Raw genomic sequence first — 70,766 nt, 5'->3', positions numbered from 1 at the left:
CCGCACACTCTCCACGCCAAATTCACATTTTGACCGTTTGCAAAATAACTGGTTGTCCCGGAGCACGCTCAATACCGACCGGACATGCTGCATATGCTCCGACCACGTTTTGCTGAAGATGAGTATGTCATCTAGGAACACGACTACGAACTCCCTCAGATATGGTTGAAGAATCGTATTCATCATGGATTGAAATGTTGCCGGTGCATTGGTGAGACCAAATCCCATGACCCTAAATTGGTAATGCCCAAAGGGAGTGTTAATCGCGGTTTTGGGCACGTCCTCAGCTTGAATGCGAATCTGATTATACCCTGATCGGAGGTCTAGTTTCGTGAAGTACCTAGCGCCCTGTACGGTATCGAATAAATCATCCACATTGGGCAAGCACGCCTTGTTCTTAACAGTTATCTTGTTTAGCTCCCTCCAATCGCAGACCATGCGTAACGAACCATCAGCTTTCTTGACAAAAAACACCGGTGCACCAAAGGGGGACTTACTTGGTTCTACGAAACCCTTTTTCAAGAGTTCTGTGAGCTGTTTCTTCAATTCCTCCATTTCTGGCCTGGGCAGGCGATAGGCAGGTCGCGATGGGGGTGATGAGCCTTCCTCCAGGCGGATTTCGTGGTCTACAGACCTCTCTGGTGGGAGTCTAGCTGGCAGATCATCCGGGAAAAGATCGTCATAGTCACGGAACATGGCCTTGAGATCTGGGTGCTCGTTCTGAGTGGATTTGTCGGGAGGTTCCTTGCCAATGCCGTCTTCTACGCTGACCCACGCCAGAACACCTTCGTCCCCACTCCTAAGGGCATGCCTAGCCTGACGACCAGATATGAACATCGCCTCCACAGGAGCGGTCGGTTCGCTTTGACTGGGCGACGCACAAGGCAAACCATTCGAGTTCAACCTGACTTCATTCGTCCGGAAGTTTATGTCTGGATTGTTACGCGTTAACCAAGGTTTCCCCAATATAGCGTCATAGCGATGAAGGGGGAACACCGTGAAGGTTTGGTTATCGCTGAAGTCGCCTACGATAACCTTCAATTCATGGGTCGTCTCCATGGGAAACGAGCTTGATGCTCCATCAGCCAGCGTGACATTCAGGTTTTCCGAGCCAATTTCGGTTGGCAGGTTAACTCTCCTGGCAAACTGTTCGGCAATGAAATCATGGGTCGAGCCCGAATCTATTAACATAAGCGCGCGACGACCGTTGATTTTGCCTTCTACACGCAGGAGCTCATGTTCCGTTTCCACATTGACGCTGGTAACCTGGGCCTCAATAGTTGGTGTAACATCTCGCTTGAAATTGGCTTCGGAGCATTCAGCATCATCGTCAACATCCTCCACAGCGAGGCTACTGAATCGGTTACGGGTAGAGACGGAGCACACACTACACGCAGGTGATGCCTTTTCTTGCTGCGTCAGTAATCGCATCGGCCTTACTGACGTCCACCGTTTGGGTGATCTCGATGCTGCGGGCAATTCTGGGCCATATGGCCTGGTCGACGACATGCGAAGCAGCCCCCCTGGGCTCGTAATGTCTCACGTTCCTCGGGGCTTAGTTTTGTTAGCTTTTTGCTACCTGATGGTGGTGCGAATCCCGGCGCGGTCGCCAGTGGTGGTCTGCGCTGAAATCGGCTGTCTGAGGCGACTGCTAGCGCTGACTGAACGGCGGCTGACAGTGTAGTGGGGTGTTCCTTCACTACCAAGGTCCGCATGTTACCGTGCAGGCCGTTGACAAATAGCAAGGCTCTGGAGAGTTCGTCAAGTTCCGGCACCTGTAAACTTAGCCGAGAAAACTCCGTTACGTACGATTCAATTGACCCACGCTGTTGGATAGAGAACATATCCAACCGCACTCTTTCCCCATCATAGTGCGGGCCATACACTCGCGCTAGGGCGCTTTTCAAAGAATGCCAATCCGAAAATTGCTCACCTGCTTCCAGGGAAGAAATTAGCCAAAGACGCGCATTCCCAGCGAGGTAGCTAGCCGCAAAGTTAACTTGGCTCTCCGGGTCACCTTGAGGTGAGCACTTCAAGGCTAACTCGACCGTAAATACCCATTCTTTGAACTCGGAAGGGTTGCCATGGAAAACATTCGGTTCTCTGGTAACGCGTTTGACGCTCGAGCTTGTCTGGGAGAGAGAACGCGATCGACACGGGGCTAGATCCGGAGGACTTGAGCTTGATGTAGCAGGTAATTGATGTCGTCCAACTGTAGCAGCCACGTTGTCCCGAGCGCGGCGGATCTCACGGAAAGCAAAGTATCAGCAAGTACAGTCATGTAGTACAATTTGTTCCCAAAATAACTTCGGGACAGTCTGTTCATGGTTTTCATTTGTATTGGACTCGTTCTCTACACTTGCGATAATTTAGCGGCAATTCTAACGTTGTAGCGTTGTTCTCTTGTAATTTAGTGGAACCTGTATTGAGTAACTGAGTTTTATGTTTCGTTACATTGTCGTCAGATCTCCTGTGTACCGGTTTTGTGGCACAATGATTATAGCCATTATATTTGGTCGTCTCCATTCTTGTGCAATCATGCGTACATGTATGTAGGTTGGTTCTCTTCATGTTATTGTGACCAATTTCATAGATGTTGGTTGCCTTGTTGCTTTCTCTCCCCTCTCCTCTCACCCAAGCCATTCTGCATAAGCGAAGCTGTGGACGCAGCATACTGCTGCTACACTTCAACGCGGGAATGCGTATAATAATAATAATAATGTATATGTGTGTTATATATGTGTATGTATATGTGTATGTATATGTGTATGTATATGTGTGTATGTATATGTGTGTTCTCGTTTGTTTGCTTTTCTCTAGATCCTTTCCGACAAACCTTCAACCTGGGCGTGTTTGTCAATGACAAGATCTATGATCTCATCTTACGTGTGTTCAGAGGTGCACACCATCACTTGTCAGTCCCCACCAGTGCTAACTTTCAGGACATTCGGGTATGCCGCCACTAGCTGCTGATATGAACGTGCACACACACACACACACACACACACACACACACACACACACACACACACACACACACACACACACACACACACACACACCGTTGGAAAGCCCACAAAGGGCCACATCACCTTTGATCGTGATAGCATATAATGTAGGTGGGACACTGGCTCCAGTACCAAGATAAGTCATTTTGCAAAGTGAAATTATGACCACGGGTTCAGACGACAACTCTCAGCGTGGCTTGGCTTGGTTTTTTTGTGATGGCCGTGATTGTGGCAGTTCTTCCCGTACTGGGCAGGCGTATGCCACTGTAATGGAGATGATGTCCTGTTGTGGACATGGAAATCTGGTCTGAGGTCAAGCGCCCCAGGATGCTGGCCATGTAGCTGTGAGTACACATACGATCAACGCGTGCACTGCATGCAATGTTCTGTACGCACTGAGGGCGTTGGCCCCGCGTCTTTCGACAGCATTTCCATGTCGACGACGGTAGTTATGCTAATCTACACACATGCACAGGCTTCCATTAGCCTTTTATCAAGTCATATGGTATGATCATGTTTTAGCTGTTGCCTCCGCTCAGAGATGTTGTGCTTGTCTTTTTTCTTTGCCGCCGCTGCTGCTGCTGCTGCTGTATCTAGACGCACGTATTCTCTCCCTATCATCTGATGGGTCGTGGCCAGGTGCAAGTACCACCCAAGACATGCACACACTGCGCTGTCCAGGGGCAGCACTTCTCCTGGGAATGTGACAAGAAGACTATGGTGAGCATCGTGTTGTTAAAATCATTTAAAATCATTACAGTGCAAATATCACTTATCCTGCGGCAAGTTTGCACCATCACAAGTCACAGCAGACCTCGAATTTGTCCCGTACATCCAAACAAGTCTAATGTCTGCAGCTAAAATACTTTTAAAAATAGAATTTAAAAAGCACATGAATAATTATCAAGAAAAACGACCAAAGGTTGAATTGTTATCCATAGTTGTCCAACACTGACAATTATAAGCAAGCTCCTGGTGAGTCACAACGTGCAGCAGTCATTAGAGAGGTTCTGCGAAACGAAAATGCGTACAAACTTTCGCTCTACATCATGAAGTGAGAAACTTTGCACGATCTTTCGCAACTTTTTTGGACGCGAAACTTGCATGAAACACAAAATGACTTTTCACGAGAAGTTTCGTTGGATCATAGCTAGCTCCTCCGTTGAGGCAGTTTCTGGATTGCACTCCATGCTGTTTCCTCTCAAATAGTCTTGGAACAGTCAATTTTTACCTAGAATAAAACGCACCGAAAATTTCGGTACTACAAGTACAGTACTAGTTCGCTTACCTGGAAAACGGGTTTACCGAAAATTTCCCTCCGCCGAACCGCCGATTTTGGAGTATACCGATAATATTACACCACCGAACATTTCTGCTTGTACAGTGAATAGTGTTATGTGCCCCGCCTGGTGCACTACAGTCTCTTTTGCACAATCAAACGATGGTTTTAAATTCTGCAAGTTCTACTTTTGCCCCGGCAAACTTTGCAACAATGTTGCGAAGACTTTGCCGGAATCCGCGGAAAAGGTGGACGTTTTCCGAATCTGTCGTGGCCACGAGGTCATGAAGTTCTGTGGGGACAGGTGAGGTGTGTGCAGTGGCAGCAAGCTGTGCGAGTTCTCATTGTCATGCAGATGAATGAAGCTACATGTGGTCGAACTAGTCTGGCTTGTTGCTCGTTTCATCGGTGCTTCTACAACTACTAGCCACCTAAGGGGTCGTCACAAGGGTTTTTGATCGTCGCTGAAGCGAATTATTGTTAATTTGAGGGGGGGGGGGGTTGTGAGCCGAAATTGCATGTCAACCGACACTGTGTTGATATCCGTCGTCCAGCATAGCAAGCTGCGTTCATTTTACAGTGGTGAGGGGGTCTGAGTACGATATGAACAATGTGTGTTTCAGGGACGACAAACAACTTTCGTGACGACACCTAACCTGCCTTGTATGCACGTGCACACACGTATACGTGCATACAGGTGTGGTGCCTTGACTGTGGATGAGCTCTGCTAGTGTCACATGTTTGCCTTGCTCTGACTTGCTCGGGATCATTCAAAAACCTGGCTCTTGATCAATAATTATAAGTTCTATCGCACCCAGAAATCCTTGGAAATTGAGGCGTTTTTGGTTTTTTGTCTCTTCCATCTCCTTCCCGTCGACTGATTGGGTGTGTTTCTCTTGTCACAGGAGTCCTCAAATTCAGCCGCTGGAGATCAAGGATGAGCCCAGTGGCGGCAAGAGGCATGAATGAGCCAGTACCAGTACATGTGCGCCGTGGGCCCTTACGCACGCGCTGGGACAATAGGCACGGGGAAACCCAATGTGGCCGTGCGGCCCGGCACATACACACACCTCCTGACATTGACAGTGTGATGATGGTGATGGTGGCGATGGTGAGCACGGGGAATGCGGTCTGGAGCAGCCAGACACCGACCGCCAAGGGCCAAGTACCAGTACCGTGTGTCACGCTGCACCTGCTGCAAATGCAGTACACACTCTGCAGTACACACTCTGCTGTACACACTGTGCTGTACATGCTGTGCAGTACACAGTGGTGGACCCATGCAGCGGCCGCACCTGCTGGTGCCAGTGTCTGCTGCCATGGTTACCCAGCCAGCACAACCACCTTCGGCACCTGGTCAGCAATGTAGCCGCCGCAGCCTCCGCTGCTGCAGTAGAGTGGCTACAGCTAGCCTGGTGATCAACTTTGCAACTTTCTACGTCTGGTCCGCAGACAACAGACAAACTGAGATTCGTGATCATTCTCCTTCTCCTCCCTTTCCATAGAACGTTTTACATATTATTTTCCAAGGCGTGCGTGCTTGCTCGCCTGTGTGTGTGTGTGTGTGTGTGTGTGTGTGTGTGTGTGTGTGTGTGTGTGTGTGTGTGTGTGTGTGTGTGTGTGTGTGTGTGTGTGTGTGTGTGTGTGTGTGTTGATTGATTCTCACGTCTTCTTGCACATCTGCTCTCCAACCATGGCTTCTGAGATGTATGTACTAGTCCTTGTGTAGGAATGAGCTGAGCTTGCCAAGTGGGTAGGTTCCGTGTGTTCACCAACAACAGCGGCACATGTGCTATGGATACGAAATATCTCAGAGCGCCTGTTTTGAGTGCTATGGCAACACTGCTGCTTGCTAGTTTACAATGGTGACTGTGAGCAATGCTGTCGTGGTCGAGTCTACATGGTCTACGTGAGTAAGTGTATGTGTGTGTGTGTGTGTGTGTGTGTGTGTGTGTGTGTGGTGTGTGTGTGTGTGTGTGTGTACGTGCGTGTGTGTGTGTGCGTGTGTGCATGTGTGTGTGTGTGTGTGTGTGTGTGTGTGTGTGTGTGTGTGTGTGTGTGCCAGCTAGTTCGGTTGGTAGGTACACGTATGCCTGATTGTGTTGGGTCTGTTGCCAACAGGCTCGGCTGCTTGAAGGTGTAATGTTGTACCTGCCACCTTTGTTGGTTCCAGGGTTCATATACTTTCTATTTGAAGTATACATACCTGTTAACCATGGACTGCTTCTGGCTAGATTAACTCTTGTGTAATCAATGGTGCTAGTGAAGCTTTTATCAGATCCACTCTGATTTAGCCACTCACACTAGTAGCAAATATTACCTTCACTGGGGGCCGGGGTAACTGCAGTTGGATCCCAGGACGGATACCCTGATGCCGTCAATCCTTTTTCTGCACCTTGTCCTCACCCACTTACTGAGGTGTGGTGAGCCCATAAGTGGGATCATTTTCAAGTCCACCCAGAGTTTTGGGGATTTCAGGGGGTGTCGGCCGTTGGGCGGTTCAATAACCAGTTGAGTCATCTTTCCAAGATTCCTTTTGAGTCACTCTCCCCTCTCCCCGGGGGACTCACATGACCAGTTTTGGCAGTGAGCAACAAGTAAGTAAGTAAGTAAGTAAGTGTGTGTGTGTGTGTGTTGTGTGTGTGTGTGCATGTGTGTGTGTGGTGTGTGTGTGTGTGTGTGTGTGTGTATGTGTGTGATTGTGCGAGTGTGGGTGTGGGTATGATTGTGTGAGTGTATGGGTGTGGGTGTAGTTGCTATGTCTAACATAGCTGTTCGCTATCATCGCTCCCGCGATGGGCATGTCTGAGGGTGTACGTGTGAGTGCTGGCTGCCTACCACTTGTGACTGTGTGGGGATGCAGTGTGGGGATGCAACATCCCCTCAGCGGAAGGGAGCAAAGACTGTGAGGCCTTTTGGAGACACACTTTGCCTTCCTGGATGTAATGCCTGTGTCCATGGTGTCCAGCTGTAGGAACTTGACTAACAAACTAACTGTGAGCCCTACAACAGTACAAGGCTACATTCTACAGCAGGTAGTGGTACAGACTTTGTACCACTACTAATATACTTTCAGCATGGCATGTCTCTGTAAGCCTACATTATAATCGTCGAGACGACAAGAGTTATTAGTACACAAAGTCACAATGTCATGTAATAGTACTAATACTCTTGCTTTCAGGTACAGTGGCAAGTAACAAGTTAGTGAGGTGTACTGTACAATGACTATTATGTACATGTACGTGTAGATCTACGTCTTGATCTTTGTTACCCAGCATGCCATGGTTACGGCTAGTATGAAATCTTTGCAACGCACTATTGACCTGTATTGTTTCGTTGACACTGTCACAATAGTAAAAATAGTTCGTGGTTCACGAATTTGTTTGGACGATATCGTAGACCTGCTAAGTACTAGTCGAGAAGAAAAGCTTGCTTGCCGCCAGCCGTGTGGATGAGTCGACAAGGATACGACCAGAAGTGCTTAGTGGGAAGAATCTGCCGAGGTCAGCTACAGCTAGGACACCACGCATGAGCCATGATCTATTCTTGGTGATAACCATGATAACACGGTTAGCGGACCGAGTGGGTGGCTGCAAGCTGCTTCTCGGTCACGGACGTGTCCGTACGATCCGTAGCTTCCTCAGGTTCGACTACAACAGACAGTCAACTATTACTTACTAGCTATTACCAGATTACTTACTGCCACTGGTACCATGGCATGGGCATGGTCGTCGCAGTCACGAAGTGATAGTTTCTGATAGCGCATGGCCCGCCAGAAGATACGTGTACCTCGCTACTGTAGAACTACGCAGCAGTTGCTGTCACAAGTCTAGTACAGACTGTCAGTGTAACTGTTAGCTCCATCACTGCATCAGGAAGTAGTAAAATTACCTCCATGCTGCGTGGTAGCGCGATGGAGGGTTGTGAGCATTTGCAGTTACTAGTATTACTATCCGTGCTCCTAGCGGCGGCTGCTGGGAGCTTCTTGTCGCGGTACTGGGCTCCTTGCATCGCGCCAAACCGGACACGCTCTTGACAGGCTGGACTGCAGTGATTTCAGCCAAGGCGAGCAGTTCGGTAAGAAGCTAATCTACATGCATGACTTTGTACACATGACCCCAACTTGGGGCCAAGGAACTCGCTAGGCAAATATGAACGTCGTCTCGCCAGTACAGCAGGGTGCAGTACTGATACTGGTGCAGCTAGTATAGACGGGAATTGGAAATCCGATACCGCCTGCTCTACCCTTTGGCCTTTAGGCATGATCACTCCCAGCAGCTACAGATCCAGTGTAGATGATAGCAAGGCAAGTGTCACTGCATTATCACAGTCTGGATCAGGTTTCAAAGGAGTGTGTTGATTCAGTTTCCCAAGACAACAACTAAGGACAGCTAGATTGCGTCAAATTACTGATGCACGCAGGGGCGCATACGGTTTTGTGAATTGTACCGAGGCATAAGCAGCTTGCCCTTAGAGTGGTCACTAGCTTAGTGGCTAACACATTGGTCTTCGTGGCCACTGGTCTAATTGACACAGAGCCAACAACCGGTCCGGACCCACTGGCCACCGACCGCCACGTTGGCAAACCTCCCGTCCCGTGGCAGGAAAAGCTTAGGAAGTGATGTGGTCTCGGAAGGGTGGCGTCAGCTTTGTCACGCTGATGATACTCGTTGTGAATGCAATTGGAATGAGCCGTTGCCAATCTTGCAGTCCTTCTGCTTTCCCAGACACAAGTAATGTGAGGACATTCCTTGATGGAACAGCCAGTGGTAGCAAAGATCACCTCCGCTATGTGGCAAGCCTCTTCCAGCAGATGAGTAGTGCACAAGCAAACTGCTCGGCCGATGCCAGCAGGACACGATCTACCTTCACCACCATTCCTAACCGTGTGTTTGCTGATGGTTTTCAAAGCAGAGTTTTTGAACAGCAGGAAGTGTTCTCCGTCAGCAACGCACAGCTCCTCAACAATTTACTTTTGTCTGCTCCGCCAACTGCCAACAATGCTAGCTCAGCTAAGCAATCTTACTGCTTTGCTGAAAGTGGTGACCAATGTACTGATTGCAACATCTGGCAAAATGACCTGTACTTCAATTCTCATCTGAGAGCTACACTGGAAGCCAGGCCTGATGCAACTGCAGTTGGTACCTGCTTCAAAACAGGGCCAACTACCATGGACTGCCGAGAGGCAACAGCTGTTGCGTCCAAGAACATATCTATCAGCCGCCAGTCAAGTGTGAACACTGGTTCATGCAGTGAATCATGGAAGTGGCAAAAGCCATTGGACATCTTCAATGCTCAACAAGCAAACGGTAGCTTTAGCAAGTCAAGCATGACAAATATAGTCAGTGATGTTTATCAACGTAATCAAACCGTGTATTATGTGACCCGAAACACCTCTGCGTGGAGCGATGTTATCTCTCAGTGCTATGAGGACGGTAGGACTGAATGGGTCCATATCCACACCGTTCCTGTCATAGTGAATTGCACAACACGTCTTGCATCTGCTAAGCTTTGCACCACAGCTGAGGTGGGCAAGCTTGTGATAGTGGGGTCCTCTTGGACAGCCTTCTCTCTACGCACAGCATACAACTTGACACAGTGTCCAGCTAGCAGCAGTGGGCCTCAAAATGATGTGTTCGTTGGATCAGCGGCATGCGGCCAGGCTAACGTTGCTGGTGATTTGACTGAGTTGTTGCAGTGTGTGAACCGTCCCAGTGGATTCCAGCCAAACAGTTATGCCTGTAGCTGTCCGGGTGCCATGCATCTGGTTGATTCGCAAGAGTCGAATACGGTTGTTTTGTCTGGACAACGGGTCTCCTACCTTGGCAGTTACATAGCGTCGCGCGTCGGATCTGGTGTGAAGCAGATCAGTGTCAGCACATGCCAGGCTTGTCAGCCCGGCTGCCGTAGCTGTATTGATGCACAAGTGTGTCTACGCAGCGATGATCCAGCGCTCCGTATTCCTATCGTCAGCGTCAGTGCCGTGTTCCTGGCTGCTGTTGTTGTCCTTGCGCTGTACATCTACAAAGTCCGTCTAACAAACGTCATCCAATCCGCATTGCCGCCGTACCTATTTGGCATTCTGGTCGGCGGTGTCTTTACCAACCTTGAAGCATTCATTACATTCCACCCGCCCCATGATGTACTCTGCGCGCTGCAGCCCTGGCTTCGGCATGTTGCGTTTGTCCTCACGTTTGGCTTTCTGTTCGGCAAGATCTGGCGCGTTCACGTCTTGGCCAGGATAGCGCCAGGCCGCATCCGAGTTGGTGCTCTTGATGCCAGCATCCAGCGGTTTGTTCTGGCCATTCTTGGGCTGACGGTGCTGTACCTGACTATCTGGACAGCCACTGGACGGGCCACTGTGGAGATCATGTACGATGGTCAAGATAGGAGCTACGCCAGGTGCAGTGTGGACTACTGGCGCTACATCATTCACGGAGGTGAGTTCAAACACCGCTAGCCTGGCCAGCCAAACTGTTCTATTTGCCAACTTTTCAGTGGAACTCAGGTACTGTTCGCAAGCCCAGCACTGAACTACTGTGTGTGTAGCTGTAGTAGGAGTCTGATGATGACCCCAGGCCGAAGGTTCGATTAAGATTTGTCTTCTTATTGTAGCATAGAGACGAACTACTACTGTTATCTAAATAGTGATGATCGAGAGCTTGATTGACTGCATGCATATGCAGTAGAGAATACTAGAGAATAGTAGAGATGCTTAATGGAAGCCAAACAATTTGCAAGTAGATCTACAGGATGCTTGTTTGTGCAGCAACCTGTAACCTATCGCAGACTTTACCTTAGATTTTGTTCGGTAGTTTATGCTACGCTTGGTGTATGGTTAGGGTTAGGCTAGGTCAGGATGTGGTTAAGATCAGGATCAGGGTTTGGGTTTGGGGCAAGCCGACTGCTATAATTACAAAGCTGTAGTTGAAGCATGTGCTGACTCTGCTCTCCCTCAATTCTTGCAGCGGAGTTCCTATTCTTGCTGATGGGTTGCGTCGTCGCTCACCTTACCCGCCGGCTCGTCTTGGATTGGAGCGAGTTCAAGTTTCTTCTTGCCGCCTTTGCCAACGCCGCCGTCGCCAAGGGCCTGATCGGTGTGTTCTACTTCACCCTGCTGCCGAACAAGTACGCCGACTATCTGTACCTGCTGCAGTTCTTTGACAACCTGCTCACCGTCGACGCTCTGCTGATCATTGTGTTTGCTCCGAAGGTTAGCTGTTGATTACCGCTGTTGGTTAGTTTTGGTAAACACTAATAGCTAAATATATACAGTCATGTGTATGCAAGTACCATAAAGTCCGCTGCAGACGCCCACCCCGTTTTTGCAAGATCTGTTGGCCTCTACGCACTGTCAGACCCCATGCACTGTCACCGCTATCGTACGAAAGTGCATCTCACACCGTAGCGCGAAGAGCGCTTTGCTACGGTAAACTATGTCCGCTTTCCTGGTTTCAAAATGTCTTTGGGCACTAGCTCGTAGAATCACCGTTGAGTTCATCGTGGCACTGCAGATCTTTCATGATTTGAAAACCAGATAGATTCTACGGCGTCACCACAGATGGACGTTGTGATACCCTCCACACTTGGCCATGCAGTTATGGTTCCATAGGCGAAAACGCCATTCATCGTACATGACTCATGAGTATGATAATGGCTTCACTATACAGCCACGGTATGTCTGAATGCTGGTGATGGCAGAGTTAGTAGTCACTATACAGTATGTATGAATGCTGGTGAGGGCAGAGTTAGTTCTTTTTACTGCTTTATACAGTATGTGTGTACGGTTTTAGGGGGGGGGGGCTCAGAAAGACTGTATTGTACGGTTCCGATAAATGGCGACAAGTATCATCGGGTCGGCCCCTTAGTCAACTCGTTCGTTTTCCCAACTGCTGCTTTCCAGGTCTACATGATTCAACGGCAGAAAGGTGATCGTGAGATTGGGCCGACCATTTCCATGAAGCTCCCTCCAAAAGAATCCAAGCCCGATGCGGGTGAGAGTGAGCAGGTCCACACCGAAGTAGCACTACACGAGCACGTCGATGTAAGGCCAGAAGCTGGAGCTGGAGCTGTGGAACGAAATGAGTCTTCCCCGGGCAGAGGAGCGGGATCGCCAGTGCCCGTAGCTGATATTGGAATCCTGGATGTCATGTGTGGCTGTTTCTGCGGCGTGCTGAAAGCGGTAAGGTGACCGACTGCATGTGCCGGTAGACAGTGCGACGGTGTCTGACAGGTCACTGCACTTACTACTACCTTGGGAACTCTGAGACGTTTTGGCCACTTTTTTTCACACAGGGTGGAATTGCATGTTTCTGTTCCGGACACTGAAGACTTTTGTGCGTTCTTTTTTTTGTTTTGTTTAAATGTACACGTGTATGTTTTAGCACATTGTTACGCATATACGATACTGTGTTACCCGCGGGGTTTCATTCACTTACAGGAATGGTCTGTGGACGATGGCGCGACTGCGGGGACCGAGACCGGGAGACCGTTAGACGTCCTGGCGACCCAGTTCACCGTTGCCAATGCAAGTCCAGCGACAACCGAGGGAAATACCACCTCAGCGGCCAGTGCCAGCCCCGCCATGACAGACCAGCACGATGGAGGAAAGAAGACTGGCGAGGACGAGGAGAAACAAAGCGGCGCCACCGCCACTTAAGACCTGCCATACATGGTGAACTACATGGATAACGTGGAGCTAGGCACCACCTAATCACGATTACCCGGAACGCAACTGGCTGTCACAAACCCAGGCACGCAGTGATCATCGGTCAGGGTAGCAATGGGGTATGCACACCGCGATTGATTTGTCGAATCACTGCTCAACCGCATTGCCGGAGCACCGGCAGCAGTGGACAGCAGTTGAAACTTGTCTGAGGCCCCAAGGAATGGAAGGCTGTGCCAGTGATGAAACTGAGACTGAAATACATAAGTTACGTTGCAATCCTTACAATTATATGTACATGTACATTGTGTATGGGCCTTGGTCACTCGGTGAATATATTCACCTCCGGAAAATCCGTACTTTTCTAGTATCTGTGTAAATTGGCGCAGCGTTTCCATTTCCATTATTGCTGTTGAAGCCGCTGACCATCTGCTGACCACCTGCTCGCAATTTGCCTCCGGATACTTATTATTATTATTGTTTCCGAAATAATCTGTTGCATGAGCATGCAGTACATGTACAGCAGAGAGTGCATTGACAAACTTTGGAGGTCTACACGAATAGTGCTCATGTGATCTTGTCACAGGTTTTCAAATACGCTGCCAATCAGCGTTGCCCGTGCGCACGCATTTCTTCGGTTTAAAAAAATATATAAATAAGGCCATGGTAAAAAATATCTTTGATTCTCAAGTACGCGCGCATCGATTTTTGGTGGCGCACCGACGATTTTTTTTATTTCTATGCATGCATATGCGTGCATGAAAACGGTCAATGCGAAAGGCATGAATCCGGGAGTAGTAGTAAAATACCGGTATTTTTCTACTCCCTGGCCTGAATAATAAAATAATTATAAATTAATTATGAACCTGTGACGTACACATGTGTGACCCTATCTTTGGAAATAAAAAAATTGTGGGAATTAAAATAAAAAATCGCTCGCTCGCACCGATTTCCACAGGCTCATGACCTGAGAATCAACTTTATTTTTTACCATGGCCTAACTTATAATGATGTTTGGCTTGGCACTGGCGACTAAACTGGATCATGTGACCGAACAGCAATGTGCCTACTAGTACCTCACTCAATACTGCTCAAGTGACAATGCAATGCTGGGTTTGGTACGCTTGCATGATTCGCTGCTTCTGTTTCCACTTGTAACGTTATGTAGTGCTACTATAACTATACAGTGTAGTTCCAGCCGATCATATCAGGTACTCATACCCGGTACTGGCAGTGCAGGGTAGCAGTACTGTTTGCTGCTAGGAGGGTCACTAGGGAATTGCTGTCTCCTAGCATGAAAACAAGAGAGGCAATGAGCTGCTTATCAGAACTTGGTAAGGTTTCAACCTTCCCTTGCTTTTCGGCGTGCATTTCCCTTCAACATCAGAATTGCCAGAAGGCCTCCACAGCATGTGAAGGAGGCCGGTCTTATATATTTCCACTCGCAACTGGAGCAAACGGCATAGATTTTCGGCATGCATGTATGTGTATGTGTGTGGGAGGGGTACAATGTGCACGCTCTGCATTCCTACCATCCGTTCGCCATGTTCTGTCGGATGATGTGGTTATACTTGTAATATTACATGTACCATACTTTCGAGATGGCCGACAACCACAAGCTTATTGGTTCCATGGAGAAGACGAGGCTGCATGATCAGTTTGTGGCGCGGGGAAGTGCATGGTAGCAGGATGCTGCTACTGCTGCTTACGCCGCCGGACATTCTTTTTCTCAGGCTCCGCACCTCTTGCGGCCTTCCATGGTACGTTGAAAGCTGCCGGGCATTTCAGTCAAGTATGAGCGGTGGGATACCTACTTTACCGCTGGGGATGGCCTATCACCTCCTGGGCCACCTCCGCTTATTCATTATTTTGTGGGAACTTGCGGCACATTTTCCGGACAAAAGATCAAACCAGATCAGATGTAGGTGTACTGGGCTACTACTGGCAAGTGTCAACTGGCTGTTCCGCACCAGAGAGCCCGTACACTGTTCGATGGTCCAAAAGTCAAGGTAGTTGTTTAAACTACCTTGGCAAAAGTGTCCTCCATTGGACCATGGTCCACTTCATGTGTTTTCCTCTCCCAGCCACCCGATGCATTAGCAGTTACACATGTCTGTTGTTCTACCCGCTGCTGTGCTATGAGTTGGCTGCTTTCGATCTGCTGCCTCACTTTGGGACCATCTCTTCAGCCTAGCCCTGGCATAACATTATGTCCAACTTGTGACGTTGACCCAGATGTTTGCGGCCGCAGGAAGACTCAGATGTCAGCCGTAGGACTTGGCGTGGCATCACTGTGACGCTATTCTCTCTGCAGGATCGGCTGCCTCTTCAGAGGCACCACCTCATTTCTTTTTCTTTTTTCAATCTCCTCCTAGTCTGGTCACAAGATATCAGTTGTCTGGAACAAGCTCCCTGAGAAGCTATGCGGTGATCGATTGTTGTCATGTATTCTGTTTCTTCCCGGTGGGTTTTGCCTGTAGTTTTTCTTGAGCAGTGTTTCAGCAAATTCTTTTCCCTTGACCCCTTTTTCACTTCCCTTCTACCCCATCCTTTTGGAGAATCCATCAAATAAAGTCTGAAGAATCAGGGAGTCGTAAAATACGGTATTTTACGACTCCCTGGTCTGAATGAATGAAAACCATGTTGCATGCCTAGCGACTGTGCGAGTGTCACGGCCTGTGTGCCTACGTGATCGTGAGTACAGTCAAACCTCGCTTATCCGGTCCTCTTTTATCCGGATCCCTCGCCATCCGGAAGAAAATCGTTGGTTACCGATTTACAGCATACAATGTATGTCATGCACTGAAGCCAGCGACACTAATGATGCACTTTACTTACAATAGTAGCAAAGTATGCTTCACAACACATCGTGTGGCGTCAAAGAAGAAAATTAATGATCATTTTAGTGGATGGCTAATTCTCATTGAATTCAATTTGTATTCAACACGTTCTACCAAGAATACATGTACTCTTGGTACTACTTGTAGTGCATGTACCAGCACGGGTGTTTTGAGATTCGGAACCGTGCCGTGTACAATAACGAGTACATGTACAGGGGGGGGGGGGGGGGGGTACATGTCAAGAATCACGGTCAAGGTCCCTTGTGGTGTGCCCCGTGGGCAGCAGGGACTGCAAAGACTATTACCAAGAGACTCTATATCTTAGTGTTTCGTGTCCTGAATCAGTTAACTACTACTCTCCTTACTGCTGCTGGGAGCGAGTGCAGGAATTGGTACGAGTAGAAGTAGAACGAAGGCAAAAGCAATCAGTAAGGAGAGTAGTAGTTAACTGATTCAGGACACGAAACACTAAGATAATAGAGTTTGAACTGATAGCGCACAGACAAAGGGAGAATGTGATGGCGTGCATTAATAAGGGATACGTCAGAAAAACGAGGCATACTGAACACAATGCGTAGAGCTCTATTACTAAGACGGACTAGACGGTCGTGCAGAGTTACTGACAAGCAGTGAGCAAATGAGTTGCTCCCATACTCGAGTACTGTCTGAATGGAACAAATGTAAAATGCACGCTTTGCAGTTACCGTCATGTGATCTCGGACCTTTCTGAACATGGCTAACTAACTTACTTCCAACTTTCCGCTCTAGTTGCCTAACGTGCTCTCCGAAGGAGAGATGTTCGTCGCCAAGGTATCGAATGTGTGCACTACAATTGTAGGGTTGATTGTGACCTCACACCCAGCTGTAGAGCGACGCTAGCGCGCTAGGGTCAAGGGGCTTGCACTTTGACCTGAACACGACAAGCTGCGTCTTGGAAGGATTCAGCAGTAAGCCTCTGGCCGCCAAGAACTCTTTCACTTTCACAATGTCTTCTGTCAACTCCTTGCACAATTGTTTGACGTTCTTGCCAGCTTTGTACAGGGAGACGTCGTCCGCGTACTGTCGAGCCTTGCAGTGCTGGGGTACAGATGGGAGCTTTCTGACTGACAGATTGAAGAGAGAGGGCCCCAAGACGGAGCCTTGCGGAACCCCCCTGTTGCTGCTATATGTCAGGCCTTGCTGTGTCTTGGTGACCACACGAGGGCCCCAAGACGGAGCCTTGCGGAACCCCCCCCCCTGTTGCTGCTATAATTATGTCAGGCCTTGCTGTGTCTTGGTGACCACACGTTGCTTCCTGTGGGTAAGGTAGCTACAGAACCACTGCAAGGCAGTACCACCGACACCGATCTCCAGAAGTTCACTCAGTATCGGAACTTCATGACTAACTATGTCGAATGCCTTAGACATGTCTAGAAAGGCAGCTACGACATAATCACCATTGTCCAAGGAGAGCATCCAGTCGTTGATCACGGGAGTGAGCAAGTCCTCGCAGGAGTGGCCTCTGCGGTAGGCAAATTGCTCAGCAGGTAGGGGTAACAGTGGTGGTGGTGCATTATAGATATAGTACATTAGTTGGTCGTGTACAATATGTTCCAGTAGCTTAGACATGTGGGACAGGAGTGATATTGGTCTATAGTTTGATGGGATTAAAAAATATCGATCCCTTGCATAAACATGTGTATGTTCGTTTTGAGGGGGGAGGGAGGGGGTCTAGGGAGAAATGAACAAATATCGTCTTGAAAAAAACATCGATATTTACGGACGTCCCGGGGTTACCGATAGTTTTTGCAAAACGAAAAGTATTAGTATTTTTCAGCACCCATCCACCCACCTACCTTTTCTGCAGGTAAAACGAATTCCAATAAAATATTGATGTCAATTTTCGACACCCAGAAGTAACTGGGCATTCTCCATCTGCATTCAATAATTATTTTCAAAACGAAACTCCTTCAAACCCACCCACCCCCAAACGAAAACTTTTCGTTTTGAAAATACTATTGGTAACCTTCGACGGCCCCTAACTCAAGGCTGTAGCCTTGACTTTTTTTTCTATGCCTCTTGAAGAGTCTTGTACGGGCAAAACTTAAAGACAATCAATTATTATTATTATTACACAAGAGAGAGTTTGGAAGCTTTGTCACAACTCCGAGTTTCACGTATCTCTACGATCATCAGGCAACTGATGGATCCAAAACGGGCAGCCAGAACATAAGGGGGAGCAAGGTGGGAAATTCCGAGGGGTGTCATAGGCGACGCGTATCATAGCGCAAGAGTCAGGTGCAGGCGTGAAGTTGCCAAGTCTTCAGACTTGGGGCTATGCAGCAGTAGTTCCGGCATGAATGATATAGAATAGAGCTGGGGACAAATGCCAAATCCACACATGCCCACACCACTACAAAAACATACACCCACACTCTCTCCCTTTTCTCACATACACATACACTCACACGCGCGTCCGCACACATTCTCTAAATCTCTCTCTCTCTCTCTCACACACACACACACATTCATTCTCTATATCTCACACATGCACAGGCACACACACACATTCATTCTCTATATCTCACACACACACACGCATTCTCCAAATCTCACACACACATTCTCTAAATCTTACATACACACACACACATTCTCCAAATCTCACACAAACATTCTGTCTCTCTCTCTCTCTCCCTCTCTCTCTCACACACACACACACACACACGGCCACAATGCTCATCCTTTCATTCACACACCTACCGCACACATACTTGCACCCGCACTTATCCAATCACCCACACGCACTCTCTTTCTCACGAATGCCCACAAACACACACACACACACACACATGCGCGCTCACACTCACACACACACACACACACACACACACACACACACACACACACACACACACACACTTGGCAGCGGGACTACCAGCTAGATTCACTTGACCTTGCGCGCAAAGTTACAGAGGTAGAACTTGTTTTCATGACGACACTTGGACACAAGCTCTGACCTCTTGTTGAGGGAGCGGGTCTTGTCGGCCCAGGCAATCTCCAGCTTCTCGGCCAGACACAGGTTGCAGCGCTTCGAGATGTTAGAGTATGGTGCGGCTCTCCTCACTATTATTATTATTATTAATTCAACATCTCCTGGGGGGGGGGGGGGGGGGGGGGGAGTCCTGGCTCGTCAGAAGACTGCCAATATATATGAGAAGTCGGGTGATAGCCAACCACGGCGAACTGAATAATAAGGAGAGAAACAAAGAGAGTACTGCAAGGGGAGGCATGACGAAAATGGTGAGATTATTTAGGACGAAGAAGCTGAAGCTTGAACTCCTTAACCTCTAAAAATTACACATAACGTGAGATTTGCACCGCGTTTTGAAAAAGGGCAAAAAACGTGTAACTTAATCTCTCTAAGGGGTCGTCCGTATTTTTCGAAAAATTAAAAAATCCGTCCTCAGGCAAAAAGGGGGTGCACCGGTGGGTGGTCAAGAGTGCTGGCGGAATTTAATTTTTTGATTTTTCGTACTTTTTTTTTTTTTTTTTTTTTTTTTTTTCGCCAGTGACTTTCATACACTTGTTGCACTGATACAAGTATATAGCTGACTGTGTATACTGTACTGTAGACGTACAATTTTTTTGTAGTGTAGGATCGATTGTCGCAAACACCAGTATCTACTATGATACATGACTTTTCATGTAGTTGTAGGACGGTGCATGCATGGCCGTGACGTCGGTAGACCTACTACTCACTGTACTTAGCTATGCTGTAGTACTAACACAGGTGCAGTCAGAAAACGTGGGGTCAGGAGTTCTTATTTTCGAGCTGGGCATCGGTAAAAATCAAAAAATTAATGGGAAAAATTGGGGGGTGGATGGGTGGGTCAGAGACAATTTTGCACGAGGACGGATTTTTTAATTTTTCGAAAATTACGGACGACCCCTAATGAGTTCAATTTCCTCATGAAACGTGACCAGTTGCCACTTTAATTTCACCATACACCCTCTAGCCCTCTCGCTTAGGATGAGCTTTCTTTTTTATGGCAGCTTAAGCGAAGGCTATATACCTGCTTTATGCAGGTTGATGTCAACGCGAACAAGCAAAATAATAAATAATAATAATAATACACCTAGGTTTATGTTGCCACGGTCGCACAGCCTTGCCATGGCTATGCTCACGAGGTTGACTTTCACTTTGTGTAGGTCATAAACTACATGTTCGAACAGCGCCCGTCCTTGGATAGAGTCGATATCTTTTTCTGCAAAGACGAGACGAACAGGGCCCAAACCCCCTCCCCCCCCCCCCAAACGAACGAATATCTTCTCTAAAAAAACATCGATATTTGTGGACGACCCCTTAGGCCTTTAGGAGCGGTTCAGGGTATAGTTTCCAGAAATCGCAAAGAACCCAAATTTACCTCGGATGACAAGCTGCGCATGACGTAATGTAGGAATTTCGCCGAGCGCTGGGTCCGGGTCTATGCCCGTTGCACACTCTTCGGGGTTATGAACTCTTGGTCATATGTGGCACACAGTTTGACCTTTGACCCCACACTGTTTGCGTTGTTTTGTGCCACATATGAGTGCATAATTATGTACACGTAGATCTACGTGGTTGCCATGAACGTTCATACCGGTACCGCTGTACCGGTACGGTAATCATCATTTGGGCACCGCGAGATATGCGCTAGTGTGAGAGTTCTGCGGTCCGGAGTCGCTAGTCGTACGGATTATTACCATACATATGCAGCGAGTTCATCCAAAAAGAGAAGTTTTTGGGCAATACAACCACTGCCAATCAGTACCAGCAAGAGTCCATAACCCATGGACTCTTGGTACCAGGGCTAGGAAGTCGTAAAAAAGTATTTTACGACTAAAAAAGTATAATTATTACGACTCCCTGATCAGCACAATCAGTTGGTTTCGTACGGTTGTACAGTGCAGGGTGTACTACACTCGCACAGCGCACTGCACTGCACGTAGATCTACTGGCGACGTGGCGAGTCGAGTTGGGGTACCCCCGGGTGTACGGTATACCATTGTATACGGTTAGCTTCGCGGGAAGTACACGAATTGCCAAACGGAATGGATTTCAGGCAGAACCGCCACAGATCGTTTTTTCCAGCCAGCGCAGTCTTGGCCGGGTACGCAGGTAGGATCACACTTCACTGCATGACTGGTGTGTTTTCTAACTGCCGCCCTGCTTCTTGTGTAGTTGTGCTCGAAATCCCTTCGTCTCACTTTATGAGGCAAGGGAACTCACCTTTCCATCTCCTAAGACACGGCCTTTCCACCAACGAGCCAGTCTTGAACGGAAAGCCGGAGAACCATGGCGTGGTTTCACTTGACTTTCATCAGCTTCCTATGTGTTGTAAGCTTGGTCAGATGTCAGTCTCAATCCTGCACTCGCCCCGCTTTTCCGGATACAAGTAATGTGAGGACATTCCTTGATGGAACAGCCAGTGGTAGCAAAGATCACCTCCGCTATGTGGCAAGTCTCTTCCAGCAGATGAGTAGTGCACAAGCAAACTGCTCGGCCGATGCCAGCAGGACACGATCTACCTTCACCACCATTCCTAACCGTGTGTTTGCTGATGGTCTTCAAAGCAGAGTTTTTGAACAGCAGGAAGTGTTCTCCGTCAGTAACGCACAGCTCCTCAACAATTTACTTTTGTCTGCTCCGCCAACTGTCAACACTGCTAGGTCAGCTAAACAATCTTACTGCTTTGCTGAGAGTAGTGGCCAATGTACTGATTGCAACATCTGGCAAAACGACTTGTACTTCAATTCTCATCTGAGAGTTACGCTGGAATCTAGACCTGATGCAACTGCAGTTGGTACCTGCTTCAAAACAGGGCCAACTACCATGGACTGCCGAGAGGCAACAGCTGTTGCGTCCAAGAACATATCTATCAGCCGCCAGTCAAGTGTGAACACTGGTTCATGCAGTGAATCATGGAAGTGGCAAAAGCCATTGGACATCTTCAATGCTCAACAAGCAAACGGTAGCTTTAGCAAGTCAAGCATGACAAATATAGTCAGTGATGTTTATCAACGTAATCAAACCGTGTATTATGTGACCCGAAACACCTCTGCGTGGAGCAATGTTATCTCTCAGTGTTATGAGGACGGTAGGACTGAATGGGTCCATATCCACACTGTTCCTGTTATAGCGAATTGCACAAAACGTCTTGCATCTGCTCAGCTTTGCACCACAGCTGAGGTGGGCAAACTTGTGATGGTGGGCTCCTCTTGGACAGCCTTTTCTCTACGCACAGCATACAACTTGACACAGTGTCCAGCTAGCAGCAGTGGGCCTCAAAATGATGTGTTCATTGGATCAGCGGCATGCGGCCAGGCTAATGTTGCTGGTAATGTGACCGAGTTGTTGCAGTGTGTGAACCGTCCCAGTGGATTCCAGCCAAACAGTTATGCCTGTAGTTGTCCTGGTGCCAGGCATCTGGTTGATTCGCAAGAGTCGAATACGGTTGTTTTGTCTGGACAACGAGTCTCCTACCTTGGCAGTCACATAGCGTCGCGCGTCGGATCTGATGTGAAGCAGATCAGTGTCAGCACATGCCGGGCATGTCAGCCCGGCTGCCGTAGCTGTAGCGATGACTCCGCATGCCTGCGCCATGAGGATCAGGGACTGCGTGTCCCCATTCTCATCATCAACGTGATTGCGTTGGTTGTCATCCTGGTCTTGGCCGTCTCCATTCACGGCTCTCTGCAATCCTCTATCATCCAATCGGCTGCACCATCTTACCTGATGACTATTCTGGCCGGCGGCATATTCGCTAGCCTTGAATCGTTTGTCCTGTTTCCTCGTCTCAATAGCGCCGTCTGCGCAATCCAGCCCTGGCCCCGTCACCTTGCTTTCATCGTCATGTTTGGCTTCCTGTTCGGCAAGGTCTGGCGCGTGCAGATCCTGGCCAGGTTGCCCCCGGGTCGAATCCAAATCACTGCTCTCGATGCCAGCATTCATCGCTTTGTGGCATTCCTGATCGGCGTGGTGTGTCTGTATCTGACCCTCTGGTCTGCCATTGCACAGTCTACTATTGAGATTGTGTACGATGATCTGGACAAGAGTTACACGAGGTGCTCGGTGGACTACTGGCGCTACATCATTCATGGAGGTGAGTTTGAACGCGGGCATTGTTTTCTCCGCTTGTCAAACTATTGAAGAACCATATTTTCCTGAGTGTGAGGCGTACTTTAAACACCAGTCACGGCAGTAATCACTCTAAAATATTCAGTGCAGGTTATACTATGACAGTAAAATTAATGGTGATGAACAGGGTAGATGCCTGTATTTCGTGGCAAAAAAATATCCGGGTGCAGCTTCTAATCCAGTGCAGCGTATCTCTGGAAATTACGGTAGGCTGCGCCGCCAGAGGTCCCATCTCCCGGGAATGCATTGACGCGAGTGTCCTGTAGATAACGCCATGCAGTGGGCTTGAGAATATCAAGAGTACATAACACCCAAGAGTGTGCAACTCCGCTATAAGGCCACACGTTTTTATTTCTATGTTTCTCGTCACCCGCGCGCATACGATTCAGGAGTCTGGAAGAAAAAAAGAGAGAAAAAAACTGTGCTGCGCTGACTGTGCATGTGGCCGTGGGGACCAGCACACTCATGCACATGTACATAATGTGGCCTGGCCTGCGCAACACATGATGCGAGGTCACCATTTTTTTTGTGCGCAATCTAGCTGCACGGGCGCGTGCGCAGGGGGGGGGTCCCGTTGCCCGGAAACCCCCCAAATGTTCCAAACGAGCAACGTTTTTGGGCATTTTTGGTAGGGCGCATGATCGATCTGGCAAGAATGCAAAACTTCAAAAGATCGTAACTCAGTCACATCTCGCTCAAATCCAACGATCCAAATATCCAAGTCGAATAGAAAATTCTCAGCTGTCGGTTTAAATAATTTGCGAAGCACTGCGAGCAATGTATCGTGAGATAAATCATTCGTAAGTTGAGCCGCGATCTCGGCAATTTCAAAAGCGCGCAGTGCGACTGTGAGATTTTCTCCTCGCTGATTTGCTCAAATTTGCAGGGGCTTCACTTGTGAGATTTTCAAGAGTACACAGCAAAAAATCGAAACTCTGCGATCAAGAAAAACGAAATCGCTGGAGCAGGATGCGTTTGAGCCTGTTTGGGGCATTTTTCGCACCGTCGCTGCACTCTACCGAGTATAGCGCTGGATATGTACATGACTGTACTGCGTCCTATCATGGTCGGCCTCATTCTCTCCCTGGTACCTTTCCACTTCCAGGAAGCCCAAGATAATGAAGATTGAGTGAGTAGAACTGAAGTTATGATCCAAACAACACGAAAAATGCATAATTTTGAAAAAATCCTAGGGCTCTTTAGAAAGGGTTAAAACTTAAAACTCATTATTTGGGATTCGGTTGGAACCCCCCCTAGAGGTGACACTGCGTACGTGCCTGCTGCACATGCACAGATTGTGACAGAAGCTCCTACCACATACTACAGTCCATTTCAAAACTATAGACTTGTACCTAGGCAAAAACTGTTATGCCAGCATCTATACCACATAAAATCTGTGATCACTTTGTGCATAAATTTTTCCAAATTGGGCGTCTGTTATCCAATCCTTTAGAAACTATATGAGAGTAATTGTGGAGCGATCCTGAGCAATATTCCGAAAACTATTCTCAAAAAGTTCCAGCCAAATTTGAAATATTTCAAAAACCCTACGCGTCTATAGTTTTGAAATGCACTGTAGTTGCTAACTATGGATGCTATTTTGCATGGTGTATTGGTGGATTTTAGTGTGAACAAAGGTCTAATAAACTTTATTTTTATTTTTCGGTCATTTTTATTTTTTCCACCTCTCGCATACGTTTTTAGATTTTCAGGTGACGAGAAACATAGAAATAAAACGTGTGGCCTAAGTACTGTCCTGACAGCGTTTCAAGTTTACGTCATTTTTATGATGCAATCGCCGATATGAAACTTATTATCAGACATGTCCAGGACCAGAGGAGGACAAATCCTCATTTGATCGCGTGCAAGCATCCTAAATCACTGTACAAAGTAGAAGTGCAAGACAGTGTTGCCAACTGCCAGTGTTTGTCTGTATTTTACAAGGATTTGAATTACTGTCCGCAGCTCGGAATTGGCAAACATTTCCCCAGAATGGAAACTTATTCTATACTGCGGAATTTGAGAAATTAGTGGTCGAATCATGTCCAAAACACTGTAAGCTGCAAAGCAACTAAGCCTACTGTAAAAGCCATTATTCTAACGAGGCGCATATAATAATAACGATTTCCCAAAATTGACTAGTTTACGTGTACCAAAGGTAGCCAGGTAACGATTTTCACTCATTCTCAACGCTCAATAGGACAGTATATGTGTCGATTTCTGTATAACGATTTCTATTTTAACGACAGATTTCTCCTAGTTAATTCATTAGAGTTAGCACTTCGTTATATATATATATATATATATACTCAATCTATATATATATATATACTCAATCTGCGGACAGAACTGTTTCGTCCTTTGTGGACTCATCAGCGCAGCACAGAGGAAATGAGGCCGAACCTGATAGCAATGGAAATAAAAATTTCCAATCAGGCCCGAACGTACCTTGCCAGAGTGCTCAAACTGACAAGTCAGTGAGCTCTGCATAACGCAAACAGCAAAGGCACTACCCCACGCAAGAGTGCTCAACTGCTACAAGAGCAGGAGCAAAATACTCAATCTGCGGACAGAACTGTTTCGTCCTTTGTGGACTCGTCAGCGCAGCACAGAGGAAATGAGCCCGAACCTGATAGCAATGGAAATAAAAATTTCCAATCAGGCCCGAACGTACCTTGCCAGAGTGCTCAAACTGACAAGTCAGTGAGCTCTGCATAACGCAAACAGCAAAGGCACTACCCCACGCAAGAGTGCTCAACTGCTACAAGAGCAGGAGCGAAATACTCAATCTGCGGACAGAACTGTTTCGTCCTTTGTGGACTCGTCAGCGCAGCACAGAGGAAATGAGGCCGAACCTGATAGCAATGGAAACGAGAGAGCTTGGAAGCTCAGGGCCCTACGCTATGCTTTCTTGCCTTGATGACCTAGACAAAAAGCATAGGGATGTTATAAATTCTTTAAAAAATTCCTTTTTTTTTTAGACATAACCTGGGATTCGAACCCGCACTATCGCGCGCCCTGCATTCATCCCCCGATGCACTTCGCATACATACTAATTCTTCCAAGTTGTTTCACATTGTGATCTTGCATTTGAAAGCCCTATTTGAGTTATATGCATTGTGGCCAGCAGTCTTTGATGGCACGGTACGGTAGGGGATAGGGACGGGACAGGAACGATCGAGGGTAATACGACACCGTCTCCCGTACCGTACCGTACCATCAAACACAGCTGGCCACATACAGCTTCCCGCAATATTCAAATAGGGCTTTCAAACGCAAGATAATAACGTAACGCAACTTGGAAGAATGGGTATGAATGCGAAGTGTATGGGGGAATGCATGTAGGGCGATAGTGCGGGTTCGAATCCCAGGATATGCCTGAAAAAAAGGAGAATTGAAAAATTTATAACATCCTATGCTTTTTTGCCGTCAGATACGGATAGCGCCAGGCGTGACACAAACAAACACACAAACAAACACCAAATTAAAGCTGTGTGGACCCTGGCTAGCGCCAGACGTTACTGAAGTAACGTCTTCTGCATAGCTACGGGAATAAAAATTTCCAATCAGGCCCGAACGTACCTTGCCAGAGTGCTCAAACTGACAAGTCAGTGAGCTCTGCATAACGCAAACAGCAAAGGCACTACCCCACGCAAGAGTGCTCAACTGCTACAAGAGCAGGAGCGAAATACTCAATCTGCGGACAGAACTGTTTCGTCCTTTGTGGACTCGTCAGCGCAGCACAGAGGAAATGAGGCCGAACCTGATAGCAATGGAAATAAAAATTTCCAATCAGGCCCGAACGTACCTTGCCAGAGTGCTCAAACTGACAAGTCAGTGAGCTCTGCATAACGCAAACAGCAAAGGCACTACCCCACGCAAGAGTGCTCAACTGCTACAAGAGCAGGAGCGAAATACTCAATCTGCGGACAGAACTGTTTCGTCCTTTGTGGACTCGTCAGCGCAGCACAGAGGAAATGAGGCCGAACCTGATAGCAATGGAAATAAAAATTTCCAATCAGGCCCGAACGTACCTTGCCAGAGTGCTCAAACTGACAAGTCAGTGAGTTCTGCATAACGCAACACAGCAAAGGCACTACCCCACGCAAGAGTGCTCAACTGCTACAAGAGCAGGAGCGAAATATATGGCTTTTACAGTATATCAATCTTTGCCAGCTGTACACAAGTGCAGAATGTTTTTTCTTGGAGACTGTACCAGGACAAACTACTAGAAATTACAAGTAGTAGAATAGCTCAGTTGTTTTGGAAATATAATTTCAGTTACAGCTGTATGCCTGAATGTTTAGACCGCTCAAGTAAATGCGCGGATCCACGAAAATTTCTGCAAATGACATTGGTCAGAGCCCAAAGAACCAGGGAGTGCTGGGTAACCATGGTAACGCTGGCCAAGAAACACATGTGCTGCATGGACACCCAGTGCAAGCGTCGTAGATTGCTCATGCGCGGAGCAATGCATCATGAAAAAAATGACTTCCAACTTTAAAAAAATCTGTCGGGATAGCATCGCATGCGGGAGTTGCACACTATTGGGGGCTGTGTACGCTTGATAAGATCAAGACCATGTTGCCTTCGCTTGATACACCGGCACCTCTGTCACATTCTGGCAAACGAAATCCTACATTCGTCATTGGGCCAGCGCCCCCAGTGCACTTCAAAATGTAAATACGGTGTACAGAACGTAAACTACAAAGCGATCAAGGGCATCATCATAAGCAGGTCCATGGTCACAGTCATGTCATGGGTGGATGAGCGCTGGTACACACAGAAAGTATTCGGATCCGGCACCCAACTCCGCTGTGTTGTTGTGGTTGTGCTTTTATTTATAGTCATTCCACCTAGCAGGCAAAGGTGCTCTCTCACAGGAAGACGAGAGAAGACAAAAATGACTGGAGGGGGGGGGGAGAGAAAAGGAAAAAGGAGAAAGAACAGGCACAGAAGCTTGAGGAGAGATGCCTGGGGTGCTATCTTGTAGAAACTATGGACCAAGGCTTTGCATATTTCATGTGAATACTTTCAATACAGTGATGCCAAGCACATTCATGTTCATTGCGCACTAACCATTGCTGTTTGGGGGATTTTTGCATGGATTTGCGTATTCGATTTTGGTGGTCCAAATATCAAGGAATACTGTGACAACTGAACTGTATTTCCAAATCAACTACATGTACCAGTAAACAATAGTAGTGCAATACTTTGGAACTACATGTACTGTATATCACCTTATTTTCGGTGTTGTAAAATTTCGGTAAAAGCCAACCCCTGACCTTTCGGTGTAAGGATAAATCTCCGCGCCGGCGCCGCCAGGGCCAAAATGCTCCACATAATATCAAGAGTACATAACCCCCCAGAGTGTGCAACGCCTGATCCAGCTGTGCATAGGGTCTTGGTCGAGCGGAATCGGATCTTTGCGTCATAATACCGTACAAATCTGAGGGGAACCCGGGGAGCCGCGGGTACTCTTGGATCAAAAACAATGGTGCCCTGCCTCGAGACCGGCCTTGCACTGGTGTGGAGTGTACGCATGACATCAGAAGATCCGATTCCGCTCGACCAAGACCCTATGCAGAGCTGGATCGGGGTTGCACACTCTGGGGGGTTATGTACTCTTGATAATATGTATACCGGTACATGTTATGTATGTACAATGTACTACCGGTATACCAGTATACAAGTATTAGTTGATTTTTTAATTTGACAGTGATTTTCATGATTTTTACATATTTTGGTATTTCGGAAAATTTAGGTGTAATGTTAAATTAGGTGTTATACAGTATGTTTGCCCTCTGTATAACAACTGACAAACAATGGCATGGGCATAGCTGCATTGTAGTTCACAGTGTATTGGACACGATTCAACCATCAATTCCCCAAATTTCATCTTACCGCATACATTTCCATTCTGCGAGATATAGCGTACCAGGCTCCTACTGCGTACAGAGCTTGACGTTTTTCGTTAAAGAAATACAGACGTGTATGATAACTAGGGTGTGTCACCTGTGCATTGGCATAATCTTGTGAGACTGGTCTTTGTTTGCTGCAGCGGAGTTCCTCTTTCTGCTGGCGGGCTGCATTGTCACGCAGCTAACCCGGCGCCTTGTCCTGGAGTGGACTGAGTTCAAGTTCCTGCTGGGCGCCTTTGCCAATGCGGCCGTCATCAAAGGTCTGATCGCCGTCTTCTACTTCACCCTGATGCCCAACAAGTACTCTGACTACCTCTACCTGCTGCAGTTCTTTGACAACTTCTTCACCGTCAACCTGTCGCTCATCATCTTGTTTGGCCACAAGGTTAGCTGGCGTGTTAGGAGGAGAATTTGTGTTGTTTTCCTGCTGCTGTGGCGTGCTCTCAACCGAGCTGTTCATACCCTGCAATGCTGCCATATCACCGGGCATGTAGTCGTGATGGCGGTGTGACACTTTTGTTCCTCCCCTCTCCTTTCCGGCTTGTGACAGTCCACCTGCGTGTTTCGTAATTAGGAACTGTCCACCATTATCTGCCCAATTTGGCAATGACAGCTATGTCTAAGGCCACACGTTTTTTATATCTATGTTTCTCGTCACCCGCGCGCATACGATTCAGGAGTCTGGAGGAAAAAAAGGAAAAAAATGTGCTGCACTGACTGTGCATGTGGGGACCAGCACACTCATGCACATGTACATAATGTGGCCTGGCCTGCGCGACACATGATGCGAGGTCACCATTTTATTGTGCGCAATCTAGCTGCACATGCACAGATTGTGACAGAAGCTCCTACCACATACTACCGTTAAAGTCTGTAAATAAGTACCTCCCCGAAAGAAATACCCCCTTCATTCTTTTGGCTCTGTCTGTTGAAGTCAAGTCAAGCCCGATAAACATACTGCCCGAAATAAGTACCGGTACGATGCGCCCATGCAGCACGTAGCATGTACATCTACATGAAAACGATAGTTGCTAACTATGGATGCTATTTTGCATGGTGTATTGGTGGATTTTAGTGTGAACAAAGGTCTAATAAACTTTTTTTTTGGTCATTTTTTCCACCTCTCGCGTACGTTTTTAGATTTTCAGGTGACGAGAAACATAGAAATAAAAACGTGTGGCCTAATGTGTTGAGCGCATCCTGGCGATTTGAAGTATATGAAGTATATCTATTCTTACTGTAATATTTTAGCGCTACTTACACCACAACCATGTCGAATGTTAGGCTGTTCACTGGTTTGGACGGCCACTGCGCACAGGAACACTAGTGAATAGCATTGTGCTGATGATCTCCTCTGCTCATGTTTAGGTGTACATGATTCTGCGTCACAAGGATGATCGTGCAATCGGCCCGACGGTTCCCACCAAATTATCGCGCAAGGAGTCAAGCCAAGACATGACCTCCATGCAGGAGGTGGCACTCCAGCAGATTGCTGAATCTGACCCCAACAATAAGCGTCCAGCCCTCAGCTTTGGCGTGCTTGACATCATGTGCGGCTGTTTCTACGGCTCGCTGAATTCCGTAAGTCATCCCCTTGTTTATAATTGTTTTTATTTTCAATTCAGGGCGGATGGCACTACAACTTCACCGTTATACTCAGTTTGCCATGGTGGCATTGTTATTGTTTCTTCACATTACTTCCCGACTGTATGTCGTGTGTATGTGTGTTGTGCTGAGATACACAACACCTAGTCTTACAGTGGAGATCTACAGTCGTGCACAGGTGGTGGTGCACATACGGGTACTTGGACCGTCCTGAAACATCATATTTACATTATAGCGGAGTGGGTTGTTCTGAATTAATAGGGGGACGGTTTCGGGATACGGTAATGCCCCAATCCCAGTGTGGACGGATGAGAGACGTTCTCACGTGTGTGTACACTCTGAGTTATAGTAGTGTGCTGTATTCAACCGTAGTGTTCGCCGCCCCCGGGGTTGGAAAGTGCTCTGACCATGTGAGCGTGTGTACGTGTACAACTTGGCGCGAGCTGCGACTTCAGTTCCTAGCTGTATGCTGGGTGTATGCCGGGTGCCGTCTCGAAAGTGGAGTACACTGTACTAGTGTCGCAGTACATGTAACTGGGTTACTGGTGTGTGATCAAGGCTGATTCCCCATGTAACTAGGTTAGTAGTGTGTGATCAAGGCTGATTCCCCATGTAACTGGGTTAGTAGTGTGTGATCAAGGCTGATTCCCCATCATATTGGCTACTGTCCTGTGTAAGAAGTTGATGTGCTCTTCATCCACCCTGCAGGAATGGACAAACGACTACTATGGTGCCAAAGAGAAAAGGAAGGGCGCTGGCAGCCAAATGGTTTCCCAGGGCGAAGAGACAATCAGCACACCTGATACAAGTGCAACAACTAATAAAGACAACAACAACAACAGTAGTAAGGAAGGCTCTGATGACAATGGCCTGCCTTATATGGGTGACCCCAACTGAGTTTGGCATAGTGTTTGCCTCGCTTTCAAATTAGACTTCTTATCTTAAAATGTTCTCTTCTTGAGAATTTCCCGCTTGTTGGTCGTTTGCGCTAAGAGTGTGCTTACGGCCATCTTGCCAGCATAGGCATAATGATGGTTTTAATTTATTTTCTCTACTGTGGGATTCTCTCTCTATCTTTCTCTCTCCTCTCCCACATGCTTATTTAGCAATGCTGTCACCCATGCATGTGTACATAGAGTGTCCTTATTTTTTTTCCTAATTGGCCATTTCCCTGGACTTGTGAATCGACAACATAATGTGTTACTGTCCCTGTCCGTGCCCGAGTCTTTCTCATCCCTGTTCCTACTAGTAGGGCAAAGTGTTTGTACATACCGGTAGAGGCTATCATCATGTGCTCTTCACGTCAGGTGTTCTTTTCTTTTTAATTCACACGCAGTCTAGTCTCCCCTAGTTATACTGTGATCGATATTGTACCGGTGCTCACATTTTCTCCTTTTCTGTTGTCTTTCTCGGCATTGTGTTGCGGAGCTTCCTGTGGTCATTCCCTCAGTTCTTCTTTCTCTGTCAATGATTGGAATGGTGCCATGTTTGTTTGTCCTTCTCAAGTACTATGCTTGCATCGTTGAGCTAGAGCTGCACAATGTAGTTTTGTCGTAATCATTATGCAGCTCCAACTGTTTGTGCTTGCGCATACGAGCATGATGATTGTGTTGTTTGTGCGATGGTCTTCGCTCTGGTTGTACAAATAGTTATTTTGCTTCGGCTGTGCTTATGATCACATTATTAATCTTTTTTATTCTTATTTTGTTTTGGTCTCGAACGGCCTGTTTCATGGGCAAAATAGACTCAACCGATGTGAAAAATAAAGGTCCACCCTTCGTCGACAGGCCAATCAGCTGCAGAATACATGCACTAACACTGGTTGTGAAAGCAGCGCATGTACTCGTGTGCACCTATCTACCCTTGTGCTCAGTGAAATCCCATCCAGCGTGTCTATTTGGCTGTCCCCCATGAATTCCGCGGATTGCAGAATCCAGTGGTGTCCGCAGAATTCAGAAAATCCCGCGGAATATTGCAGAAAAGAGAGAAAAACTGCTTTTTCTGGAGACTTTTGATGTATTCACAGCCAAACCAACCCGCTTGTGACTTTCAAAATCAACTCGCAGGGTACATTTTGGAGCTTTCAATTTTTTAGACCAGGATTTCGCATAATTTCGGTTCACAATTTGTAGGGACAACAAACTTCGGTGGTGTTGCGGAAATTCAATCTGTTTTTACGCTCATTTCCCTTGCAGAATTTGGAAGGATTTGCAGAATTTACTGTTTTCAGCCGCAGAATTCTGCACGGAATTTCTGATATTCTGCCGCGGAATTCACGGGGGACAGATTTGGCGCCCTCAACTAGAAGTGGCACAAAATCCATCTCAAATGCGGCTGAATGTACACATGTACGAATATAATGATGTAATCGGAACTTAAGGGTGAAACAACTGAGTCGATAGAAGGAAAACCCTTATCAACTCGCATTATGTTTAAAAATTACATGTATAAAAGCCGAGAAGTGCATTTAGGTCTTGCATAAGGAAGGTGCGAAACACATTTAGCATGGGTCTGTTTGAATGTTGAAACCTACAATGTGCTCATAGTGTGCTTCTGTTTGCTTTAATATGCATGGATGTGTGACCATGCATGTGCATGTACGTGTGCGTAAACGTGCTGTGCTTGTGTTCATGTGCGAGGGCAATGTCAGTCGATAACGAGACGATAGGATTGGATCTAGTCGATAAGGAATTTGGGTCAGTCGTTTCACCCCTACTTAAAATAGTCCAGGGCGCCAGCTTTGCACTTCGGGTCGATTTCACCGAGCCACTTTTCTTTTTAACACAATGCCAAAAGTGCCCAGAATGCAGGATTTTGCACCCTAATTTCAAAATGTTCACCCCTCCGGGCGGACCACCTCCAACGGCGGTGTTACACGCCTGTAGAAGCCTGTCTCATAGAGTCATATAGAAGCCTGCAAAATTTCCCCAAAAAGTCATAATTAGAAGCCGCGGCCTTTATAGTTTATACATGACTTTACGGTAGGCACGGTCAAATCCACATTTTGTCAGATGCCCGCAGGAGGTGAAATGTGACCGTTAAGTGAGTCCTCAGTTAACTGGTACCGGGTGGCGGCCGGCCAGAGTCCCCCCCCCCCCCCGTGAGTATACAGTGTTACCATGGTGATACCGTAGTGACATGGAAATGAGCAGCTTTCGCATCAAACCCGTACCCAAAAGCCGCAAAGGCAAAGGGCCGAACAAACAGGGTTCAAGATTACCGTACTCTCATACGACAATACTATCGTATGACCTCTTTGGCTCATAACTGTGAAGGTCGGTAACTTCGGTGCTGACAATTTGTACCTAAAATAAAACGCAACCGAAAATTTCGGTACTAGACCGGTACTAGCGAGAATATAATCCCCCACAAGTGCGCAACTCCTGATACCCTTTCTATGGAGTACGCCGATGGCGAAAACATCACGTGGTGTAGTGTGGCAGTTGTACATTTCCAGCCAGTTATTAGCGACCAGCGGAGTAATAAAAAAGCACTCTCTGACAGAAACTCACTGCGTGTATGAAATCCCCCCGCATAATCATGGCAGATATTCGGATTGCGCGCATGCTATCCTTCGTTTGTACGTAGTACGTAACGTACCTGAGACACATGATATGAGTTTTCGCCGTCGGAGACCCCATATGCAGAGTTGCACACTCTTGCCTAGTCTTGGGGGGTTATAATACTCTTGGTAGTAGTAAACTTCTTGGAAAATGGGCCTACCGAAAATTTCCCTCCACCGAACCGCCGATTTTGGAGGATACCGAAAAAATTACACCACCGAATATTTCTGCGTTTACAGTACATGTACTATGGTTTCCTTTTCCATTTTCCATGCTTTTGCGTATTTGAGAGGATTGACACACCGACCCAATGTAGATTGCGATCTGTTCCTGGGGAAAGCCGCGGAAGAAGAGAAAAACTCTAATTTCGCGGTACAATTTGCGGAAATCGTGGATTCACAAGAAATTGTGAAAATCGTGGAAAATTTGCATCCGTGGAATCGCGATTTCCCCGTGGGACAGTTTAGTAGATCACTCAGCCAGTGCTGTGGTATTCCTTGTGCCTTGTCAACCCCCCCCCCCCCCCTCCCCTCTTTGTTCTGGTCCTATTCCATTCCTGCTGGCCCCTCTCTCCTACGTCTGTATCCAGCAAGTGCAAACATCATGTGGATTGCCGGGTACACATGCACACGAGCCCAGTGTACAAGTGCCACAGAAGTGCTTATACAAAGTCACTGTTACGACAACGTAATGGAATAATAGCAAGCAGATAGAGATAGAGAGGAAGAAGGAAAGAGAGATAGAGAGAGAATAGCCATTATAACGTTACTCAACTGAGATGAAAATAAGATCCATCCGTTTCTACTTGGGAAAGCCATTGAGAAATGAAATTATTCGAAGCTTTGTGAAATTGTTGGACCAACGCAGTACCAGTGCGCCTACAGTTCGATGGAAGAGAGTTCACAACAGGAGCAGGCAAACACTGGAGTACTGACAGTCTGATCATGGTCTGCCTCGTCACCCAGCACACTGCCAGCCAATTGCAGATTGACACACACTCACTGCATGGCAACAGTGGTAAGTATGTTCCCGCAGGGATGCCATAGCATCCGCGCGTGTGTGTGCGTGTGTGTGTGTGTGTGTGTGTGTGTGTGTGTGTGTGTGTGTGTATGTGAATTTGTGTATGTGCCGACGACCGCTCTACTGCACCTTCTTGGCGGCGGCGGCCTTCTCCCAGTAATTGGCACCACCGCTGGCTCGATGGGCCATAAGAGCCAGCGACAGCAGCATGGAAGCACCCACTGCAGCCATTCCTGCCATCTTGAGTGGTGCAGGGAAGAAAACTGCATGACAGCACCAAGAAAAAAGAAGAAGTGAACAGCCAAAGCCTGCACTACGGCTTCATGTGTTTCAATCAGTACTCGCATAAGCGAAAACAGGCTGGGTTTTTTTCTCCAGAAATCAATTCATTTCCAAAAGGTGGTGAATTCACCTTACCTCTGAAAGGGGTCATCCAGCATCATCGATAATTTTCACGGAACGAAAAAGTTTAGTTATGACCCCCCCCCCCCCCCTGCTCCGAACCAAAAATATTGTAATTTGACAGCTAACTTAGAATGGATTGATGTTTCTGCTATCAATATAATGAAATATTATTTCAAAACGAAACTCTCCTCTGACCACCCACATATAAACAAAATGTATCCGTTTCGAGTAAAAGATCGATAACTATAGGTGATTCCTTTAAGAAAAAAGAACAGCCAATGGGTACGTGCGTGTGTGTGTGTCGGTGTGTGAATACTGACAGACTGCTGTACGAGTGCACTGGATGTTCACCACCAGCCTATTCTACCCAGGTAGGGTCGACCATGCTTCCTGTGACAAGTGATCACGACCGACAGCATGCACACCTAGTACGGCACTGCGCGGTACCCGGGTACGGTCCCCCCCCCCCCCCCCAGTCTGAATGGACGGTGGTGATGGATCAGGGAGTCGTAAAATACCGGTATTTTACGACTCCCTGGCCAGAATGGACGGTGATGGTCACCCAGTATCTGTACCTATTGCTACCTAACATTCCTTCCTAGCCGACGGCAAGAGTACATGACCCCAAAGAGTGTGCAACAGCCAGCCTGCCCAATCTCTATGCAGTTCTGCGATAGCAGAACTTCACATCACATGACATGGTTCAAAAGGTTATGCTGGCAAACAGTGCAAAGTGACCACAAGAGAGTTGTACCCAAAGCTGCGTACAACCCTGTATCTATCATGCACAGAGTGCAAATGATGTGTACGGGTTCATCATGCGATGTGAAGTTCTGCCGTCGCAGACCCCATAGCTGGAGTTGCACACTCTTGGGGGTTATGTACTCTTGCCGACGGTATCGGTATGAGACCGGCACGGTAAAGAGTGAGTAGCCAGCTACTTACAGGTGGACACCATGCCTATCGCAGTGGGATGTGTGTTGAGCAGTAGCACCACCGCACAGCGAAGCACCTCAATGCCAAGCGCGTACGACCTGCAGGACACAGTTAGACATGCATGCACACAATACATCCATCACTCTGAGCATGCGTCATGCATGCACACAATACATCCATCACTCTGAGCATGCGTCATGCATGCACACGATACATCCATCACTCTGAGCATGCGTCATGCATGCACACAATACATCCATCACTCTGAGCATGCTTCATGCATGCACACACGATACATCCATCACTCTGAGCATGCGTCATGCATGCACACAATACATCCATCACTCTGAGCATGCGTCATGCATGCACACGATACATCCATCACTCTGAGCATGCGTCATGCATGCACACAATACATCCATCACTCTGAGCATGCGTCATGCATGCACACAATACATCCATCACTCTGAGCATGCGTCATGCATGCACACAATACATCCATCACTCTGAGCATGCGTCATGCATGCATGCACACAATACATCCATCACTCTGAGCATGCGTCGCCATGCATGTGCATACTACACCAGTGAGGACGAGTCCACAGACACATTCCTATGGGTGAATGCTAAATTGCTAATACAGCACAGGCATTGCAATCCTGCACTACAGTCCTGTCGGACGTCGAAGAACGGAGCGCCCAAGAGAACGAACCGGCTAGGATTTCACCCAGCACAGCCCACCGGCATATACGCCTGTGACTCAACTGTGCATAGACTTGTACATGAAAAATAAAAATAAAACGGCTTAGGCTGGGCTGCGACAGTTTGACCGCCGGTTCTTCGGCGTCCAGCGGTACTGTACAGCACTTACTAGTAGCACAGGCATGGTGTCAACTTCTTGACAGCGGTCTAGTCAGCGGTCTAGTCAGCGGTCTAGTCAGCGGTCTAGTCAGCGGTCTAGACAGCGGTCTAGTCAGCGGTCTAGACAGCGGTCTAGTCAGCGGTCTAGTCAGCGGTCTAGTCAGCGGTCTAGTCAGCGGTCTAGTCAGCGGTCTAGTCAGCGGTCTAGTCAGCGGTCTAGTCAGCGGTCTAGTCAGCGGTCTAGTCAGCGGTCTAGTCAGGCAGAACACGAGTATACTTATACAGGACACAGCCCAGGTGCAGGTCCGGCCCCGAGTACTTGTTCTTCTTCTTAAAAAAAACATTGCTTAAAAAATGACAGAAAGTCTTCCTGCTAACCATGACCATGGACAAAGAATGCCCTGCGATGTACACATGCGCCTGCGCACACAAACATGGAACATGGAACGACGTACTTATGATCTAGCATCATTCCCATGCATGTCAGAGTGAAGGTGACGTAGCTGACACCCAGCCACATCGGGAGAGTCGCAATACCCTGTACAGGACACCGGCACAGACAGAAATGACTCAACATCATACACGTAGTCACACACACACATGCACACATGTACCATACACATACATACACACATGCACTTGCACATGTACACACCTCAGACCTCAGACATGCCCATCGCGGAAGCGATGATAGCGAACAGCTATGTTAGACATAGCAACTTGTGCTGGGATTACACCATTCAACAGTTTGCAAGGCTGATGAATTGACCGCCACTATTTTTAGCCTGGCACACACACACACACACACACACACACACACACACACACACACACACACACACAAACACACAACACACACACACACACACACACTAGGGGTGAAACGATTAGTTCGAATATTCGAGTATTCGTTCGAAAATCTCAAACGAGCGAGTATTCGAAATTTTGCACTCGATCGTTTTTTTGTTTTTTTTTAGTACTGGCCTTTTATTTTTCAAAAACTTCTGTTGTACTGCTCATCGACTGGTACATGGTATGCATGCATTATTCGTGCCTTTGAGTCAGTATTTTATGACTTGGACAATGCGATCACCACGGCAATAACGTTATTTTGTTTTGAGATAATGAAAGTACTGGTGAAAATCGTTACTTTACGCTCTAGAGCGCTCTGTATAAGACGTTGGCGACTTTTGTTCTATGTTCAAAGATAATTTCTTCCGAATTGCTCGAGAACTCACAAATCTAGCACTTTTGAATTTCGATAAAAATACTCGAAATAATCGGATACTCGATCGAATATTATGAATGAGTGATCGATTGGTCAAAATAGATACTCGTTTCACCCCTAACACACACACAAGTGAATTCAACACTCTTCAACGCTGTAAGACCTTCTCCGACAGCCTGTTCTGCATGTAACAGCACTCAAACTTCAATTTGCTTCTTGTCACAGAAGCACATTGCCAATACCCCCCCCCCCCCCCCCCCCAGCCCTGAAAACAAATACAATGGAACCCACTTTTAAAACAACAAGCATACACCCAGGGGAATTGTCGCACCAACCTCTTCTTCACAAGCATACACCCATGCAATGAAATTAGGGATAACATAAAAGAATATTCAGATGAGAATAGATGTTGGATTGTCCTACACTGGACAAACATTTCGGTCTACACGAAATTCTGATACAAATGAGCTGACGCGTCACTCACAGCACATTCTCGACGCGAGTCTATCCTTATTCTACCGTTGCAGGTAGCTCAACCAATTCGAGTAGGTTATTATATTTTTGTTCAGCTAAAATTGGTAGCTCTATCATGGTCTTACTATCTCTACCAAAGTCAGGAGCTGGCACAGTATAACTTGTTTATAACTTGTTGACCGCGAAAATGAGTATTCAACCTAACCGTGGAGTCAATCAGCCGGCTTGAAACTGCCGACTTTCCACGGCAAAATCGGTGGGTCTGCCTCACTCAGTGGATGCAGTGTGGGACGAGCGCAGTGAAGTATTCAAAGCCACCTTACCTTGTCCATCAGCGAAAAGTAGGGCGGCATGAGAAGCACATACTGCACCACCAGGTATCCAAGCAGAAGAGTCGGCAAAGACCTGTTGAAGACCTTCACTGGATACTGCACCTGTGAAAGGTAGAGATTACAGGTAGAGATTACAGGTAGAGATTACAGCATGCACACAGGCAACAGAACAAACACAGTATCGCCAGCTTTCCTCGTGTTGGATTTCCCCCGAGCTATTGTGAAGCAGTTTATGGTAAATAAGTTCAGAGAAGGAGAAAGGTAGCAAGAGGCAACACAAAGCAGTACAGTCAAGATCACAGCCTACAGATCAATCACCAAGGGACGCGAGCACACGCACAGCACTGCTATGCGGCCTATGAGCATTTTCGGGTTTTGACGGGCACAGCAGCTGGTGAGAGCAGTGCAAAGCGGACCATGCTGCAGCGTGATAACTACAACATTGGGGAGCTACGTCATCTGACAGTAAGCAACCAGCCAGCAGAAGGTTTACCTCTGGAATAGGCACAACCTCTTCCCCGGGTGGCGTCCATCCCGGACCACGGAACAGAATTTGCAGCTGCGGGTACAGCACACAGACACAGACACACACACAAAATACAATGTTTCAGGCACAAACGAAGTGGTTCAGGTCGAGGGAGAGCTGATGTGACGCTCTTCGAAAGTATGAACCGGAACCATGCGCACAACAGCAGCACATATCCAAACGGCCTGGGAAGTCTCCGGAGATAGGTCAAGCAGAATGTCGCACGCACAACTGACTTGAAAGCGTCACTTCATGCAATAGATGTAATGCACCCATTGCATTTGGCAGGCTCGGCTCCTTCCCACTTGAAGTAGAATTAAACAAACACACATTGACAATTTCAAGCGTCTGTACGTATACAGTTTGAAGTACACGTTAGTTCATAAGGCAGGAATTACTTTGTTTTGTTGTAACTCTGAGTTTCATGGCAATACCATATATGTTACCTGTGTAACCGATCACAACGGGTATCAGTAAACGGGACGTTGTCCGAGTCAAAGCCTGTCACGTCTGGAGTGCCTCAAGGTTCAATCCTGGGGCCTCTTCTATTCATCGTCTATGTGAATGACCTCCCATACGAGATTCCTGATGTGTCCCTGTTAGCGGATGACACTGCTGCCCCTGCCTCGTCGTCGACCTACTCCAGCCTCTACCCCATTGTTCAGGAGAAGATATCCGCCACTACAAATTGGATGCGGAAGTGGTTTCTACGCCCAAACATAGATAAAACAGAACTCCTATTCTTTCCATCTCTTCCCGATCCCCTTCCCACCTTCCGTTTCCCCGATTCACCCCCTGCTTCATCATTAACTATTACATCTAGCCATAAGCATCTTGGCATTGTATTCGATTCTTCTCTATCTTGGTCCGCCCACACTGACCACGTTTTGTCCCGTGTTTCACGTACTGTAGGCATCATGACGTCCCATTTCTCTCACTTACTCACCAGTTGTAAGGTATGTTTTTATAAATCTTACATTCTTCCACTCTTTCTTTATGGATACCCTGCTTGGTCTACCATTACGAAGTCCCAACTGGAGAGGTTGGAAATTCTCAACCGCCGTATCCTCCGCATGATATTTAGAACTGGCCGCTACATTTCAAACTCGGACTTGTACAAAATTGCAACCTGTGTCCCCCTGCAGAGTTATCTCGATGTGCTGTCTTGTGTACGCAATGTACCTTGGCATATTCCCCCCGCACCTATAGCAACTTAATTGGTTTGTTTCGAACTCCCCCACATGTAGTAAAGTCCATCTCCCCCGAGCTACCACATCTCTGTTTGCATCTTCCCCCTTTTTTAGCTCTTATACTAAATGGCTGGCGTTGCCTCTTCATGTCCGTCAGGCAAAGTCGCTTCCCTCATTTCGCAATCTTGCAAAGCAGCATTTCAACATTCCCATTCAATAGTCAATATACCTGTTTAGTCTCGGTCGTCTCACGTCGGCTGTACTGCTCCCTTTCCTCTGTTATTTACCATGGTATTGGTGCACCACCACACTTCTTATACAGTCGTCCCTCTCTAATCCGGCACCTTTTGCAGCGGCATTTTCTGCTGGATAAACAAGGGTGCTGGATTATCAAATCCTGCCCTCCAACCCGGCCCACCTATTAACATACATGTTTGTGTTGTACGTCAAAACGCAGGGATTTTCTGTTTCCATCTAAGTACTTGGAATGCATGTCTATACAGTGCATAGGATATTCCCAAGTGTATGTTACATGTGTAGAATGCTCCCTGATAAGTTAGTTCATGCACGTCATGCACTAACCAAGCTGACATAGCTGTGCACGGCCGTACGGTATGCGATGTACAACTGCTGGATTATAAAATCGAATTATGTACAGTTTGAGCGATTCGTTGCAGAAAATCGCTGCTGGAGGCGGAATTCAAGTGCCGGATTAAAGAGTAGGAAATGAACTGCAAAAATCCGTTTCGCCAGAAAGTGTGCTGGTTTGCAAGGGTGCTGGATAAACAAGTGCCGGATTAGAGAGAGACGACTGTACTCTCTTTCTACGCCATGGCTGGCAAACGCCCCCTCCTCATCTATATTGGCACTGATTCATCTTTAGCCACTGGAAGGTGTAATAATAATAATAATAATAATAATGACTGGTTTGAGGGAAAGAGACAAACGGGAAAAGTCTGAAGAAAAAATTGACTGTCACCACCAGGACCCTCGCTTGTAGCCAGCGATGCTCTAACCACTGAGCTATGGTGTAGTCGTCATCCCAGCAGAGGCCGTTCAACATTTTCTATAATAATAATAATAATAATAATAATAATAATAATAATAATTGAACCAATCATCAGACAACATAATAAACGGCAACTCCGCTTTACACTTTGAAGTGCATGCATGTATGAACAAAATTTATCCAGCCACATTACGTTCACACTAGCTGACTAGCAGACAGTAGCGCTAGCAGACAACTACATCATACGACATTGCACAGCACAATGTACACATTTTCAGAATTTTCAGGTCATTTCCCTGGTTCCTGTTGTTACCAGGAAAGGTGTGTTTCCATATTTGGGCATCCTATACGGTATATTGGGGTGCTTAGCATTCCTCAGGAGTTTCTCCCCGCTCTCGAGCTCACCTTGCAGCAGCAAAACACCTGTCAAGATCCTATGTGGGCTCCCAAAGTAAAACCATAACGCGCACAGCTACAACAATGCTGGCACTTAGCACACATCTCGAACATTACTCATGCTTTACCTTGATGCTGAGGCCTTTAGCATTCCATGCTTTGGTCAAGATGTACTGGTAGTAGTGGAACTGAGCCAAAGCAGAAACAGACAGGTGAACAGCAATGAACTCCTGGACTATTTACACCAGCGACACAGCAGTGAACACCATGGACCATTGGCTTGCCCAGGTGTTAGTTAACACATGACAACGTCACGTGTTGCTAGGCATTTACTAGTGCTCACCTGTGCAGCGATGGGATCCCAGACGTCCAGCGGATAGACCAGGCCATAGGCCACGTTCCTCTCCTTGGGCTCTGGTTCAAACGTGCCTGACCGTGTCAACCACCAAACGTGTATCAACAACAGCAGTACAGCATACACACGTTACGCGGTGAGAACAATGAATCACAAATTCAGCATCAACAGGATCAACAGGATCAACAGGATTGCCTGCAGATAACAGCACAAAACTACAAATAGCGACTCTGGCGGCAATACTACAGTACAGTACTGCAGTGCAAGCAGTGGACAATGAAAGTCGACCGCCTCATGCATATACATATACAGCAGCTCGGGGAGTGTGCATGGTTTGTCCTGCATTACGTTGGGCAGCACGCTGGAAAGATGATTGAGGTCTTTTCTGGTTTGAGATTCGAACCTACCAAACATGCGGTCCCAGATGATGAAGACGGCGGCTAGAACACACAGAGCAGCAACGCACCATGACAGACACAGTCAGTTGATTCCAATGCATAGACAATGTGCAGAGATCTCTACAGAAGGTTTCCAGCTTAGCCAAAACTGAATACTAGTAGCTGATACAGGTACGTGCTGATACAGGTACGTGCTGATACATGCATATGGTTTGCAGCAGTACATTTGCGAAACTTAGGTGGTTCCACGGAACTCCTGCTGGATCCACCACAGCAGTAAGCGGCCAGCCAGCAATGCATAAGCGGCCAGCCAGCAATGCAATCTCTGGCCGTAAACGTCTTGTGTACAAGGAGTTCTCCACTCCCCAGTGTGTGTAGTCCCATACCATAGTTCTTGTCCAAGCACTTCTCATTCCGACCTGTTACCAAGTAAGCGGCACAAAAGAAGAAAAAGAAAAGCTTGAGACATGTAGACCAAGTTCACTAAGGTGGTAGGAGAGAGAGAAAGCTAGAAGAGAGGGAGAGGGAGAGAGAGAGAGACAGAGAGACAGGCGGAGAGAGGGAGGGAGAGGGCACCAAACATGGCAATACCGCACTTGAATTGAGCACAACCTCCATGACGTGCTGAACTCCATTCCACATGCCGGTATGCTATGAGTAAATGAATAAAATGTGCTATGACACTGACTGCTACATGTATTGTACTGACCATGATGGACACGATGATGGCTTGGTGTATTCAGTATCCACTCTAGTGGACCCAGGTTATCAACAAGCTAGCAACAACAAATCAACAACAAACACAAACAACACTGAAGCAGCACTACCATATAAATCTCCAACGTATTAAACTATTAATGTTAGTCATTTTTGTCCAGACTAAACTTTTTCCATTTCCATCGAACACAGATGCATGACAGCTAGATATCTGCACCCCGTCGCCTACTTACTCGGGAGAAACGCACCTACCCACGGGCAAAAAAAGTGCCAGAACTTCACTCCGGTATTAAAGCTCCCCTCAGTTCAATGTGGCTTAGAGGACATTAGCTGCGCAGTGTAAGGTGGCAGCTGGCAGTGGAAGGGGGTCAGCTGTACGAGCGTGGCCATACCTCAGTGTGAATCCAGAACTGGTAGATGAGATTGAACTGGCCGTGGATTTTGAAGATGGGTGCCGGTATGACCAGCGCCAGGGGCATGTAGAATACCTGCAGTACATGTACAGCATCATGTCACGGTCATGTGTAGCAAGAAACAGCCAATACAATGTCATGTACTAATAGACAGGTGGGTCATTCATGTCAGTGATCCCTATTATTTCCTAATTTCCCGTGTAGGCTCGTCAAGCCACTCTAATGCTAGGTCCAGTGGACTGAACAAAGATACACAATATAGGGATTGGCAATGCATTTGCGATCGAGGATGAATCAATGAACCAAAGGTACGACATTACCACGTCACAGTTGCGTCGGGACAGCGTGCATCAGACCTTTGAATGTGCCAATGCCAAATGGTGCACACAGATCTAGAAGGTTCTTGGCTAATGGGTAATGGCTTACCCAGAAAAAGAAGCCTTGGAACATTGATTGGCGCAAAGCAGTGGTAAGGTTATACGACTCCGAGCTGTGATGAACCTGATGTGCTGCCCACAGAAAGTTTATTTCTATGATCGTCACATACGCACGTGCATGCACATGCGCACAAATACACACACACACACACACACACACACACACACACACACAATACACACATGCACCAGACACAAACGAAAACGTAACCATACACATGCACAGAGAGAGAGAGAGAAAAATGGAGTGGTTTAGTTAGCATGACTGAAAGCCATGGAGTGGAGCAAGCAGAATACCATAATTCTGGCTGCTTCTTTTCCATAACATTGTCAACAGCACACTCGTACAATCATACCTTATAGGCATTAACAAATAAAAAAAGATGTGGTATGTACATTTGGAATTTCAACGATGCCCGAAAACCAGTACTAGTAAATATTTCAACATGGGCGCATGTACTGCAGTGGATCCTTTTGTACTGGTAGCTACTTCGACGACGATAGTAGAGGAAGCATGTGTTGCTCTCTACGCCTATGCCTCATATGCCTCAGTACGTGTTTGCACCTCCAAGAGCAACGCTGACTCATGCTGTTACGTGGAGTTAACAAGGCGTTTTCGAGCTGGAAACGGAGCCCCATTGTAGGTTGATACGTGGGGTGATGTTAAGCATGCTAGCTGCTATACATTTAGTGGTGCCAGCACAAAGTTCACTAGCCTACTCAAGCTTCGTAGATGAGGGCTGAATTCCTCCAAACACTGTGTATTGATAAGGTTGAAGGAGTTGACAGTGTATTGAGCAGGGAGTGGTGCTTTTTCTTGTAGGTTTGCCGAGTGCAAGGTTTGATGGACTTTACTAGTGTGCATAACCTAGCAAACACTTCGCAATGCTGCGGCAGCAGTTCAGCACTGCGTGCAGACAGTTACACGCAGACAAACTCTGAACTCTGAAGTACATGTCGTCATTACAGAAATTGGAAAAAAAAGATTTTGACCGAGCGGAAAAAAGTAGAGTCGGTCGGGATTCCTGAACTGCAAACCTTTTTTTAGTGCGGCTCTTTTTGGGTTCGACGAGTACTAAGAGTGAAATCTTGATCTACAGAAGCAAAGTGTTTATAGTCCTAATGCAAAGATACCTACCATGTCCAGCACGGTGCGCCCAGTAATAACCAAAATCATAACCAAGTATGCAGAGCCACCACAGCCAACGAGAGTCCCACGGCAAATCCACAAGATGATAGTGGTCGTAGACGTACTGGTACAAAGACAATTCAAACCCCAGGAGCAGAACTCTGTTCACACAGAAAAAAGGGTAGAAACAGCAAAGAAAACTCTTTGCTTCCTTCCTAGAGTCAAGCCTTTTAGTACAGGACCAGCACCAAGTGGCTGGTGGATCTCTCTGTGTGTCTGTCTGTGTGTCCGTCCGTCCGTCTGTCTCCCCCCCCCCTCTCTTCCTCCATTCTTTCGCTATCTCTCTCTTTCAGACCTTCAGCACCATTCACATACTCCACTCATCCACACTCCCTTTAATGTAGATCTATAATGTACATTGTAGACTGTACGACTCGTAAGCACTGGAGTACACTGCACGCTGCACATCGACTGTCGCTGTACCTGGTCATTTGCTGTATCATGCCAGAACCAATGGAGCTGAATGTGTCGTTGATCCTGGACGACCGCTTGCCAAGATACCGTGCAATGAGGTGCTCCACAAACATGAGAGTGAACCAGAATGGAACAGACTGCATTTCAACAAACCAGTTAAAAAAGCACCACCACAAAAGAACAGAACATGTCTACTTGTGTACAGCTCGTGCTTGGAGTACATGCAGCCACTGCTTGAACATCCCCCAGCGGCTTACACTGTCAAGTACAGTAACTTCAATACATGTGTTGTTGTTTTTCTCTTTCCAACAATTACCGACAGTGTGCTCAGGATCTGATCAACATAGTATTATATTGAAACATAGTCAGGGGCAGCGTCGGAAGGTATTTTAGGGTGGCACGGTCAGGCACCTGAAGTACAATCTACTTGGGGGGTTGGGGTGGCTCCTCTGAATTTTTTCCCAAATTTTTAGAGCACAAATCAGGTTAGTTTTTAATGGTTCACGGGGGGGTACCCGGGGCAAAGAGTGGTCCGGTCAATACCATAGTGCCCGCAGCGTGTCCGACACCCCTGTACTTGCACTGCAGGCTGACAGCATTACATGTGGTGTTGCCCATGCACTGGCATTACCGTACCGATACTACACGGGCCGGGCCAGCCTGATCTCTACATGTGATTGTCCGGCGACCTATATTATTGATATTGAACCAGTAAGTCGAGGCCCCAAGCGCTGGGGTCGACTTACCAGTGCAATGCGATACCTACAAGACATGTGTGTGTGCAGCACGATTGTGTATAACCACAGAGCGACATTGCCCTGGTATTCGTGAGAAGTGGGGAGTATATCTATCGCCACGTGGACTGGATGTTACCAGGTTACTGATGGTCCATCATGGAGATGGTTTCTAGGTCACATCGTAAGGCTAGCAATCATGCATGTCCTGACATGTCCTAGTACATGTACTGAATAGCGAGTACGCAGCAGTGTCATCACTGTGTGAGTGTATGTGTGGTGACATGCACTACCAATGTACCATCCATTCCTCCAACGCTAGCCGTGTACTAGTGTAGTAACCAGCTAACCTGGGTGACATAGTCAGGAATCTCTTTCAGAGTTTCATACGTCGACTCTGCCGGTGTAACCATGTAGAAGTTAGCACGGGGCACAATGCTCAAGTCCCAGGCATACGAGGCATATTGTAGCAGCGGAACGGACGTGTTGGGAGCCGCCATGACTGTGCTGAGCTAACAGCACACGGCCGAGTTAGCTTCTCGTCTGTAAACACGGAGTTAGCTGCCTGGTCACTCCCACTAAATACTCGTTCATCTGCAAAGACGCCAGTCCCCAGGAGTCGTCTAGACCTGACAATTGACATAAACATTAGGTGCCTTTCAGCCAAATGGTCGTGTCCTGATTTCGCAGACTGCGAAAGCAGTTGACCTTTCAAACACGGTATCCACTGCATTTCCATTGCAGTATAGACGACCTACTTCTCGTCCTAGGGCACTTGACAATCAGATGTCAAGTCTGTGGATAATAGGGAGGCCTTAGGCTTGCCTTCCAGGTGAAAACAAATCTATCAACACAAGAAAACTACATGACAAGTAAGTAAGTTATTATTAGTTAGACCTGAAAGGTGTAGAGGTAAAGACAAAGCGGATTTCGAGTTCGAATCCGGAAAGCTTGTGCCACGGCCTCGAAGGCCGCGCGAATGGATCACGTGGCAGGTTTTTTCGACGAGTCTGACGAGTGACGACACGATTGAAACATGAATATGAACGAAGCAGACTCACTCGATCGTACAGATCAGAACTCACTGAAGTCACATCAGTAGAAAACGTTCGAATCCAAGGATTTTCAATCAAGTGTTGACTGTTTGTGTTGTGGAGCTACAATCATTTCGTTTGCATGGTTTTGTAGACCACCTTCTAGCTCACAGGACTTCTTGTGTCCATGTAGCTTTCACCTACGAACATTATTATTATTTCCGGCAGTATAGTGGGACCAGGCTAGATAGGAGCACTGCCCCCCAGACCTGAAAATGAGCACTGAAATAGATCTTGGAGACCCTGCAGCTGATGGGTTCGGTACAGCTAACTCAGGAGCCACAGATAGCAGGTACGGTGAGAGTATTCAGTAAGCAAATGCTGCACGCCACTACACGCCCTGTAGCAAGTCCTGCAGTGCCAGAGAACGTGATTTCAGTTGATGAACTACATAAATTATAATTAAGTTGCATTTCTTCTGCCCTAGACCCTAGACATGAAATAGGAGCTATAAAGAGTTCATGGTCTCCAAAGGAGGGTTTCTTGAGGGCTGTTCCGGTTAGTAAAAGAAGAAATAACATAAGTACAATTTCCCTCCAGTGTCGCGAGTTGTGGTACTTTTTGGGATTAAGGGGGGATACACTGTACCCTTCGCCTCGGGCTATATTGTACATGTAAATAGAACATTGAGCGCCATCTAATACTCCCGGTTTGGCAGATGTGCATATTACAGTAACGGAGATTGAGTAATACAGTAACCTGTATACATTTAACGGCAAGAACCGTGGACAGTTGCATGCACTGCTCTACACATAAGCAGCCACTGTTCACAATGACATGCACGTGGGGTCACCATCATCAGCATCATCTAGTAGAATGGGTTGAAGCTGAACAGTGGTGACGTGTGCCCTGCTACACTGTACTGCATTGTCACAACTCTTGCATGCTAGCTTGGAGTCGTTCCACCACGGCAGCATTTGCGAGACCCTTCTCAGTCACGAAAGTTGACTCTCGTTGAACCTCTCCACGGAGTTCCACTGTTGGTACAGGCTGCAGTTGTTGTGGCCAAGTGGCGGCGCTCTTGGCAAGGAAGTTGAGACCGTGCCACCACTCTTCATCACTGGCCAATGCTTCCGCAATTAGCTCACGAGTGCCCTTGTTGGCCGGATTCTGCTTTCCCGGAACATGTCGCCACTAGGACGGCTTTGTGGCACTTTGCAGCTCAGATACTCGGTTGCCAATGTCCACCTTGACTCGGGCTGTGTGAACGGATCCGTCCCAGAACATTCATAGAGTCTCTCCAGAAGGTGTGTTTGGAAATTGGCGCATCCAACGCATCACCGACTTCGCTGCTGATTCTCAGTCCGAGCACTGCTCCACGAAGCTCCAGCTGTGGAATGGTCTGGCGACGGGTCGGAGCTGTCTTGGCATGGGCCATGGCGAGTGTCACTCGTACCGCACCAGACCTATCTTCAGCACGAATGTAGGTGCGTGGCTGCCGCAATAGCTCGGTCGGACGCGTCCGTGAAGGTATGGATGGATACGGATGATGATGTTGATGCCTTGAAGCTGCGCGGCGCTGCTAGTGCTGGCAGTTCGCCAAACCACGCCTTCCACTTGGTGACTACTGTTGACGTGAGGTCGTCATCCCAGGACAATTATCAGCACAGTCATGTTTCTAGACTCCTGAATGTTCATGTACTCTTGCTATGACGTGTGTGGTGTTGTTGTTACAGGTCTGGCACAGATGGAGACCATCTGACACAGCGCATCCAGGGAGAAGTGGCAAATCAAGTTGCCGGACAGGTAATAGAGAGGCAGGGTTCTAGCCAAGTCAAAATAGTAAGGGGGGGGGGGGGGGCATACATGGGAAACAGTTACCCTGTAACCCATTTTTCCATTTTCCCAAATTGTCTTGCCATGGAAAATGTAACGTACGGGGTGAACCCCCGACTTCATGACAGACAAATGTGCCTTTATGAACCCTCTGTTAGTGACTATCGACTGCATTTTTGTTGAATGGGACATTATCAGTGCTGCCAAATATTTTTCGCCCAAAATCGGACACCCTTCACCGCCAAGGCTGGCCACATGGTGCGAATTTTTCTCCTCAGAAATTTTTTTCCAGAGAATTCAAAATATCGCTCAAAATAGATGTACCATTAAAATTCGCTTTGTTGCCATAGTAACCGATATGGCACCCCGAAGTTGTCATGAATTTTGTAATGCACTGTGCCATCCAGGCATTTTACTTTAGCGTCAGCCTTTTTATAAGCACATGTACATTGATTTGTGCCTTGGCTTTAGTTGCGCTGAAAAGTGAAAATACAGGACTTCTGCATTGGGAATAACTGATCCCTGACATTTTGGCTGCTTTTCAGACCTTTCCTTTTTCGGACCGGTTTTCGGAAGAGCCTTCAAAAATCGGACGGTTTTGCAGCACTGCATTATGCATCAGTTTCCCGCCATTAGGTTTGCGGGGCAAGTCCACTACAACCGTACACACCTTGATACCAACTCTGCATAAAAAGGTCATGAACTTTGTGAGGTCATACTCTTAAATGCAGTGAGTATCGTTCATAAAGTGACCGGGTGTAACGATATACCGGCTATAATGATAGAACTTGACAAAATCAAAATCAAATCGCAAAAATACAGCTAAAATATCACTATACACACTATTATCGGCTATACCGATATATCGCTTATTGTGATGGGCTTCAGGAAGCAAACCATATCAAATGGACATGAAAATATCGCATATACCGTAAAGTACCGCCAGAGCGCCCCACCATCTCATCCTTTCGTGGTCGTTTTGTGGAGGTGGTCTGCTGTCTGTAGGTCATACGACATGAACCTTGTACACATATAGCACGTTTTGCAGTCAATCTGTACCTTCGAGCGGACACAAGCTCCACACAAAACCTGCCAAGTGTGACCTTAGTACACTAAGATTCTTACATCGTACAAACTTCGTTGCACTCTGCCATACGATTTTCCTTTCTCTGGCTGTAAAATCAAGGTGGGGCGCTCTCGCGAGACGGGGCGCTCTGGCGGTACTTTACGGTACTGATCAAGAGTGATGATCACAAAACAAGTGTTTTTCCAATATAGTTCACTTCTTCCGAAACTGATCCAGTGTTGCCTGGATGCATCAGGCAGCAGACGTGATTGAGAAAAAATTCTTCTCTGTATGCTGTAAGCAGCCACACGTACACGTGGCTACTTTTCATGCTTTTTCCAGCATGAACGCATCATTTCATGCACAGTCACGTGCCATGTGTCAGTCATACATGCAAATCGGCTATAGTGATGCACCAGATATAGTGATAAATTATCGAAAATCAAAGGGGCACGTTATGTCCACTATTTACTGTACTATAATGGGTTGTACCTACCAAGTATGGGGTAACTTGCCCCGCAAAAAATGTGACGGCCATCTTGGATGCATACCTCCCATTGCCTGAAAAAACACTAAAATCGACAAATGAGCAGGGGGGGGGGGGGGGCACTCAATCAGAGTAGGGAGGTTGACCTCTCCCCCCCTCCCACCTACCCTCCTTTGGGTGGAATCCTGGAGAGGTACACACACACACATTCACACACATTCCTTTCATCGTTATTCTTTCTCCCCTCCATTACAGGTGTGGCAGGCCGGCAAGCAGTCAGCTCGGCGTGTTTTCGACGTCTATGGTAACGTTGACTTCCTGAGACCCTACTTTGATGTTGAGCCCTGGCAAGTAAGAAGGCGTCTCTTCTGGTCACTCATCCCCCAGCGGCCAACTGGCGATCCACAAGTAAGGCTTCTACTCGTACTCTACTGTGTCGGTATAATTTTTTTGTAATCTTTTTTGTTTGTTTTATTAGCTATTAAAATGGGAATAGTGGCCACTAGTGCACTGTAGGCATAGTGTGAACTAGTGTTTAAACCGAACACGGATTCTTCGAACGAATAATCTATCGAATAATTTCGCCCTCCATCGAACGAATAATCTATATTCTATCGTACGCATGATGGCATTTTTCAACACTTTTTCAGCACTTTTTAAGTACTTTTTTATATATTTTTTGCTGATTATCGGGTTTTGTTATGTGGAGGTGCAAAACCGGTTAACATGTACCGCCAAGAGTACATAACCCCCCAGAGTGTGCAACGCCTGATCCAGCTCTGCATATCGCATCGGGTCTTGGTCGAGCGTAATTGGATCTTCATTGTATCCATGTTTCCCTCGTATGGAAAGAACAGAAGTATTACTAGATACCGATAGGTGATTAAAACTTAGAGGAGAAGAGATTGAGAAGAAATACTGCGAGCAGATCTACGCAGTGCAAATATCAGTAGGGTCAGCACTGGAAACTGGCACCCTAACTTTTTGGTGTCTCCCGTACATAGTTGTAGATATCATGAAAACAACAGTACATCCTGCATTGTGTGACCCGTGCAATTACTCCTTGCCACATTTGAGGCCAGAAAAGTCCAAGAACAGGGAAATAGAAATTCAGCCAGGTTTTACAAAATTAGGACAGGTATGCCATGGCAAAATGTATGGAGAAGCAGATCCAAAACCCAGATTTTTGAGATTTAAAATGGGTTTTCAATCCTCAATTCGGCCCAAATCCGACTTTCAAAAGCCAGCGGGCCAGTTTCCGATGAATGGACTGTAGATCTTTCTTTTTTTCTTTTTTTTTCGATTTCTGATAATTCCTACGACTATTCGATTATTCGTTCACCCCACGAATATTCTAAATTATTCGATTATTCGATTATTCGTTTCAACACTAGACTGTGAACCCTGTTTCCAGAAGCACGCATACACTAGGAACTTAGGAAGGCCGATTACTATTCTTCTACTCGAAGTATCTGCAAAGAGCTTGACGCCTAGTCACAGGTCATGCTGTACCGACAGAGTTTATCAACCGGTGAATAAGTTGTGTTCTATATTCACAACTGGTAGTCGCCCTCTCTCGCCGACCCTGATTACTAATCAGCCACCCTCCTGTCATACATGTTGATGTCTTGTCCTCTGTGTGTGTGTGTGTGTGTGTGTGTGTGTGTGTGTGTGTGTGTGTGTTTGTGTGTGTGTGTGTGTGCTTGCTCGTGCTTGTTTGGTGTGTGTGTACTGTGTAGCCACTGGACACGGAGCTGTACGGCCCTGTGATGCTCGTCTTCACATTGGTTGCTATCCTGGTGTATGGCATGAAGTCAGCCGATCACGTTGTGCAAGAGGGTACGCTGATGGGAACGGCCATTGGTATCTCCTTCCTCTACTTTGTGGGCACGGCGTCTCTGTTCTTCTTCCTCGCCTACTTGCTCAACGCGCAAATCACTCTCATACAGATGCTGTCGCTTACGGTACGTTTCTCAATTTTTTATATATTTTCTCAATTTTGTTGCAGTTTGTGTGTGCATGTGTGTGTGTGTGCGTGTGTGCATGCGTGTGTGCACATGCACGTGTGTAGCTGTCGATGTATTCATGTGTATGTGAGTATGTACATCGCTAGAACATACGCATAACTAGCTTGGTCACATCCGGTCTCCGGCCGAAGAGGAATGCTCAGCAGAGCTGATGCCAAACAACATGGCTATCTCTAGCCAGGCGCACCACGCTCATATCCTTCTGTCTCAGCAGGTTGTCTTTCTCACGTTATCCGATCTTCTTGGGTCAGGTACAAGGAGTAGTGGAGGTTCGGGATTCGAGTACATGTACAGCCATTCTAACAGCAGGAGCAGGGCTCTTGCTTTCCATGATGCTGCACTCTATTGGGCTCTTGCTTTCCATGATGCTGCACTCTATTGGGCTCTTGCTTTCCATGATGCTGCACTCTATTGGGCCTTCGACTCCACTGGAATAGTCCTCATCTTTCGGTAAAGGTGAAAATAGCACAATAGTCAAATTTCACCGTAGAGGCAGGAGGTACCTCCTATTGCGATGAGCTCGACGTAACTGTTAGTTAGGACGATGCTCATCTCCTCTCCCTCCTGGTAGTCGTCAAGTAGGAAAATTGAAATGCCTTTGAGTATCGAGGAGTTCACTTGTCTTCACTTCTAGTATATTCTAGATTTCTGACCAATTCCTTTTTCTCCTCCTCTGGCTCCTGTCATCCATTGCTGTATGTTGTACAGGGCTATGGACTATTTGGTCCATGTGTAACACTGTTCTTGGCAATCGTCATTCCTAGCCAAACGGAAAAAATGTTCTATTCCTTTTGGCTAGTCCTTTGTGGCTTGTCAGCTCTGAAAATGGTGAGTACATGTGTTGTTGTTGTTGTTGTTGTTGTTGTTGTTGTTGTTGTTGTTGTTGTTGTTGTTGTTGTTGTTGTTGTTGTTGTTGTTGTTGTTGTTGTTGTTGTTGTTGTTGTTGTTGTTGTTGTTGTTTCAAATCTTTATTCTCACGATAGCCAGTGGCCAATAAGAGATGTTGTTGTTGTTGTTGTTGTTGTTGTTGTTGTTGTTGTTGTTGTTGTTGTTGTTGTTGTTGTTGTTGTTGTTGTTGTTGTTGTTGTCGCTGTCATCAGTCAGTGTCATTGTCTTTGTCCTCTGATGTGTGGTTGGAAGAGTGCTGTTTTGGAGGGTACTGTATTTTTAGTTTTTTTGTTGTCACGTTTAATTTAGTTAGGTTCGGGGATGAGTTGTAAGTACCGTAAAATCCCGTCAGAGCGCCCCTACCTCCGCAACCATTCGAGTAGATCCATTTGGGGAGGGGCGGATAGGCGAGTCCTACTTGCCGCACACAGTACTACATGAAAAAGTACTCACCCTACGAAATCTGTGCGTGCATCTCGTACACCGACCAAAGGTCAAGAGCTACAGGAGACGTACAGACCCATCAAAAACCAGGTTTTGTGCGATCCCTGGTCAAGAGGGCGGGAACTGTTGCGTACATTTCCAACCAGGTCGGGGACGCGTCTGCAGTACAGTACGGCCTCACACACTTCACAGAGTCATACGAGGATACAATCATTATCACTTCGCTGAAAAGAAGTCAGGGAGGGGCGCATGGGAGAGGCGGGGCGCTCTGGCGGGATTTTACGGTACATGACCACTGGTTAATGGTGCTGGTGGCACTGGACACGGCTGATTCCTGCTCTCTATCCACACTGTGCCACCGTGATCACCTGTCTGCATAGGATATGTTTGTACTGTATTTGAATCTTCTCTCTCTCTCTCTCTCTCTCTCTCTCTCTCTCTCTCTCTTCAGGCCTGTGCCATCGTGTCACGTACCTACACACGCAAGCAAGCACTGGCGTTGAGTGCAGTGGTGATAGTCATTCACATGCTCTTCGTTCTCTACCTGCACTTCTCCTACGCACATCTCTACCAAGGTGAGTTTGCCTGCCCCAGCTTTTAGCATGATCCACACATTGTATTAGACCTCGAGCTTGTGGCAACCATAGTTCTGGTGACATTGTGAATCGGATCTTGTGCGTGTGTGTGTTTGTTGCCGCTGCTGCAGCTATATCACAACCTCTGGCTGCTGGACCCGTGGTGCCAAGACCGATGGCGCCGCACGCCGCTGAGCACACACGTGCAGCAGTGACTCAGGCCACGGCAGCGCTTGCCAAGGACGTGCTCCACTCCAAGATGTCGAACAAATTGCAGGCCAAGATGATGGCCAAACTTGCCGTGCAACAGCAGCTGGTGACTCGTGCCATGGCAGCAGCTCACACTTGATGTCATCTGCGTGAACCAGAACCAGTGTTTAAAGTAACCTACTTTACCCCGATATGTTCTTCCACCGTTGACATTCGGCCTTTTGCCCTGTATCATTGATAACGGAGCACTGCTGTCGGGAATCAGGAAGTTGGACTCTGAGTTAGTAGTACCGACTTGTCTCTCCTCCCCGTGCTCTCTTTGTCCTGCCGACACCCACCCACCACAACAAAGAGTCGGTATGGTCGTTGACAGCGTCGTACGGTAACAGCCTGTGCAGGTTTCTCGCTCTCATTGAGATAGCTGCGCCGTGCCCATACTACACACAGTACCGTTTGAGTTCGAACTTGAAGTTTTTTAGTATTTGTATGTGCACATGCACCCTAGTATCATCCAAGCTACTACATTTAGGATCAGGGAGTAGTATGTTTACTACTCCCTGTTGAGAATAGCTGTTATGCAAGTGCATGGTACTATTTACTTGAAGTAGCAGTCCTACTCCTACTCCTACTCGCCCACAGTGGTATTCTTTTTTTAAGAGACGTTTTTAACCAAAGCTTGTCAACTCCATCATTATCTTTATCATGTTCTCATGCTGTACAATGAGTCACCACGCTGCCTTTTTGAGTTGGTCATTCTCATGGTTGTACTGGTTCATACTTATTCGAATGTCATTCTTGTACCACGAGCATGTTGGTTGTGTTGTTCATGCGAGTAACAAGTACTGTGGATCTTCACTGAATGCATGCAGCTCCTGGCGCATTGCAGTTGGCACGAATGAATGACCTGCATGCTACTGCGTGCTACATGTACTTTGAAGTACAAAGCAAGTGCCGGTAGTTACCGCTGTAGCTACATGTATAGCCAAGCCATACAACACGAGCAGGACTTGATGAGAATTGATGTGCTGACATGTAGTGATATTGATGTTTTGACAATCCACATATTCTTCAGACTGAGATCTGTATGCAACACGATGATCTTTTACGGTGTACGATGGTAACGAGTACAACTGGCCGATCAGAGGCGATCACGTGACTCGTCGTGGTTGTGTCGTCGGTATTTTACGACTCCCTGGCTGGTGTCGTCATGATAACTATTGTAAGCTACATGTACAATCGTAAGCTTGGCATCATCAAGAGTGCATGATCCCGGGGTGAGTCGATCTCGAGGTTATTAATTTTACTCTGGGCAAGAATATACCATGTACCACGACTCAGTCAAAGCAGGAAAGAATATACAGTCATGTACAATGAAAAGTCAGTAAGGCCCTACTAAGGGTTATGTACTCTTGCTCTGGGCCATGGATGATGACTGTCATCAAGAGTACATAACCCCCATGTTACTGACTTTTCATTGTACATGACTGTATATTCTTTCCTGCTTTGACTGAGTCGTGGTAGGTCTACATGGTGTCATGCAGCAGGGAGTAGCATCAGATCAACACTTCCTGCTCTTGCAAGTACAGGTAAAGTCTTTTGGCAGTTTTGGTCTTCTCTCCTGGCCTAGCCTACAGTCTGTTTCAAAAAGATTAGCAATCAAGTTTGGGTCTTAAAAAGTATGAAGATAAGGGAAATTTGGACAACAAAGTACATAAAATGGCTTGTTAGGGCACGGCAAATTGTTCTGTGAAGGTTTCGTCTTCCATCAGCTTTCACAGGCGTCTGCTTTACTCAAAATGTCGTCGAAGTCACACGGATAGCTTTGCCACATCAAGGCCTTGGGAATGAGTCTGTGTCGATGCCGTTTTCGTCACATCGTGAGAGTAAATTCAACTAAATTGCATCCGCGGCAGCTCAAAGAATCTATTTGGTCACAAAACGAATTGGGACGCATCCCGCTCGTCAGAATTTACCACACTTTCGACATGTCCTCGACCAGCTCCTCTCTGACTCCATATCGATACAAGGAACAGAAGAACTCGTTTGTTGTAAACCAGACGAACATGTACGAGACGTCAGTGAGTTGCCTGTCATTTTTCATGCTTTCGCGCGGAATATTTCTTCGAGTTCACAGTGAGTTTTTCCAGGCAGCGCTCGAGCGCGCTCATACGGTAAGACAGCAAACTCCCCGGGCGATCGCCAGGATTGCTAATCTTTTTGTAAAGACAAAGCGGATTTCGAGTTCGAATCCGGAAAGCTTGTGCCACAGCCATTTTTGCTCTCTCGGCTGTCTTCACAGCCTTTTTTGCTCTCTCGACTCGACTGTTTTCACAGCCATTTTTGCTCTCTCGTCTGTCTTCACCAGGGAGTTGTACTACTCCCTGGTCTTCACAGCCACTTTTGGGTTTTGCTCTCTCGACTGTTTTCACAGCAAAAAAAAAAGAAAAAAAAAGAAAGCTTGTGCCACGGCCTCGAAGGCCGCGCGAATGGATCACGTGGCAGGTTTTTTCGACGAGTCTGACGAGTAGTGCTGACCCGAATTTGCCAGCTGAATCTCGATATTTTGCGGCATAATTTTGCTCGTGCATCGTCGAAATTTTGCTTTCATTTTGCTAGGCCACTCGATATTTTGCTCCCTTTTTGCTCCAAAATTTGTGTCACGTGTGAGAAAACTGACCGAAAGTGGGTTACGTGTTGGCAAAAATGAGAAAAAGTGAGTCACGTGTTGTTAAAATTGTGCCGAAATGAGTCATGTGCACCGTATATGTGTAAAATCTCCCAATTCCCAGCCAACACACCGATATTTTGCTCCATTTTGCCAGCAAATTCCCTTTCAAAATTCTTCGATATTTTGCTAGAAGAATTGCTAGCAAATTCGGGTCAGCACTACTGACGAGTGACCCCGGCCGGCCCATACGCTGTGACGACACGATTGAAACATGAACGATCGTACAGATAAGATCAGAACTCACTGAAGTCACATCAGTACTACAGTGGTCCCTCTATAATCCGGCACCATTTGTGCCACGAAAATCTGCTGGATTAGGGAGGGTGCTGGATTAACAAATCTGATCTACTGCTGCAATGTGCATGAAGAGGACATTTGGCTACTGAAAATTGTGCCGGTTTATCGAGGGTGCTGGATTATAAAGTGCCGGATTAGAGAGGGACGACTGTACTAGTGTACTGAGTGAGTAGTAGTAGAAAACGTTCGAATCCAAGGATTTTAAAGGGGAAGTGCATCGATTTTTCGAGTAGGGTCCAGAAGAAAGACAATTATTTGATATCGGTTCGAATGGCATATCTCTCGCTTCCATACGATAAGCCAAACTTGCCAAATCGCCAATTGTATACTCACGTTGCCATAGCGACCAGAGCAGTGATGACGTATGAAAGGCTTAGCTCCTCCACAGAGAAGGTCGATCACTGCATAAATTGGTCATTTTTCAATTGTCTTATAGTATTCACGATGTGAAAGAAGTGCTGTGTTCAATGCTGTTAGTGCCGTGAACTATTTATCGCCCTTCTCATGCATTTCCCTAGGCTGACTGTGCCTAGGAAATGGTTTCCTCCAGGACAAGATGCTTGGAATTCGCCATCTCTCCTGAGACATTTTCAGCAAACTTTCAAACCTACGACATTATTTCATTCGTCAATCTCCACCACCCGGCGTCTCACCTGGCTTCAGAAGATGTTACGAGAGATAGGAGAGTCGCCAGGAAGCATCTCATTCATCTTCAGGAAGTGGAAAGAGCAAACGGCATGGTCCTTGGTTGGGGGAAATGCTGAACGTCTGATTTGTCCCAACCAAGATTTCAGCATTTTGTTCGTCACTATTTTCGCTTGTCTGCTGGTGTCTCCGCACTCCAGCTTTCTCCTGTCGGTGCCACGTCCCAGTACACAACCGAGAGGACTACTAACAAACAGTTCACTGCACTAACAGCATTGAACACAGCCCTTCTTTCACTTCGTGAATACAATAAACCAATATTGAAAATGACCAAATTCTGCAGTGATCGACCTTCTCTGTGGTGGATCATGGAGCTAAGCCTTTCGTACGTCATCACTGCGCTGGTCGCTATGGCAACGTGAGTATACAATTGGCGATTTGGCAAGTTTGGCTTATCGTATGAAAGCGAGAGATATGCCATTCGAACCGATATCGAATTGTCTTTCTTCTGGGCCATACTCGAAAAATCGATGCACTTCCCCTTTAAGCTGTTGACTGTGTTGTGGAGCTACAATCATTATTTTCGTTTTCATGGTTTTGTAGACCACCTTCTACTACTAAGTTCTAGCTCACACTGAGTCACAGGACTTCTTCAAGTTCTTGTACTTGTGGCCATGTAATGTATACAGCTTTCACCTACGAACATTATTAGCGAGGTTTTGCATTCCGAAATTCGGCAAAAAGATTCGGCACGCGGGCGGGAGCGAGGTCGAAAATGCACACGGCCGGATCGGCGTGTTTGTTCGGAAAAAGCTCACTTTGTCTTTGCCGAAAATATTTTTCGGATGCATTTTCTTGTAGAAGAGCGCTATATATACATATGTATAGCGCTAGCGCGTGATTTATTCAAAGGGGTTTCTTATCAAGGGTTGGGTTTCTTATCTCGGCATCGCTTGGCAGGCGTCTTTGGCGACATAGCATCGTCAGCTACCTTTGATTGCTCCTCTCCACTGCCTGTCTACTCTCTTTCGCCTGGAGTGTCCTCACCGTCATCTGTGTGGCTGAAAAGACTATGGCGACACGCATAAAATTTGACTTGGGCATGGAGTTGGTTTTTCTGAGGCGACTGAGGAGGCAGGTTTGGCCCTCGACTCTTTGGGCGATCAAAGTTCGTTGGAATCAGCAAGAAATGGAGCACGGGACAGGACGTTGCTGATGCTGGGGCTCACGAAATGAAAACACATCATTTTCGACTTGCAAAACAAACGTTGGTGCGAAAATTCGACATTTTGATGTTCGACAAATGACCGAAGAACGCTGTACCGAAATTCGGAATACAAAACCTCTCTATTATTTCTGGCAGTATAGTGGGACCAGGCTAGATAGGAGCACTGCCCCCCAGACCTGAAAATGAGCACTGAAATAGATCTTGGAGACCCTGCAGCTGATGGGTTCGGTACAGCTAACACAGGAGCCACAGATAGCAGGTACGGTGAGAGTATTCAGTAAGCAAATGCTGCACGCCACTACACGCCCTGTAGCAAGTCCTGCAGTGCGCTAGTGCCAGAGAGAACGTGATTTCAGTTGATGAACTACATAAACGAGAGAGCTTGGAAGCTCAGGGCCCTACGCTATGCTTTTTTGCCTAGCTCATCGTACATGTTATAAGAACTCATGGAAATGTTTTTTTTTCCGTTGATTGGCCACATCATTGTATTGCAAAAACGTTTCAATCAGTTTGAATATTATGAGTTAGGCAAAAGTATTTGCAGAATTTATTGCAGATTGTCATTTCTTTAATATCATCTACTTTTGGTTTACTCCTTCTTCTCTTTTTATCTCCTTAGGCCAAACTAAAGAAGGTGTGTGGTTCGACTAACATGGACATTTTTTTTACGGGCGGGCGGGCGGATTTTTTTTTTTAATATATTTTTTAGTACATGTAAATACACTGTATACGCGTATCGAGTAGACTCTACTACCAGCACAAGGCAGCAGTCGTACCACTCACTGCACTGCACTGCAGTACAACTACATGTACAAGTCAAGTCCAAAAGGAGCCGCCTGCGTCCGCAGACTCACGCAGCACAGCACGTAGACGTGGACGTGTTCAGTCCACGTACGTCAGTCACACGACAGCCCGCCGAAAAAAAGTTACGGTCGGGCTGAAATTGTACGGTCGGTCGGGTGAGTCGAACCACACACCTTCTTTAGTTTGGCCTTATATTGTAAATCAACAAATTTTGGCCGATGAGAAACTTTGGCCGATGAGAAACGAAACTTTTCGCCGTCATTAAACTTTGGCCGATTGGAGTTTTCATAAAGAAATCGATCGGTACTTTTGCTCTCACATGCATCCATTGCTCAATCATGCATCATTATTTTGCCTCTGTGACAAACTTTGGCCTGCGATTTACTTTGGCCGGTTGGTACCAAGCGGCGAAATCAGCGAAATAAAATCGCCAGCGAAAATTAGTTGATTTTAATACAGTAATCGGATTTTCTGGCCTTTTTGTAGTAATACATGTACATTGACCTGTTGAGCCAATGACGACGCCGAATGCATGGTTGCCTGTGGAGCACATTACATTACATAACTTTACAGTCTCCTAAAATACGTATCCTGTCCGACGGCAAAAGAGGCTGCAGATTTAGTTTTTCTGCGCGTCGACGGGATGTCTGTCCTGACGTTTCCTGGGACCGGCGCTGACTCTGCCGATCACGGGCATTCTGGACTCGACGGGTTGTCTGTCCTGACGATTCCGGGGACCGGCTTAGACTCTGCCGATCACGGGCGTTCTGGACTCGACGGGATCTCTCTTCCGACGTTTCCTGTGACCGGCGCTGAATCGCTCGTTCACGCTTATTTTGGAGACGACGGGATCTCTCTTCAAAAGTATGTTTATGCTCACGCATCCTATCACCTATTCGGCGTCTATTCTAATTTAATTTCCTCCTCGTCTCCCTATTTCTTTCCAAATCTCCCTCTACATCAGGAAGTCGTACACATAATACGACGAATATTGGTACGGTACGGGACAGATACAGGAGCCGGTACATATTGTGGACAGCTGTTATGTACAATCCTGTAGAGCCTTTGTAGTCACAGATACGGGACAGATACGGGACAGATACGGGATAGCTCCAGGCGTGACACAAACAAACAAACACACAAACAAACACCAAATTAAAGCTGTGTGGACCCTGGCTAGCGCCAGACGTTACTGAAGTAACGTCTTCTGCATAGCTACGGGAATAATTATAATTAAGTTGCATGTCTTCTGCCCTAGACATGAAATAGGAGCTATAAAGAGTTCATGGTCTCCAAAGGAGGGTTTCTTGAGGGCTGTTCCGGTTAGGAAAAGAAGAAATAACAGAAGTACAATTTCCCTCCAGTGTCGCGAGCGGGTACTTTTTGGGATTAAGGGGTGATACACTGTACCCTTCGCCTCGGGCTATATTGTACAAAAAGTCATGTAAATAGAACATTGAGCGCCATCTAATACTCCCGGTTTGGCAGATGTGCATATTACAGTAACGGAGATTGAGTAATACAGTAACCTGTATACATTTAACGGCAAGAACCGTGGACAGTTGCATGCACTGCTCTACACATAAGCAGCCACTGTTCACAATGACATGCACGTGGGGTCACCATCATCAGCATCATCTAGTAGAATGGGTTGAAGCTGAACAGTGGTGACGTGTGCCCTGCTACACTGTACTGCATTGTCACAACTCTTGCATGCTAGCTACTACTTGCAGCAGTCTGTGGGGCATTCTCTCAGTCAGTACTGTGTGTTGTTCATGTTACTTCAGTCTGCATCAAACTTAGAATGGCACACACCACAATCACAGTGTAATATCAAAAAGTATTCTTTCTGGACCAAAGAGTGGTATATTTGATAACATTTAATAACGATAGAAATTTTTACGATACTTCTCCAGACGTTTCGTTGTTCTGAACAACATCGTCAGTGGATAAAGAAAGCCCCCCCCCCCCCCCCCATCCACTGACGATGTTGTTCAGAACAACGAAACGTCTGGAGAAGTATCGTAAAAATTTCTATCGTTATTAAATGTAAAATAGCAATGAGAAATATCAATTGTGCACTCATAATCATGTATAAACAATTAAAATGAAACAATTCCAGAACGTTTTCGTGTGACCATCATCAGTGGAACATCGTCACATAGCAAGAATCACTAAAACAACCAGTTATATAGCTAGAGTAACATGAAAAGAAGCGTGAGAATGCAGCACAGCTAGCGGTTATGCATAACGCGTGTAGTGTGAACCTTTGCAGTGTATCTGAGAATGGTAGCAGTAGATGAATGTGGCAGCTGTGAGTGCGTGTGAACAAAAACTGGTGAGTGTGTATTATTTAAAAAGTGTGAGTGCTACAACATTCATCTACTGCTACCATTCTCAGATACACTGCAAAGGTTCACACTACACGCGTTATGCATAACCGCTAGCTGTGCTGCATTCTCACGCTTCTTTTCATGTTACTCTAGCTATATAACTGGTTGTTTTAGTGATTCTTGCTATGTGACGATGTTCCACTGATGATGGTCACACGAAAACGTTCTGGAATTGTTTCATTTTAATTGTTTATACATGATTATGAGTGCACAATTGATATTTTTCATTGCTATTTTACGACTGTTGTCTCGTCGTCGGTTGTTATTAAATGTTATCAAATATACCACTCTTTGGTCCAGAAAGAATACTTTTTGATATTACAATGAGAGTGAATAATCAACGGCTTGTCCACCAACTCAATCACAGTGTTCCGTATAATTATATCGATCTGTGCTCACAGTAGTACCCAGTGGTCCTCGGCTGCCTGTATCTCTGACGCGGCTAATTCTGGCACTGGTGTGGCTGTTGTCACATGCAATAGTGCAATGACCTTGTTGCTCTCTACCTTGGAATGGTCTTCCCCCTTCGTGCAGTTGCGGATAAAGGGCTGACACCACGCTGTGATGCGAGCCAACTGCTGCCGGCTTGAATATTGATCCGGTTGGAGTCGTTCCACCACGGCAGCATTTGCGAGACCCTTCTCAGTCACGAAAGTTGACTCTCGTTAAACCTCTCCAGGGAGGTCCACTGTTGGTACAGGCTGCAGTTGTTGTGGCCAAGTGGCGGCTCTCTTGGCAAGGAAGTTGAGACCGTGCCACCACTCTTCATCACTGGCCAATGCTTCCGCTATTAGCCCACGAGTGCCCTTGTTGGCCGGATTCTGCTTTCCCAGAACATGTCGCCACTAGGACGGCTTTGTGGCACTTTGCAGCTCAGATACTCGGTTGCCAATGTCCACCTTGACTCGGGCTGTGTGAACGGATCCGTCCCAGAAACATTCATAGAGTCTCTCCAGAAGGTGTGTTTGGAAATTGGTGCATCCAACGCATCACCGACTTTGCTGTTGATTCTCAGTCCGAGCACTGCTCCACGAAGCTCCAGCTGTGGAATGGTCTGGCGACGGGTCGGAGCTGTCTTGGCATGGGCCATGGCGAGTGTCACTCGTCCCGCACCAAACCTATCTTCAGCACGAATGTAGGTGCGTGGCTGCCGCAGTAGCTCGGTCGGACGCGTCCGTGAATGTATGGATGGATACGGATGATGATGCTGATGCCTTGAAGCTGCGGGGCGCTGCTAGTGCTGGCAGTTCGCCAAACCACGCCTTCCACTTGGTGACTACTGTTGACGTGAGGTCGTCATCCCAGGACAATTATCAGCACAGTCATGTTTCTAGACCCAGGACAATTATCAGCACAGTCATGTTTCTAGACTCAGGACAATTATCAGCACAATCATGTTTCTAGACTCCTGAATGTTCATGTACATGTACATTTCTATGACGTGTGTGGTGTTGTTGTTACAGGTCTAGCACAGATGGAGACCATCTGACACAGCGCATCCAGGGAGAAGTGGCAAATCAAGTTGCCGGACAGGTAATAGAGAGGCAGGGTTCTAGCCAGGTCAAAATAGTAAGGGGGGGGGGGGCATGCATGGGAAATAGTTACCCTGTAACCCATTTTTCCATTTTCCCAAATATTAATTGTCTTGCCATGGAAAATGTAACGTACGGGATGAACCCCGACTTTATCGCAGACGAATGTGCCTTTATGAACCCTCTGTTAGTGATTTATCGACTGCATTTTTGTTGAATGGGACATTATGCATCAATTCCCCGCCATTAGGTTTGCGGGGCAAGTCCACTACAACCGTACACACCTTGATACCAACTCTGCATAAAAAGGTCATGAACTTTGTGAGATCATACTCTTAAATGTACTATAATGGGTTGTACCTGCCAAGTATGGGGTAACTTGCCCCGCAAAAAGGTGACGGCCATCTTAGATGCATACCTCCCATTGCCTGAAAAAACACCAAAATCGACAAATGAGCAGGGGGGGGGGGGGGGAGGCACTCAATCAGAGTAGGGAGGTTGTCCCCCCTCCCCCCACCTACCCTCCTTTGGGTTGAATCCTTGAGAGACACACACACACATTCACACACATTCCTTTCATCGTTATTCTTTCTCCCCTCCATTACAGGTGTGGCAGGCCGGCAAGCAGTCAGCTCGGCGTGTTTTCGACGTCTATGGTAACGTTGACTTCCTGAGACCCTACTTTGATGTTGAGCCCTGGCAAGTAAGAAGGCGTCTCTTCTGGTCACTCATCCCCCAGCGGCCAACTGGCGATCCACAAGTAAGGCTTCTACTCGTACTCTACTGTGTCGGTATCATTTTTTTCTTTTATATTAAAGGCTGTTAAAAATGGGAATAGTGGCCACTAGTGCACTGTGGGCATAGTGTGAACCCTGTTTCCAGAAGCACGCATACACTAGGAACTTAGGAAGGCCGATTACTATTCTTCTATCTGCAAAGAGCCTGACGCCTAGTCACAGGTCATGCTGTACCGACAGAGTTTATCAACCGGTGAATAAGTTGTGTTCTATATTCACAACTGGTAGTCGCCCTCTCTCGCCGACCCTGATTACTAATCAGCCACCCTCCTGTCATACATGTTGATGTCTTGTCCTCTGTGTGTGTGTGTGTGTGTGTGTGTGTGTGTGTGTGTGTGTGTTTGTGTGTGTGTGTGTGTGTGTGTGTGTGTACCTAGCCTGCACAGACTGCCGCGTTATCCGTAGTGCGGAGTGTAGTACCGACCACAATCTTGTATGCTTATCGTTCTGTCTGTCGTACACCGTCAACTTTCGCACCGGAGTAGCACGGCGTTCACGCTTTAATATCCAAGCTCTCATGACCCGCCCTGGTATGACCGACGAACAATCTAATGCCGTGCAGGCTACTCGGCTCCAATTCGCCTCCGGTGTGCAACACCATCTGCAATCGTCTGGGCCAGCTGATACCGTTGATGCCAAGTGGTCGGCATACAAATCTGCCTTGACCTCCAGCGCTGAGGCACACCTGGGCAAACCCGTTCGACTACAACCAGACTGGTTCCTAGCAGCAGCAGACATCCTCCAACCTCTTTTTGCTGAGCGCACACGCCTCCATCAACAGTGGCGTCAATCAGAGCTGCCAGCGGACCACCGCCGCTTCCTCGATGTCCGAGGTAGATGTCGTACCGCAGTTGGTGCAGCGAAGAGTGCATGGTTGGAGCAGAGAGCTAGCACTGTGGAGCGTGGCAAATTTAGTGGTAAGCACGTTTGGTCCGCCATCCGAGACATTCAACGGTGCTATTCAGGACTCCGATCCGTCACCATCCATCCGGTCCGTAATGCTGAGGGCATAGTTTGCACGTCTTTGGAGGAGCAGGAAGACTGCTGGTCCACTCACTTCTCGAACTTGCTCAATGTCCCCAGTACCTTCAATGCCTCCACCGTTGCTAACATCCCTCAACGTGAGCCTGACGAGTCTCTGGCAGTCACACCAACAATGGAAGACCTTGTCGTCGCCATCAGACACCTTGCAAATGGCAAAGCTGGAGGTTCCTCGCGTATAGTCCCCGAGCTTGTGAAAGCAGGTGGCCATGATTCCCTGGACGCATTGCTGGATCTCGTCCAACTTGCTTGGACGACGGCCACTGTTCCGCAGGAATGGCGCGATGCCGAGTTGGTTCCTGTTCCCAAGAAGGGTGACCTGTCCAAATGTGATAATTGGCGGGGTATTGCCCTTCTTGATGTTGTTGGCAAGGTGTGTGGCCGCATGATTCAAGATCGCCTGCAGTTGTTGGCTGAGTCGGAACTCCCAGAGTCCCAGAGCGGCTTTCGGCCAGGCAGGGGCTGTGTTGATGCCATCTTCTCGCTCCGCCAGCTAATCGAGAAAGCATACGAACATCGTCAGCAGCTCTTCTGTGTGTTTGTGGATTTGAAAAAGGCGTACGATTCTGTACCACGCGCTGCTCTCTGGGTGGCCTTGGGCCGACTTGGGGTCCCGCAACAGCTAGTGGCCCTGATTAAGGCTTTCCACACCTCTACCTCTGCCTCGGTCCGAGTTGGCAACTCCACCTCTGATGAGTTCCCTGTGGTTAATGGTCTCCGACAAGGATGTGTCATGGCACCCGTTCTCTTTAACCTGTACTTCGGGGCGGTTGTTGAGACATGGCGTGCCCGGCTAAAGGATGCAGGTCGTAGTCACTCTGTCAGCATCCAGTTTTCCATCGATGGCCAACTCTACCCCCGCTCATCATCGCGCAGGGCTGGCGAGTCACTGTCTGTTAGTGACCTGGAGTATGCTGATGATGCCGTTCTCGTGTCTGAATGCCGTAGTGATGCTGAGTTTGGTGTGGAGCTCTTCTGTAGTGTTGCCCGAGAATTTGGACTAACTGTTAGCATCGCCAAGACGAAGATCATGACGGCGGGCCATGGGGTCTCTGCTGAAGACTCGGCTGACATCGTTCTCCCTCTTGGCACTATCGAAGCCGTGCCGAAGTTCACCTACCTAGGATCCATAGTGACCCCTGACAGTCGTTCTTCATCCGACATCAAGCGCCGTATTGCCGAAGCCTCAAAGGCCTTCGGAGCCCTCCAGAAGGTATTCACTGACAGATCTCTGTCCCTCTCTAGTAAACGCCACCTGTACATGGCCTGCGTTTCCTCAATATTACTGTATGGCGGAGAGTGTTGGACCCCACTCCAACGGGATATCAGAAGTTTGGATAAATTCCACCATCAATGCATCCGGACTGTCCTCAGCATCACCAAGCCTCGTCAGTGGTCCGAGCGGCTGTCATCCACAGACCTGCGGAACCGTTGGGGAGACCCAGTACTGATGTCTACACGCCTCCGCAATCGGCGTCTGGAATGGACTGGGCACGTTGCGCGTATGGATGAGGATCGCACCCCCCTCCAACTCCTCTTTGGGTGGCTACCTGTGCCTCGGCCGTTTTGTGGTCCCCGGCGACGGTGGAAAGACACGGTGATGACCGACCTCAAGGTTGCACTGCAACAGCCATCTCAGTGGTTCATCCTTGCTCAGGACCGCCAACAGTGGAGGGAAGTACGGGTTGCCCCTCAGTCGAGCTCCACCATGCCCAAGTCTGTGCATTGCGCAGTGTGTGACCGGAACTTCTCACGGGTCTCAGATAGAACGCGGCACAAGTGCACCACTCAGAGACGGCTTCCCATCCAGCTCCAGCGTGGATCAGTGCAATGCCAGAACTGCCAGAGGTGGTTCCGCAGCAAGGGTGGCTACTCTGTTCATCGATGCCAGCCTGTCACAAGTTCTCCTACACCAACAGTCAGTCTGTCTGTGCCACTTTCAGCTTGTTGCCAGCAGCACTGCCCAACATGTCAGCGATGCTTCCGTTCTGCGGCCGGGTTCAAGCGTCACAACTGCAATCGTGGTGCGAGACCATCTGCTGCTGAGAGAGCAGCTTTGCCCCTCAGCTGCCCACGTTGTAAACGCAATTTCCGCCGGCAGCAGGACCTAGCCAGACATTCGCGGTCCTGCTTGTGATCCGTGTCCCGTTTTCTGGTCCCCTTTCCATAGGGGTGACACTTGCCCCTCTGGGCAGTCATGCTGCTAGTAGTAGTAGTAGTGTGTGTGTGTGTGTGTGTGTGTGTGTGTGTGTGTGCCAGCTAGTCCGGTTGGTGGGGACACTTATGCCTGATTGTGTTGGGTCTGTTGCCAACAGGCTTGGCTGCTTGAAGGTGTATTGTTGTATCTGCCACCTTTGTTGGTTTCAGGCAGGGAGTAGTACAATACCAGGGAGTAGTACAATACCGGGAGGTGACACGGCCACACATCCGGGATTACGAGCTTTGCCTCACAAAAAAAATACAAACCGCGCGAAAATTCAAATTTTTGCTCTTTTGACAGCGCTGAGAAACCTTCAAATAGTGACGAGAAGACCAGACGTATCCCTTCGTGACAAGCTGCCACTTGTTCTTTTCAGCTCGAGCCTTTTTTGGGAGCTACTCTGGTACATCGTCCACACTGCTGCCAAGTCTCGACTTCCCAAAATGGATGGAAGTGACGAATATGGAGGACGCTATCCTAGGTAAGTAACGTGATGGAATTTTCTCATCTTGACATGGTGTAACACGAACCTGAATTTCTCATTTGGACCCACTCGGACACCTCACCAAGTTGGGATATTTCGAAAGTATACCTATTTGTCTACCATTCTACTTCATCTCAACGTGTTAGCTTATGTAACTCTTTGTAAAACTCATTCTGAAAATTTTGAAACTTATTAATTTGTATAGACTTGAACATAATGTTCAAGATCACTTGTTTTCAGCACTGAATGAGGCCAGGCCTGCTTGCTTTGTTGCTTTTTTAACCCCCAGAACCCGTGGACAGAAGAGGAAGAGCGACGACTTGGGTGCGGCTGCGAAGTCTGCCTGCCCAACGCCAATTGCTCCTCACCCAAAAAGTAAACAAATTATATAGCAGGAGTGGTTTCAAGTGGTTTCAATGCATTTTGTTTTGGGGATGTTGGTGTGTACTTATGCAGTCCTAGCGTGTTGAGCAATAGCAATCATGAGAAGGGTATAATTCTGCAATACAACATTGTTGATTATAAATATGACACTGAAGCAATACTGAAACTACGTTTTGGGGTTGTATTTGTTTTCATGCGTGTTCTACAGCGCACCCCATTGACGAAGATCATCCTTGTATAGACGATGATAAAATACTCTCATCTGACAAGGTTAGTTGCACAGTTCTACCATATGTGTAAGGTGGACGTCGGATATAACATGGCTTATCTCTTTTTGGTATGCCATCTACTGCACAGAACACGTCATCAGAAGTCACTGCCTGCTGCGAATAACAGCGCATCGTGTATGACAATCTCTTCACCAACAAGTGCTACCCGTAAGTCAGACAGCAGAGTACAGTCATTCAATAATAGCCAAGTAAGCCCATGCTTTATATGCTTATATGACAATAAGCTGATGGAGGAAAAACAGATCCAATTACATAAAAGTACGCCCAAAAAAGCAACGGCCAAACACGCACACACCAGAACA

At 47.2% G+C, this 70,766-nt stretch overlaps 5 protein-coding genes across 6 annotated transcripts in view; 4 read left to right on the top strand and 1 right to left on the bottom strand.

Moving 5' to 3' along the window:
- Positions 1-6,183, top strand: part of LOC135804675 (terminal uridylyltransferase 7-like) — a 23,252-nt gene extending 17,069 nt beyond the window's left edge. Inside the window, exons 13-16 of one of the 2 annotated variants that reach the window (XM_065318597.1) lie at positions 2,821-2,951; positions 3,244-3,352; positions 3,606-3,728; positions 5,193-6,183. In XM_065318597.1, coding sequence (XP_065174669.1) covers positions 2,821-2,951; positions 3,244-3,352; positions 3,606-3,715 — 350 coding nt within the window. In that variant the 3' untranslated portion in view covers positions 3,716-3,728; positions 5,193-6,183. The remainder of the gene's footprint in view (positions 1-2,820; positions 2,952-3,243; positions 3,353-3,605; positions 3,729-5,192) is intronic. The other variant, XM_065318598.1, reaches the window with a different exon arrangement.
- A 1,825-nt stretch (positions 6,184-8,008) lies between these two features.
- On the top strand, positions 8,009-14,134 carry LOC135804674 (uncharacterized). Its single transcript, XM_065318596.1, has 4 exons — positions 8,009-10,727; positions 11,256-11,500; positions 12,191-12,469; positions 12,728-14,134. Exons 1-4 carry the CDS (start codon positions 8,909-8,911, stop codon positions 12,944-12,946), a joined length of 2,562 nt encoding a protein of 853 aa, XP_065174668.1. The 5' UTR covers positions 8,009-8,908; the 3' UTR covers positions 12,947-14,134.
- Positions 14,135-20,859: 6,725 nt separating this feature from the next.
- LOC135804673 (uncharacterized) lies at positions 20,860-32,258 on the top strand. The gene is made up of 4 exons (XM_065318594.1): positions 20,860-22,916; positions 29,013-29,257; positions 30,241-30,453; positions 31,186-32,258. Exons 1-4 carry the CDS (start codon positions 21,110-21,112, stop codon positions 31,372-31,374), a joined length of 2,454 nt encoding a protein of 817 aa, XP_065174666.1. The 5' UTR covers positions 20,860-21,109; the 3' UTR covers positions 31,375-32,258.
- A 2,423-nt stretch (positions 32,259-34,681) lies between these two features.
- Positions 34,682-47,882, bottom strand: LOC135804672 (alkylglycerol monooxygenase-like). The gene is made up of 15 exons (XM_065318593.1): positions 47,425-47,882; positions 46,350-46,477; positions 45,876-46,027; positions 44,727-44,830; positions 44,280-44,375; positions 43,880-43,946; positions 43,557-43,589; positions 43,180-43,212; positions 42,761-42,846; positions 42,546-42,605; positions 39,790-39,855; positions 39,288-39,398; positions 37,718-37,800; positions 36,411-36,499; positions 34,682-35,323 (listed from the first exon to the last, which is right to left on the bottom strand). The coding sequence occupies exons 1-15, from the start codon at positions 47,572-47,574 to the stop codon at positions 35,181-35,183; spliced, it is 1,401 nt and encodes a 466-aa protein (XP_065174665.1). The 5' UTR covers positions 47,575-47,882; the 3' UTR covers positions 34,682-35,180.
- Positions 47,883-48,166: 284 nt separating this feature from the next.
- LOC135804671 (protein YIPF3-like) lies at positions 48,167-56,448 on the top strand. Its single transcript, XM_065318592.1, has 7 exons — positions 48,167-48,460; positions 49,845-49,914; positions 51,753-51,905; positions 53,237-53,461; positions 54,233-54,352; positions 55,308-55,431; positions 55,563-56,448. The coding sequence occupies exons 1-7, from the start codon at positions 48,384-48,386 to the stop codon at positions 55,778-55,780; spliced, it is 987 nt and encodes a 328-aa protein (XP_065174664.1). The 5' UTR covers positions 48,167-48,383; the 3' UTR covers positions 55,781-56,448.
- Positions 56,449-70,766: the final 14,318 nt, after the last annotated feature.

The sequence above is a fragment of the Sycon ciliatum genome, chromosome 1, assembly GCF_964019385.1.
Source record: "Sycon ciliatum chromosome 1, ocSycCili1.1, whole genome shotgun sequence".
NCBI classification, from domain to species: Eukaryota; Metazoa; Porifera; class Calcarea; order Leucosolenida; family Sycettidae; genus Sycon; species Sycon ciliatum.
This window is presented reverse-complemented; position numbering and strand designations above follow the sequence as displayed.

What these genes read in the sequence shown, in the direction of transcription:
- LOC135804674 (XM_065318596.1), top strand. Translation starts at nt 8,909, where the DNA reads ATGTGGTCTCGGAAGGGTGGCGTCAGCTTTGTCACGCTGATGATACTC. An exon ending in GCGCTACATCATTCACGGAG is followed by an intron (nt 10,728 to 11,255) that starts GTGAGTTCAAAC and finishes CAATTCTTGCAG; the next exon opens with CGGAGTTCCTATTCTTGCTG. An exon ending in TCATTGTGTTTGCTCCGAAG is followed by an intron (nt 11,501 to 12,190) that starts GTTAGCTGTTGA and finishes GCTGCTTTCCAG; the next exon opens with GTCTACATGATTCAACGGCA.
- LOC135804673 (XM_065318594.1), top strand. Translation starts at nt 21,110, where the DNA reads ATGGCGTGGTTTCACTTGACTTTCATCAGCTTCCTATGTGTTGTAAGC. An exon ending in TCATCTTGTTTGGCCACAAG is followed by an intron (nt 29,258 to 30,240) that starts GTTAGCTGGCGT and finishes GCTCATGTTTAG; the next exon opens with GTGTACATGATTCTGCGTCA. An exon ending in TCTACGGCTCGCTGAATTCC is followed by an intron (nt 30,454 to 31,185) that starts GTAAGTCATCCC and finishes TCCACCCTGCAG; the next exon opens with GAATGGACAAACGACTACTA.
- LOC135804672 (XM_065318593.1), bottom strand. Translation starts at nt 47,574, where the DNA reads ATGGCGGCTCCCAACACGTCCGTTCCGCTGCTACAATATGCCTCGTAT. An exon ending in CCATCATCGTGTCCATCATG is followed by an intron (nt 43,590 to 43,879) that starts GTCAGTACAATA and finishes ACTTGGTAACAG; the next exon opens with GTCGGAATGAGAAGTGCTTG. An exon ending in GGGATCCCATCGCTGCACAG is followed by an intron (nt 42,606 to 42,760) that starts GTGAGCACTAGT and finishes GCTTTGGCTCAG; the next exon opens with TTCCACTACTACCAGTACAT.
- LOC135804671 (XM_065318592.1), top strand. Translation starts at nt 48,384, where the DNA reads ATGAGCACTGAAATAGATCTTGGAGACCCTGCAGCTGATGGGTTCGGT. An exon ending in TCAGGAGCCACAGATAGCAG is followed by an intron (nt 48,461 to 49,844) that starts GTACGGTGAGAG and finishes TTGTTGTTACAG; the next exon opens with GTCTGGCACAGATGGAGACC. An exon ending in TACAGATGCTGTCGCTTACG is followed by an intron (nt 53,462 to 54,232) that starts GTACGTTTCTCA and finishes TATGTTGTACAG; the next exon opens with GGCTATGGACTATTTGGTCC.